Below are 72,089 nucleotides of genomic sequence, written 5' to 3' on the forward strand. Positions count from 1 at the left end.
GCACGAGAAATTGTGTTAAGGCCGGGCCCGATTTTTGATCACCTCTAAGTCTGGTCCAAAATCCAAATTAAAATAAACCGTCATTTTATATTGAGCCAAATAACCCTTCGTAATGATGCAATTAAAGAATACTCGGTAAAAAATATGTCTTGCGGATGATTAAAAAAAGTTTTAGTCGGGTTAGCTTATTGGGCTTTCTATGTTACTAAGTTTAATTAGTTGAAAAAAAAAATTTAGACACATAGAAAAATTTTATTTTGTTCAATTTTATTTGGATCTAATTTAATCAGGATTTTAAAAATACCCGATGTGTTATACCAATTTGTTTGGATTGAAAGTCGATTTGAGTTTAATAATATGATTTTTGGAAAATGAATGTTACTTTAAATAAATAATTTTAAAGTAGAATTATTTGAATTTGCAACATTGAGTTAATAATGGTTTTTTTTTTTGAAACAAAGTTAATACGGAGTAATGGTTTTGATAATATTCAAGGCAAAAACTAAGAAAACCGGAAAATGGCATATTAAAGTCCACGTCATCGATCCACAAGCCTCAATCCGTATATCTTACTCTAAGCTACTCTTCACCCTTGGATAAATTTCAAGATTGACGGTTCTGATAAGATTCTGCCTTTCTCACAATTTCCCACGTTGTATAAAATCAACCTTTCAATTTCCACATTTCAAAATTTGAAAAACCATGGCGCAACCTGAAACCGTTCTCCCGCCTTCTCCTCCTCGATCCTCTTCCGGATCTCCCCCCTCCGTGTACTCCGCCATCTCTCCGCCACCGTCCCCTACTCATTCAACACCCCCTGCTCTTGTCCTTCCCGAAACCGAACCACCCTCCCCTACCACCGACAACCTTCGGCAACTCATCATCACTCGGAGAGCCATCTCAGCATATGAGGATCAGGTGATGAATGAGGAGGTAACTGAGGAGCAGAAGGCTCATCTGGAGAGTATGAGGAAGAATGAAGAAGAGTTGTTGAGTTTTTGTGAGAGCTTCAAAAACATAACCGTTACTTGCTGGGCAGAGTATCAAGAGTTCCTGACGATTCCAGGCAATCAGAAGGTTTCGGTCCACTGGACTACTCCTGCAAAAGATGTGAAGTGGATCAAAGCTGGGTCCCGTGGTGTGCGAATTACGTACTTGGAGGAACAATCTGCAGAACAGAAGTGGAAGTGTGAAGAGAGGAAGAGGGAAAGGAAGAAGAGGATGAGAAAGAAGAACAGGGTAAACAAGAGGAGGAGGAAGAATTCAGAGAAGATGGCTCAGCATACTCTGTTTGTGGATGAAGAGGAGAAGTCTGATGAGTAAGAGAGAAAATAGAAATTTACTAGGGTTTCAATTTGTTTGTAGTTAATGATTTTTTTGTGGCTATTATACAAGTTTGATGTTGGTAAATATATGTTGAAAATGCAAATTAATGAACAAATTTTTTTGGTGTCAATTGTTTGTAATTTTTTTATTATTCAATGCATATATTATTTCTGGTTTCAATTAATTGGATTGACAAAAATTTAGATAAATCAGCTCAAAAGATAATCCAAGGTGTCAATTGAAGTTAATTTCAGTGGAATTGTTATTGATTTCATTTTGTGCGTATGTTTTTTTTTTTTTTTTTTTTTTTTTTTTTTTTTTAATTGAATTGCAATGTTATCAGAGAGATGATGGATTGATGATCATTTTATGTTGTTTAATAAGTTAGTACTCCGTAGTAGGCTAAACCTTTCGATTATTACTTAATTTTGCTGTAATTAACTTTCATATACAGTTTGCGTTATAAGGCTTTGATTTTGATAATTGGCCACGAAGAGGAGTCGTCATTTCATTGTCATCAAGTGCTGCTAGTCATTGAAGCTCGGCTGTTAGCGAGATTTACATTAATTAGGGTGATATTTGTGTACGAATTAGCTTTAAATTTGGTGAAAAAAAAGGAGATTTGAACTTTAATTTTCGAAAAAATTGATGTTTATTTGGCAATTATCAATGTTTAATTTTGAATTAAAGTTCCGCATTGAACGAGATTTGCATTACTTTGGCCATATATGTGTATGAATTAGCTTGTACGGAGTAATTAGCGAAAATGTTGATTCGAGCTTGAATTTTGAGGAATTTGATGTTAATTTTGCTAATTTTTGTGTTTGATTTTTGATTAATAGGTCATATTTAGATTTGCGCACTTAATTGGTTGGAATTGGCAAAGTGTTGTTAGGGATTTGAGATTATAGAGGGAGAAACAGGAGAGAGAGAGTTGAAATTGGAGGGAAGGATGAAGAAGTACAGGCAAGTGAGTCAGAGAGAGTGAACTTCTTACTACAGTAATAGCTAGTAAAGGAGAATGAAAAGGGTAATATAGTCTTTATCATGTTTAAGTGTGTTTTTTTTTCAAATCCTGCATTTAGGTAATTTTTTTAACCTTGGTTGAAAAAAAAAAAAAACAAGACAAATTGACAAACCCTATATCCCAAGAGTTTAATTAACTAATCGAAATCAATAAGTTGTTGACAAGATCGTAGGGTTCAAGAGCAGATCATTCGACCAAAAAAACAGTTAACAATGGAATAAAATCTAGAGGAGTCAATTGCAAGTCAATTCAATAATTTTGGAAAAAGTGAGAAATCAACTCAAATTTATTTACTGTGAAGTATAGTACATTAATTAAAGACCTTGGCAAAAATCTTTCTTAGGAAGACGAAAGAATGACTAGAAGACGACCAAATGCACCAATCAATGATCAAAAAGCATGCAAAAGGTCAATTTCTCTCTTTTCCTGTACACAATTTTCCTTCTTCCCTAAGTTTATTTCTTCTTTGCTTTTAAATAACCCTTTTTTTTCTCTGTTTTTTAATTTTAATGGTACATTTCTTTAAAACATAATTCTGAGATATTGTTGTGTGAAATTTGCAAAGGAGGAAACAAAATTCTGGTACAATGGAGGTTGCAAAGCAACATATTGAAGAAATAAGAAAAAACACCTTCGAAATTGGTGTGAGAAAAAACCCTTTAAGGCAAATGTTACGAGAAGCTGTTAAGAATCTCTCTGCTGCTTTATACTCAAAAGATGTTCATTTCTTGATGGAACTTATTCAGGTTTATTTCTTGTTACTTTTATTTTTTGTTACATTTTATTACTTTTGTTATATACTTAAATGATACTATCTCCATTCCACAATGATGTTCTTATTTAGAATTTTTTGTGAGACAACTTTGGTCAAAGTCGGAACATCATTCCGAAACGAAGAGAGTAGAGTTTATGACGAGTCCTCTTTTCTGACCCTCTGCCGTTATAATTTTTCCTGTTTTATAGTTATTGTCTCAAAAGTAAAAATCAAAATAGGAAGAACTACAAGACTAAGGAAGTTATTTAATGTAATTTTTCATAATCGGGTCGAATTTTAGTTCTTAAACAAGATTGCAAGTAGTTTACTCTTTTTGGTATGAGCCGTTCCTTGTGAATTTACATTCTTTTTGGTAGCCGTTCTATTTTGAACATTTGAATAAGTGTATCCGTGTTTGACTATAATCCTGTGATCTTATGTTAGATTTATTAGAGTAATTTAGGGAGTAGTTTATAATCTTCACCTTTTATTATTCATGCTTTTAAGTGTTGAATTAAAAGTGAACGAGGAAGTATAATTTAGGGAGTACTCCTTTTATAATGTAAAGAGTACACTAGTAGTGTTTGGCTAAGACTTTATTCTCATAGCTTGAAATAAGTTAATCTGCTCTTAATATTTAAAGATCTAGTCTGTTGGTATCGTATGACAATTTATAAGAAAATATAATGTTAGATATTATCATATTCGTCTTAATGTGTTTTTGTCAATGTCTAATTTTCTATTTTTTTTAGTATGTAAATTGATGATCTTTGATGATTTGGTTCAAAATTTTCTTGTTTGGCTTGATTAACAAGATTAAAAGATTCAATTCTGATAGTCTTGCAAGGTAAAGAAAACATAACCTTATTAAGACGGGCTTAAGTGGTAAAGTGTGAATTAAAGATTGAAAGTGGGTTAAGAGAGAAAAATAACTAGTAATAGAAAGATTAGTTATTGTGAAAGTACATGATTGATATGAATACTAGCACTTTTGTGTAAATAATGCAGCATTTTTTTCCTCATATATGGAGCTGGAGTTTGATGGTACTCTTGTATTAGCTTGTTTTATGCTCTGGTTTTCTTAGTGTACTTTGTTTGCTTTTGTTATGGACGATTTGGTGCATTAATTAGTTTGTGAAGATGAGTGTAATAATCAAACTAGATTAGATTACAAATATAGCTACTATATTTAGCATAAGTAGCGCGAAGTTGGGTCATTTTGAAATCTAATAAATACTGTAAACTAACACTTTGTTTGGATAGGAAGAAATGGAAGGAAAAGAAGAGAAGAGAAATAGAGGGGGACAAAATCTCTTGTTTGGGTAAAAGATTGGGGGAAGGAGAGGGAGGGATCCATTTTCCCTTTCTCTATAATAACCATAATCTCTCCAAAATTGGAGAGATTTGGAGGGAAAATGGAGCTCGCCTCCCCCTCCCTTTCTTTTCCCTTCCCTTCCTCCATTTTCCCTCCCCTTCTTTTCCTTCCTTCTTTGCTATCCAAACAAACTCTTGTATAGCTGATGAATTGAGTAAATAATCTTGAATAGGATATTAAAGCTTCTAGGCTATGTTTGGATAACAAAAAATGGAAGAAAAGGAAGGGAAGGGAAAGGGAGGGAGGGAGACAAACTTCCTTGTTTGGATAATATGTTGGGGGAGGGAGGGATCCATTTTCCCTCCTCTGTTAATAAAGACCATCCCTTCAAAATTGGAGAGATTTGGAGGGAAAATGGAGCTCATCATTTCCTCCACTTTCCCTTCATTCCCCTTCCTCCTATTTTCCTCCCTTCCATTACCCTTCTAATATGTTATCCAAACATAGCACTAAAGTTTCTACATAGCATCGAAGCAACCGTGCATTATAATGTATATACTTGCACAAAATAACGGTCTTGGTTTTAGACAGTGGGTTAATGCTGCTTGATTTAGCTTGGTTATGACTTTTAGCTGTGATATTATGTTTATTTGGGAATCTTGGGATGGTTGTTACATAAAAGATTTTATTTTTTTTACTCTGATATGATAACATGATAATACATCATATCACTTTTAATTGATTTATACCTTTTGCCTATGCATGTATGAAGAAGCATGTTTGGTAATCTGTAGAATGTAGATTTTCTAGGATTAAAAGTATGTAACCTGTGTTTGTACATATTACGATTAGCCAAGATTTAGTGTATGTAATTGGCATACATTAGAGCACTTGACAAATGTCTATGCTGCATTATGTATTTATGTTGTATTAGTATCTTGTCAATTTGGATACGATGAGCACTTTGTAGCTAAAGGCTTGAACTTAAGCTTAACTGATGTCTGATGTAACTGAGTCTGTTAGTATCTTAATCTAATTTGAAGGCCGTTAACCAAAACAAATAAATAAATTTGGATGAGCATTAATTTGATATCATCTGATGAGGATATTTACAAAGAATATTTTGTTATGTAGAATGCTGAAGATAATGAGTATCCGCAAGGAGTTGATCCAACCTTGGAGTTCTTGATAACATCTCGGGATATAACAGCCACAGGGGCTCCGGCTACATTGTTGATTTTCAATAATGAGAAGGGATTTTCTAAGGGAAATATGGAATCCATTTGCAGTGTTGGTACTTCTACCAAGGCTGGCAAATGCAAAAATGGTTATATTGGAGAAAAAGGTTAGTCTATTCAAACTTGCAGATTGTAATGTGCCCCCATTATATTTTGGATCATCCTTAATCATTCTGGCTGTAAATGTAAAATGTGGCTGTGAATCTGTGATTGCATGATTTTTCATCTGTTTTATTTGATTTTTTTATTGTATTTTTTTTAATTTTATTGTAGCCTCAAAATATTTTCTTCTTAAAACTAAAGCAAGCTGTACCTTACATATTAGGGTATTAGTAACTACTGTTTGAATGTTTATTATTTTTGTTATATTGAGATCAACCTTTAAACTGTACGCACTATGCGGAACATAGCATTTATATTAGGAAGTTCATGTATAAAAGACCCTTTTTCTTAAATTTGTTACTCAAAAGCATTCACAATCTATCAACTGTTAGAAAATTTGTGAAGGGATTAAGAGAGTGATAATGATGTTCGGTTCAGTGGTGTAGTCAGATACAGTTCATGTGCTGTCCTTTGTAATTGCAGTTTTTATCAGCCCAATGGTATAGAAATGCAAACTCGTAGGCATCATAGTTCAATCCCACACTCCTAAGCTTAACAGGTACATAGTAACTTAAGTGCGGAGTGTTAAGCTTAGCTCAACTGTAAAAACACCATCAGTCTCATGGTCTACAACATCAATGTAGTCCATAATTTAGTTGATTTCAGTGAACATCAGAAAAAAAAAAATTTGAGCTTTAACTCATAAATATGGGGTTTGATGTCTCATATATTTCTTGTAGAAATCAATATAATATCTGCATCGAGTGCCTCCAAATAAATGAGGCACTAATAGCCCTTTTGGTGTACATGACTGTAATTGCTAGTTGCTACGAGCTCATATATAACTTTGTAAATTATGTCGCACAGAAGGAGTCCATGGTAATGCTTTTTCTCCTCATAGTATTTGAATTTCTTTTAATTTCCATTCCCACTCAGTGCCTCCTCTAAATGGTAAATGATTGATGATGCAAATTTACGAAGAGAAGTACATACTCTGGAATACAATTGCATCAACATGAACATTAGCATAGGACAATCCTTGCATTTCCATTATTTCTTATAGCTTACCAAACACTATTTCTGCTCGTATTGAAAAAATTACAAGTAAAGTGCAATTAGGCTACTGTTAATGTTTTTTTTTGTAGATTTCTGTTGAACAATCACAGAGTATTGTCTAAGGCTTTTATTTTTTTTTTTTATTTTTTTTTTCTAATTTTGTATAGCTTACCATAGCTATGTAATCCACAAATATTGTACTTGTTGACACCTTTCTGCCACATTAATATCAGAAGCTGAACAAAACTGACCATGTTTAAATGTTCTTTACCTCATTATTAAGGCCCTTATCTCTAATGAAATTGATTTTGTGGTTTTTTTGTCACAGGAATTGGGTTCAAAAGCGTGTTTCTACTGACAGCTCATCCCTATATCTTTAGTAATGGCTATCAAATTCGTTTCAGTGAAGCACCATGTCCTCAATGTGATGTAGCCTACATAGTACCTGAGTGGGTTGAATATCCCTCAGTGGCTGATATCCAGCAAGTGTATGGCAGTAATAGAGCCCTTCCGACTACTACACTGATACTGCCTTTGAAGGGTGATAAAGTGAAAGCTGTGAAGGAGCAGCTTTCAAGTATCCATCCTGAGTTACTCTTGTTTCTCTCAAAAATCAAGCGTCTTTCAGTGAAAGAGCACAGTGAGGATCCAAAACTCAACATCATACGAGCTGTTTCCATTTCTTCTGAAACGGATTTCAAATCAAAGAAGGATATTGATGCTGAGTCGTATACAGTACATTTGATGGCAGAAGAAGAAGGTAGTCCTGACAGCGATGGTGAATGTGGCTACTATATGTGGAGGCAGAAGTTTCGTGTCAAGGATGAAAACAAGGTTGAAAAGAGGAAGGAACTCGAGGAGTGGTCTATTACATTGGCCTTTCCATTTGGCAAGCGTCTGAATAGAGGAATGATATCTCCTGGAATCTATGCATATCTTCCGACTGAAACAGTTACAAATTTGCCTTTCATAATTCAGGCAGATTTCCTTCTTCCATCATCTCGTGAGACTATTTTGTGGGATGACATATGGAACCAAGGGATTCTAGACTGCATTCCTTCTGCTTTTGTCAATGCATTTGTTGCTCTTGTCAAGATGAGGGAAGATGCGCCTACCTCTTCTCTGGCATCCATGTTTGCTTTCTTGCCGGTCAAAGACGCATGTCACCCAAAGTTAGATGCAATCAGGAATTCAATCAAAAGGAGACTGCTTCTGGAAAATATTATTCCATCTGAGTCGCATTCTGACCAGAAAATTTTCCATAAACCTCAAGAAGTTGCCCGGTTGAACCAATCTTTCTGGAAGATATTGTTGAAGGCAAAGCAGAAAGGGATGGAATTGCACAATCTTTCATCTCTAGGAAAGAATATATTGCATTCTTCTTTCGATGTAGACAGGTACAACGATGTGCTTAGCTTCCTTGGTGTGAAGCCCGTTGACACAGAGTGGTACCCAAAGTGCATCCAGAGTTGTAATCTTGTCATGGGAGTTGGGGAAGAGATCTATATTGAGTTGCTTCAATTTCTTGCGCGGTATTGGTCAAGTTTTGCTACGGCTAATATGGTAAGTATACCCCTACTGAAGTATGTAGGTGATTCTGGGTATGTATCTCTTCTTAGCATAAATGAAGCTACTCAGACAAGTGGTCTACGTTTGTGTCGATCTCAAGAAGCACAACATATTTCATGGATGATAGACTGGAGTAAAGAATTTAGATCTGCTGCAAGACTAGTTTTCTTACCCGAGAAAACGCAAAGGGCCATCTTAGGAGTGAAAGATGTACTTACCTGGTTGAATGACTATGTGAATGTTAATACTTTTCGCATGGATGAATTTGCAAAAGAGCTTCACCACTCAGTGGGAAACAACTGCAGAATGGTATTTGTTTTTGCACATTTTCTACATCACACATCTTCCAATGGATTTTTGAATGAGATACAGTTACGACAATTAAGTGATTGCATGCCACTAGTGAACAATTTCAGAGGTGTATCTGTAAGAAGAAAGGGTGTACTAGTTCCTGCCAACGGGAGCAAATGGGTGAATCTGATAGGTGGTTCCAATTTTTGGAGGGATCAAGATTATGTGGTACTATCTGATGAATATTTGCATTCTGCGCGATATGCTGGTTATTTTACTCCGGAAAAGAAACTGATGGAGCTCCTCAAAAGATATGCCGGTGCCTCTGATATTCCTGACGCATGTCCTCCAGATGCTGCCTTCCCTACTGTAAATGGGCCATTGAACAAAGAAAATGTTTTCTTGATGTTGGATTGGATTAAGAAGATAAGATATAAAGGAATCAGAATGCCTGATAAATTTTTGAATTGCATTAAGAATGGAACCTGGTTGAGGGTAACTATGAGTGGTCATCCTGTTTACAAACCTCCTAATCAATCATTTTTTTCGAGTTCATCATGGGGAAGTCTGCTGCAGAATGGCTCCCAAATGGTTGATATTCCCTTGGTTGATCAGCAATTCTATGACTATAAATTGAATGAGTATCAGGAGGAGCTAAAAGCAATAGGGGTGATGTTTGATTATGGTCAAGCATGTAAATTCATCGGAAATCATCTCATGGCTCTGGCTACTTCTTCTAATTTGACTAGAACCAAGGTTATCGCGTTGCTTAATTTTATACAATATCTGAGAGAGAAAATGTTGTCAGTGGATGAGATTGTCAACGCCATCAAAAATGTGAGATGGGTAAAGACCTCGTGTGGTGAAAGGTCCCCGGTTGAAACTGTTCTCTTTGATAAAAGCTGGACATCTGCTTCAGTATTCAGTCAGATTCCCTTTCTTGATGAAGAGTATTATGGGTGCAGTATTCAAGAATACAAGGTTGAGCTTGAACTACTTGGTATTACTGTGGGTTTCAAAGGAAAGCATCAGATTGTGCTTAACCATCTTAAACCTTCAGTAAGCTGGAGCACTCTAATGCCCGCCCATCTCATTTTCTCTCTCAAATGCATCAAAAAGTGTCCTCATGCATCAGCAAAACTTGTGACTACAATGAAAGATTCTGCATGCTTGCGCACAAGTGTCGGCTTCAAGTATCCCCGTGAATGTTTCTTATTTGATCGTGAATGGGGATGTATCTTACAGATATTTGAGGGTTTCCCATACATTGACGGCAGCTTATATGGTGACAAAATATTCAAGTACAGAGAAGCATTACAGAAAATTGGGGTGGTGGTTGATTTTGATGGTGCAACTAAGGCATTTTCTATAGAGTTTAAGCAACGAGCAACAATTCAACAGATTACTGCAGATAATGGTCTCAAATTCATTTCGTGTTATAAAGAGTTGAAGGATACACCGTTCACCCTTCATGCTGATCTCAGAGCATGTATTCGAGATGCTAAATGGTTAAGAACTCGCCTTGGTGACTACAGGCCACCCAAGGATTGCATTTTGTATGATTCAGATTGGCATCCAATCTCTGAGATTACGCTGCTTCCTTTTATTGATGACAGGGAGAGCTGCTATGGGAAAGGCATACATGAATTCAAAGATGAGCTGAAGAGAATGGGTGTAGTGACTGATTTCAAGGAAGGCTCACAATTTGTTTTTTCTCATATCTTTTTACCTCAAAATCCAAGTGAAATTACTCCTGTATGTGTCATGTCATTGCTCGAATGCATTAGAAGCTTCCGGAAAAGCCAAGATCCCCTCCCAGAGGATTTTTTGAAACAGATTCACGAGACAAAGTGGTTGAAGACCACTGTTGGCTATATGTCCTCAAAAGAATGCATGCTATTTGATCCGAACAAAAAGTCTTCGTTGCAGCGATGTGATGGTCCTTTCATTGATGAAGAGTACTATGGGGCAAATATTTTGTCCTATAAAAGCGAGCTTGCTGATATTGGAGTTATAGTTGATCTGTCCAGCAATGTTGCAAACTCACTGCTTGCATTTCACATCAAGTCCCTTCATGAGTTTGCTAAGATTGAGCGTATCTATGAATTCCTGAGTGAAGCTGACTGGAAGCCAGAAAAAGACGCTCCTGTGCAAATTTGGATCCCGACAACTTCTGATGATGGTGTGTGGGTTGCTCCGGAGGAATGTGTTTTGCATGATGATAATCATCTGTTCAGCTCTAGGTTGCATGTTTTGGATCAGAAGAATTACAAGCCGAAGCTGCTTACTTTCTTCTGTAAGGCCTTTGATGTTAAAAACAGACCCTCAACTGATGATTACTGTAAGCTTTGGATGGAATGGGAGAATTCGAGGCGTGTGATATCACACGATGACTGTTGTGCCTTTTGGGTGCATGTTATTAGGCACTGGAACAAAGATACTAAGAAAGTATTTTCTAAAAGTGTGTCTAAAATCCCTGCAGATTCCTATGGCTCGGGTGATATTCTGTTGCTTAATAAGCAGGACATTTTCCTCCCTAATGATCTCTTATTGAAAGATCTTTTTGAAATGGCTTCTCCTTACTCTTTCTTTGTCTGGTGTCCTGCAAGAAACCATCCCTCGATTCCTCGAGCTTTACTTTTTGATACGTACTCCAAGATCGGGGTAAGGAAGATATCAGATTCTGTTAAAATATCAGAGCTGTCTGCTGTGGATCATGGAGAACTGATTGTGGCGAAATTGAAGGATGCTTTTATTGTGAAGGGGCTTGTAATGATCATTTTAGGATTTCTCTCCGATCCCTCACTGAATATAGAAACAAAACGGAGGCATGAAGCTGTTAAAAAGCTCCTCAATGTCAAAGTCTTTATGAGTCCAAACCCCATTACTAGAACCTACAGCTTAATGATGAGTTCAGGTAGTGATGTCACAGCTAGCACGCGTCAATTGGTGCGCTGGGAGAGAGATACTTCTGAGTTTTTCGCCCAGAAACTCGACAGATCAGGTGCTCGTAAGACTGTCGTAGAATATGCAACAAGGTTTTCTCAAGTGGTATCTGAAGGGTTGCTTTGGGATGAGGAGGATAAAATTCATCCACTTTCCGAGCTCATTAAGTTTGGATTCTTGATGGACTTTGATGAGGATGCTGTTACTTATTTCATGAAGTCGAAAAATTTGCAGATCTTTCCTGAGGATGAAGAGTTCATATCCTCTGCTTTCCCTTCCCTGATACAGTATCATAGGTAAACTGTTTCCCTTTAGTTATTTAATACTAAGTCTGTGATTTTTAAATTATTACTTGTATTACTACTTTGTTAGTTGGTGAGTTTCTGTGCTGCTGTTGCTCTTGATTTTCTGCTAGCATCAGTACTATTAACTTTTTTGTTAATTTATCTAATACTTTACGATCTGCAGTGTTTTTCATAGGAGGGTATAAAAATGATTAATCATAAAGGGTCAGAAAATCAGTATTTAATCCTGTAATTTAAATATATTATGTTTTTCATCTCTTATTGCTGCCCATGAAGTCATCTTTGTTTTAGTTACTTGTTTTCTAGCATTTGGCTATGAACATTTGGTTTTAGATTGTTATTAAGGGTTTGTATTGACATTAGACCAGTTTAATCGACTGCTCAGGCCTGATATATTTAGGAATGGTACAAGTAAATTTGGTCTGCCATTGGAATATCAATTTAAGCTGTAGTTACATTTCTGAGGGTGATTTCTGGATTCACATCAGTTCATCACGGTGCTGCTGCAAACTCACTTATTTAGAAAAGATGTACTCGTATGAATGTATGATCACTAAAACAACAAAATAGAAATAAGTTTTCAAACTGATATGGAATGTAAATCCTCTGCATTGGAAACTACTCTAGTTTGTTGTCCTTCAGACTCCTACTGCATGTTTAAAGGATTACAATTCTCATCTGCTATTATTTCGGACTGCTGTACCCCTAGTATATGCTTCCATATCTCTCTAGTCATGGTTTCCTAAACCGTTCCTAGGGAGACAGGATAACGTCACTTCAGAGAAATCATCTGGAATGTGATCCTTTTAATGTACCTGTTGCCAAGATATCTTGAGCTTCATCTGTTCATCACCATTTGCTAAATCCGCTGCGTGTCAGAGCGTTTGTTTATGTTTCTATTTTCTCCTGCAAGGCTGCAATGGAGGCTTACTAACATAGTAACATTCAACATTGTTAGCTTACTAACATAGTCATCAATTGCTCTATTTTCTGGATTATAACGTTTTCCTCGAAAGGGAACAACATACTGATATTTGGTAATCTGTGTTTTGATGTACTCAGAAGATCAAGTGTAAATCAACCAGAATGAAGATTGCTGATTCTGCTGTGAGCATCAGGTGTACTTATTAGAGGATGGAACTTAAAGCAGCCTTGGTTTTCTTATGTCCTCTACCTGTCTATTTTGGTTCTTCGTGAAAAGGCAAACGTCTTACAAGTAATTCTTTCACATTTTACAACTTAAAGCTTATAGATTTTAGTGCCTTCGTGCAATCAAATCTGATTAACTTTGTTACTTGCCTTTCAGGAACTTCCTCGAGGGCAAATATATAGTGGTGAACCTGAGTTTGACAGTCAGTCCGTTAAGGTCAGCAGAGTGTTCTTTGTTAGCATTATCGTGTTTGTAAATGTGTTATTAAAAGTTTCTAAGAACAGAGCTGCTATACAATATCAAGTTGATGTTTTTCTAGGCCAGCTGATTTCTTTGCTGTGTAAGTTGTTAAATAGTACAAGTAATGAAACTTCATGGCAGCTTTGTCATCTTGCTGAGTTCAAATGCTTGTTTTACTTTATTTTCGAAAATAATAAGTGTTTGAAACTTTCATATTTAATTTTCATATACATGAAATTTGGAGTCATAGTTGATAACCAAATTTGTATATCATCAGTGCTGAGTGTACTTGGGTAGTCGGCGTATGGTGAAAGTCTTAATTTTGACAGTATCATAGTTGATAACCATGAAAGTCTTACAACGACGCTGTAGGAGATGATCCTAGATGCTGATCGCACTAACACTATTTTGAGAGTATGACCTTAATTGGTTAAGCCCGAATGAGTAAATAATAAGGCTACCAGTATAATTTGAATTCTCATTATTTTAGCAAGTGAACATCAGCTAAGGTTATGACAGATGAATAATTGAAGAGAAGGTGGACGCTAATGGAACTGGAGATTAATATTCTTGATGTTTGAAGCACATTTGTGTTTCGTGTACCTGAGGCCGCTGAGGAACTCTCGATGAAAGTCAGCAGGAATATTAATAAAAGGCACCCGAAAAGAAACCTGTAGGCTGTAGCTTGGTTAGCAAAAAGACATACAGTTAGTCTAGGATTCAAGACTTAGCATCAGACACATTGAATGAAAAGTGTACAGAGATGAATGAATTCCAGACCCACTGCACTTTATCCATCTCTCCCAAATCCCCGTCTCTCCAGTCTCCATCCTACTTGTTTGATCGAGGGGCAGTACTAGACAGCATGTTGAGCTTATTGCAGAAGAAATCGAAGTCTCCATCGATGAGGCTGGTAGAGCAACAGCATTTCTAGCCATATGGTCAATCTTAACTGTTATTTCCTTTTCTACTCTCTCCCTACCTTCACCTTCCATGGATCCATCATGATTCATGAAGTAAGCTCGGCGTGCTGTCTAGTACCACCACTTGATTGTATAGTAGCAGCGAAAATTTGAGAAACAGCAACAAAAAAGAGAGTGCACAAATGAAGACAGTATGACAGAAAAAAAAATTAATTTTTTTTAAAAAAAAACCAGAGAAGGGAGGGGGGGGGGGGGGGGGGGGTTAGAGTTCTGGTGGTGATTGAGAGTGACAAGCGAGCCTTAAACACCGATGAAAGTGAAGCTGCACAAAAAGAATGTTTCCATGGAAGAGATTGATGGAGACAGTCAGATATCTGATGAGCGGTATAGATATCCTAGAGTAGAAGAAGAGAAATGGGTTTCTTGCATTTTAGAGTTCTTGATTCAAGAACGGGGGGGACAACGTATTGCTTGGAGCTTCAGGACAATGAGGTTGCATTCAGCATATGTACCGAGTATTTCCATGACAAGGATTATGGTACTTTACTAGCTGTTGCGACTGCAAAATCGCTGCAATTTTCTCCCAAAAGATCGTTTGATGCAGCATATATTCACATTTATCGGTTTGTTGATGGTGGAAAACTTGAGCTTTTGCAGAAGACCCTAGTAGAGGATTTCCCGCTTGCTCTAACCCAGTTTCAGGGAAGGTTACTTGCTGGGATTGGAACTGTCCTTGGGCTTTATGACTTGCTGCTCAGGAAATGTGAGAACAAGCAGTTTCCTAGCACTATTATGTCGGTACACACATACCTTGATCGTATTTATGTGGGATGATTTATTGATGCCAGGCACTCGTTCTTACAGAGGAGCTTGAGCTCATTCTGAAATATGTTCATAGTAGAAGTGTAAATTTGAGCATCATTCTTACATAGGAGCTTGAACGCTGGGATTTGGGATCCCACATAAATTAGGCCTATTTTCTAGGTACATAACATCTTGGATCTGCATTAATGTTGTAGGATCTCCTAGGAAAAATTGTCACATGTATATGATCCGAAATAGACTAAGCGGAATCTAAATAAACAAGTCACACATCTGTTAGAGTCCAAGACCTTTGTATGCTTTGTTTCATAAAATAAGTTAATACTTCGTAATTTCTTAAACATTAAACCTTGAAAAGAAAGGCATAAGATAGGTTTGATAGAAGTTCAATTAATTAAGGATTGCCTTTCAACATTTTTTAATCGTCATACACCCCTATATTCTCTATATTGATACCATTGCATATAGTATAGTTATCTAATCTATACCATTGATCATTATAACAAAAAATATTGTTAAAAAAAAACTATAAAAAAAAAAAAAAAAAAAAAAAAAAAACCTCACTCTTGTTAACCAAGTTGGCGCCAATTTCGTTGCACCTTTCATTTTAGAGTTCAAAATAATCCTCAAATAAATACTCCCCTAAATTCTCTCAAAAAATACATCATTCCTCCTTAAAACTAACTTTATTAATTTTTTTTTGTCATCTCCTCTCAAATCTATCCTTGATCAAAATAACATCCATGCTTCACACTCACGCATCCTATTTTATCTTTCATGTGTGCATGTAAAACAACATATTTAAGACAAAATGGGTTGCGGAGGATCTAAGCTTGAGCCGGAACAAGAAGCTGGCCTCCGACCAATCATTCGTCGTAGGATCGATGAGTTTCTAGCCAGGAGGAACGCTGGCCTCTCCAAGAAGGAACTCCTTGCAGGTGACGTTACTACTTCTCATCGCTCTGAAGTAGAAGAAGAAGAAGAAGAAAAAGAAGAGATCATTACTAAGGAAGATAAAACGTCTATTTCGCCTCCTAATAATGTTTCTGATGACGATCATGCCTCCTTTCTTAAACAAGATAGCCCTCAAAAAAATTCTAACATTGATGATAATAGTGCATCAATAATATTATTCCCTATATTGGAGGATAAAAATGATGTTAATAACATTAAAAATGATGTTAATAATGTTAAAAATGATGTTATTAATACTGATGTTGATGAAATTAAATTTGAAAATAATTTGCATGATAAAGAAGTAATTAAGGAGGAGGAATGCACGTTTGATAATCAAGATGAGCTTGAGAGATCGGAGTTGTTGGCTCCGAGCTCTCCTAGCTTTCGAGTTTATTGTGTTCATTCTCTTGATGAAGAAGAGCTTCAAGGTAATTTCTTTTCATTTGCTTATAATAGAAATTGTTTTATTTTATGCAAATTTATCCTATTGAGGAAATGTTTAATGGACAAAAAGAATTATAATGTTAGGCCAAGATGAAATGTATTGTTCAATTAATTATGTGAGAATTCAATTTAGGAGTGAGAATTCAATTTAGGAGATCCTTCATGAGAGGCTATATATATATATCTTCCTCTTTTTTTGCTAATTTAAATTTAAAATTATTGGACCTTCTTTTTTACAGTACATAAAAATTTGTCATTTTTTATAAGATTTGTTTGCTTTATGAAAAGATAATGAGTACACATTATTGATTTAGAGTGGGTTAATCATTAATTCATAATCTTAGGGTTTGTTTGGCATCATTTTTAGTTTTCAGTTTTCTGTTTTTTTGAAAACTAAAAACAGGAAACAAGAAAAAAGTTTTTCCACTTTTCTGTTGCCAGTTTTCAAAAATTATCATGATTTTAATAAGTTTAAATATTTTTTGATTCATTATGTGATATATATAATATACTTTTAAAATACTTCCTCCGTTACACATTATGTGCAACAAACCTTATTGCACGTTTCCCAAGACAAAATTTGTTAATATGTGATTAATGAAGTAAAGACTTTGTGATTAAGGGTAGGAGAGATAAAGGGGGAAAATTAATCAACCACCACTACCACCCACCAGCAGCAACACCCACCACCCACCAGTAGCAACATCCACCACCACCCACATCTACCCAAAGCCCAAAACCACCACCACCACCTCATCCCGTAATCCCGTAATCACCATCTCACCACCACCACCCCATCCCGTCTCATCACCATAACCACCCAAAACCCACTCCAGACAAATCGCATCAACAATCCACCACCCGAGCGAAATCGTCGAACCCCACCACCTGAGCGAAATCGCGAAAACCCACCGCCTAAGCGAAATCGTGGAAAACCACCACCACCCTCACCTATCTTACCCACCACGATATTTCACGATCGATCATCTTTCACCAAATTTGCTTTAGATCTGAGATTTCAAGCTTACTCAAATTCTCCTTTTTCCTAATCAATTACCCACCACGATCCTTTTTTCTGAGCGACTTTGAGAAGGGTAGAAAAGGTGGCAGCGGCTCTGACGAGGGGAGGAGAAAGCGGCGGCTCTGATGAGGGGAGGAGAAAGTGGCGGTGATTTACTTCCCGAGGAAAAGGGGCGGCGATCAAACAGAGTGGTGCGTGGTTGTGGTGTGGTGGGTGTGAGATCCAAAAGAAGAGAGAGAAAAGTGGTGGTGGTGGCTGAGAGGGAGGAGAGAGACAACGTGGTGGTGGTGTTGGTGGTAGATGTGGTTGTGAGAGGAGAGAGAATGTGGGTTAGGTTTAAATAATGGATGAACTAATTTAGGTTAATAGATTAATAACATGTGATTTGATGTGTTTATTGAAGTTAAATAAGGGTAAATTGGTAATTATGCATAAAAAAATTTACTAAAAGAGGAAAGTTTTAGTTTGTTGCACATAATGTGTAACATCCATTTTTGAAAATTGTTGCAGATAATACGTAACGGAGGAAGTACAAAAAACCAAAAAACAGAAAACCACAGCGATGCCAAACGAACCCTTAATTTTCTAAAACTGTTTTGATTTATGATAACCTTATAGAATTCCTTATAAGTATTGTTAATAAGTTGATTTCAATTTACTTTTAAATTAGTTTTATTTGTTATGGGGGATGTTCTATATTAACTAGTACTCTATGTTTCTTCTTCTTTTTTTTTTTAATAACAAAGTACTCTCTATGTATACCTAAACGTTCATTGTTTTGATTTTTAGACTAAGATGAACAATTAGTAAGAACCAGTAATTAAATCGTGACAATAATTTGTAAATTGTAAATATTGTTACATTAAATTTCAAGTTCTACACTACTATGCAGATGTTGTAGGACAACTTGAACCAGTAGAAGAATGCAGCCAAGAAGATGATAAAAATTGGTTACGACAAGAATCATCTAGTTCAAATAAGGTAAATATAACGCATGTTTGATTTAATTATTATCATCTTAATTAATTAATCTTTTTCTCCCTTTAATGCTAAATTAATCGTGGTTTATTGTCTTATTATAACTATCATGATTATAATTAATTAGCAGGTAGTGGAAGAGAAGAACACCATGTTGAAGAAGCATAAAAGAGTGAAGATGTTTAAAATAGGAATTCCAAAAGGAGGAAAACATATATTTCATAACATGCATTCGTTATATCACCTTCCTTGTACTTCACACAATTCTCATTTCATTCAACAAGCAGCTGCGTGATAGTATATATTCAATGGAACATACGTACGTCGCGTCTCTATAACAATTAGGAGGAGCTTAATTCTAAATTCGATCTAGGAGAGAAATAAAGGAGGGATTTGAAATGGTGTTTAATTAATTTTCCTAGTAATATTTTTTCAGTTTCCTTTTTTATGTGTAGGAAGATGATATGATCTTACTAGCAAACCTAAAGCGTAGTTGCGAGCATGATTTCATGATATTCTATGATTTTGTTGTAGGGAAATGCAAAATATTGCTTTATCTTATCTCATCTTCAACGTTCATCTATTTTGTTATATAAAAAAAAAAAAATATGTCCATGTGATCACTTGGTAAGAGTAACACATTTATGCATAGGTTGTTTTGATTGACATTGTAGGTTTAGTTGATTTGTCGTATTAAATAGAATTTATATAACTTTATTTTCATTTGTTTTGTCCATCATGTCTCAACCTTCACGGTTTATAATTTGGTTCATTATTTATGAGATAGGGTTGCAAGTTATTAGGAGATAAGGGTAAAGGGATCTCCACTCAACTATCCTCAATTGGCAAGAATTGAATTAAAATATCTGAAATTTAAAGTATATATAGTCAGAACTTTAATTTATATATCGAGCGAACCAAACTTTGCTTGACATATTTAGAATATATTTTTACATCCTAACTTATTAATCTCAACTTTCAATCAATAAATAATTCTTGAATCATAACTTATAATTAGAAGAAAAGGTAGGGAAAATTTGAACATGTTAAGATGTGACTTACCTTATCATATGATCCCTTGATGTGGTAAAAATTGCAAAATCTTTTGGGATTTGAGTCTTTGTTGCCACAAATTCATTGTTGACTCCATGTATGGATTTGCAACTTTATCAAATTTAATTTGACCCATAAAGTAAATGGAATATTCAAAAGATAAAATCACGTTAAATTGTCGTCACAAATAAAAGGGATATTACGTTGATAACCATGCATATAATATTTTGCCTAGTCTTACCTTTTGTGTATGTTGTTTCCTTAACGTGGAAGATTTCTTAGTACTTAAGTAGCACGAGTAGACGAAGTTACTTGCTTTATGCTTTCATTATTATGCTTAAAGTCAATGCATGCATGTTTGTACATTTCATATTGACTTTGGTGTCCCACTATACTTATAATTACATAAATTTACTCTTTTACCAGTAGGTCATAATTGTTTGATTGATTTCATTTTTTTTGAAATCAAAGTTTATTAACTTTGAACATATAAGCTATGTGAGTTCCTAATAGATTATTTTAGAACATAAAATATTAAAAATTAAAGCTATTTATAGTCAAACATATTTTTAAAAGACCTTAAAATAAAGAATAAATGAAGAGTAGCATAGTACGGAGTACATTCAATATAAAAGTCATAATTAATTCAATATTAGCAATATAAATAATGTACTTTAATGCATAAACTGCATAATTAAGCACAAGAATTATGATATGCTGAATAAATTAAATTACATAAAATTATAGCTACTCTCTTCATCAGAATGTAATTCATATGAAGAAACATGTGCAAATGAATTTGATGACGACGAAGAAGAAGAACAAGGGGATGAAATATTGGAGGTTAGTCTATAATGACTATTATTATAGTCTAACATAATTGCATCGTCATTTCCTTCAATTCTTTGCTTCAAAAATACATGCCAAATGACCCAATCTTCCATTTTGGATACACCTTTGTTATTCTGCACGAAAATTATTAATATAAGTCATTAGTATATATACTACCCCTATATAACATACAAATTCGTGCAATTTTTAACCAAAGTATCAATAGACCAGGCCAACTCAATTACAAGGTTAAGCTTATGGTTGAAATCTAGGATTGGTTCATATAATGTATCACAAAGTTTAAGAAATGAAATTCACCTTATTATTATAGACTAAGCTATATTCATTCATGTACCAATCAGTTGGACTACCGCTTGGAGCCCTTCCCATATGATATACTAAAGTTTTTTTGATGCCCATCATCATCATCGTTTCAAAATTTTGGCTTGGAGGAGGAGATATATGCATTTCCGAGCCAGTCTCTTCCCAATAACCTAAGTTTGTTGCCCTAATCGATCTATTAATTTGGTTACGCTTCTTGTGCCTTCCTCCCTTCTTGGTGAAGACATATCTCTCTTCCATTGAATCACCTATAACATATGCATGAATGTAAAATTTTTAGACACAAACACCAACATAGGAAAATTATTGGATTATGTACTAATTCGAAATCGGGATTATTCAATTCTCAGATACCAATAAAAGTTTTTACTTAAACCATTCGTGTTAATTTTAAAATACAAAAATGAGACATAGCCAACGTAATAATACCTTTTTTTTCCCTAACCTAAACAAAATCTCGTCCACAATCCTATCTTTGAGAGCATAATAGACTAATGAGGTGATTATGAACTATGTTATAGTTAAAAGTACCATGTACTATGCAATATTAAATTTCTTATATGTATAGAAGCCAAAATTTACTAGCATTTTATCCCTGCCATTATGCCATAATACAATTATTAACAATGACATGAAGATTAAGGGAAATGTATGATGAGCAAATTATGACACACGTACCGGGAAGCTCCCAAGGGTCTAACTTAAGAGAATGGACCTCAGGGATGATGGAGGCCGGAAGAGGAAGCGAAAATATCTTGCATCTTAAGTACTGGAAAAGAAGCTCCTCGTCGGTAGGCTGAAATCGGAATCCGGGGGGCAATCTGTTCAAATTTTCTCCTACAAAATTGTGTTTTTTCATTTAATATCTTACTAAAAAATTGAGATTTTACGTAGACAAGTACTAATTTCGAGTAGATCAATCGAAATCGAGTGAAGAGATGGATAAATCAATGAGGTAAAGGTGTGTTTAAATTAGTGTGTAGAAAGACTAGAAACTATGTATTGTAAATGGAGTAGTAGTACCTCCCTACTATACAATGGTGGAGCGAAGTATATATATATATGAAGGTTTACCTAACTTATAGTAATAGGATGCATGCATATATAATGAAAGTCTAGTGTTACAAAAGAAAAGTTGGATCCTTTAAACTTAGGGTATCTTTAATCTTCTTTTAAGATCCTTCGTCTCGCAAAGTAAGAATATTTCAATGCTACCATCTTTACTTAATCTTGGCACCAAAAGTAAGTCAATCTTTTTTAAATCAAAGTTGTCCCATCTCCTAGCCATATGGAAAAACATAATGTTGTGCAAAGGATAATTCACGTAAGACTTGCGATAATATGACAATATAAAAAATTAAATTAAAAAATAAAATAAAATAAAATAAAATAAAAGGTGATGGTGGTGTATAGACCTGGCAATCCTGACTCAGACCCGATGACCCGACCCGAATGACCCGAAACCAGTGACCCGAAATTGACCCAAAACCCGAATTAATAACCCAACCCGACCCATACCCGACCGGAAGTGGAACTGACCCGACCTTGACCCGAAACCCGAAACGAACCGACTCGAGATGACCCGACCCAAAGTTGACCCGAGACCCGAAACGACCCGACCCGAAGTTGACCCGAGACTCGAAGTTGACCCGACCCGAAAATGACCCGACCTTTAACTTCTTTTAGTAAATAATTATATAAGTTATAAAAAGTTTATATTAGGAAATTATACATTAAAATAGACCCATCAACATCTTACATGACTACATTTACTTTCATATAATAGCTAAAAAAGATGGTTAAAGTGAGATGTGTGAATAGTGCAAAATGTCAAATCGTTAAGAGTAATTTGGGACGGAGGGGGTATAAGAATAATTCAAAGAAATTATTACAACAATGACAATGATAATAAGAGTACGTATTAAAACTAAGATCAATAAGAGAGTGAAGTATAACTCAATTAGTTAGAGCATCACTCTTAGTTTCAGGAGATCCTGAAAGTGATTCTCAGTCTAAAATTCTAAATATATAAAAAAAAAAAAAGAAGTTAATAAAAGTCAAACAATTACTATAATCCATGAAAAAATAGCCTTAATAAATATAGTGAATTTTTTATCAAAAAATAAATAAATAAATATATATACAGAGTTGAATTTAACCCAATGAATCACCCGAATATGACTCGACTAGAAGTTGACACAACCCGAAGTTGACCCGAAAATCGGACTCGAAAATTGACCTGACTCGAACTGACCCGACCCGAAAATTGACCCGACCCAAACTGACCCGACCCAAACTTGACCCGACCCGAACTCAACCCGATACCCGACCCGATCCGATTACCGGTCGACCCGAAATCAACCCAAAACCCGAAATGACCCGACCCGACCCGAACTTGACCCGATAATCTTTTGACCCGAACTTGACCCGAACTTGACCCGACCCGAAATGACCCGACCCATACCCGACCCGAATGACCCATTTGCCAGGTCTAGTGGTGTACTCGGATCGTGACCGATATAAATCTAGCAAGTTACTCCATTTATTATTCATTAAATAAATCGTGTAAATCTTAGGAAATTTTGTGTAGAACTACCTTAAAGATAGGGTCATTTGTGAACAACTACCAATTTTTTTTTTATTTGTTTAAAACTACCCGCAAGTTTGGAAAAGTTTGGGTAGCACTACCCACTAACGTTTTTCGTCCCATTAAAACGTTATTTTGACCCAATTTTTACTTTTTTCAATACAATGGTCAATTAATGCTAAAATAAGCAAAAACCCCAATTCAATTAAACCCCTAAACCTTAGAAATTAAAATCCCCAAATAATACTACACTCATGAACCCTAAAATAAATTATGATTAAAACCTTAATTAGGTTAATTAAGGTAAATTAAAACCTTTATACAAATTGGGAGAGTTAATTGGGTGACAAAAGTGAAAAAAGTGAGCTCCGATAACGTCTTAATTGGACGAAAAATGCTAATGGGTAGTGCTACCCAAATATTTTCAAACTTGTGGGTAGTTCTAAACAAATTAATAAAAAAAATTGGATAGTTGTTCACAAATGACCCTATCTTTAGGGTAGTTCTACACAAAATTTCCTAAATCTTATATGCAATCTGATTACAAAAAAACTTATGTGAATATAGTTCACAATAATACTATTGTGTACCTGACGTCTTCCCGTGTCAATCAATATGAAGTTAAATAAATCGACCATAATTTTAACATATTGACCTTCATTAAAACTTTTGTAAATATCAAGTCCAAAATAATGTTCCAACCAACATTTTATTAAACATAGTAACCCTAATTTTTAATATAGTGACCTTTATTGTTTATATTCACAAGTATATTAAGAGTTCAATGTGTATTAATCTCTTTTATTGCGACCTTTGTTTTACCCAATGACTTTTATTTTAACATATTAACTTTTATTTTATCATAATGACATTTATGTTTAAGTAAAACATTTACACTATACTTATTATGTGAGTAATAAATAATGCTAGAAATAGGGACATAATAAAGGGAAGGAGAGAGTATCTCTTAATAAGTGGTCCATAATAAATTAATGTGAACCCCGTTTAGTTAAGAGTAGTTATTTGGCTATTGTCATGAACTTATGCTTCACTTAAAGAATAATATTGATGAAGTGTAATAAATTAACTTATCTCTTAGGCCACATGTTTAGTTCATTTAATTTCGGACTTTATTACTTATTTAAGATCAAATCAGAAAAAATAAGTTTTGAACATACTTTTTCATTTTATGTACGATTTTTTTATGTTAAATTTTATTAAATATTAATCTTTGTTCGTCTGCCAAAGATTGAAGATTTAGGGTTTCACAATCTCCAAAAGTATCTAGAAGGCCATATGAGTTCACCCAAACAACTATTCATCCGTGGATCTCAAGCCAAATTAGTGCTAACTCACATATTGTATTGTTTCGGATGAATTTTTTTATAAAGATGATCAATCTGTGATGTAACTAGTTTTAAGGTGAATTATATTTGTGTTGGAATTTTAGATTTCCTCGGAATTGTTTGTAAGTGTCATTTGAGTATCTTTCATTAATGAAATCATTTTCTTCTTATAAAAAAAAGGACATATAATGGATGTAACAAGACTTCACTATTTTTTTTCTGTAAAATTAGCTTACATATAAGATTAAAGTTTAATCAAATTAACCATCATATCAGATTTAAACAAAAGTAAAAAAGGAAATATAAGATAAATTAAACAAAAGCCTTGCTACTTATTACAAGTTCATTTTAATTGGTCAACTCTATCTCTTAAAATTACCTCTACTTTCTTCTTTCATGAGGTGCGTTCATGATTGGGCCGCCAAAGAAATAAAAAAGGAAGAAAAAAAAAAAAAAAACTCTTTCACACTCAATAACTTACTACATGGGCCGACGATTTTTTTTTCTTAATTAACTTTTAGGTCAGATTGTTACATCCTAAAATATGAATGAAAATAGTCTTTAGTAATATTGGTCTCACTATATCATTGTAAAAGTAAAGGCATGTTCTCATTGACTGAATTGAGCCAAATTGTACTGAACTTAACTTAACTTAACTTATTATAGTTGAACTGGACTGAACTGAATTGAATTGAATATGGAAATTAGGAGCTGAACTAAACTGAACTTATTAGAGCTGAACTAAACTGAAAATATTATGATGAGAACAGAGCCTAAATTAAACCTGATAGGAAAAATTGCCACCATTGATCCCAATTTTGCTCCATCCGTCAATATCAATCCCAGCCTTCGTTTATTTTTTATCACTCCCAACTTTATACTCTACTAATTTTTATCACTCTCAAGTTACTTGGAACCGGTGAAAAGGTAAACTTTACTGACTTGTAATTATTTATACACGTGTCGCTACTACATGATAGGTCAAAAATTAAATTTTTTTTTTTAAAATCCCAAGTAGCCCTTCTCTCAGCCCCAAACACTGGCAACGCAACCACCTTACCAACACCACCGGCAACGCAGCCCAGCCCCTGCCCCACCTTTGACGCTGTACGCACCCCCTTCCTAGCCCACGACTACCGAGAAACCTAAACCTCCCTTTCCCCACTACTAAAAATTGGCCAAATTGCGACCGCCGCAACCGATCGCAAAAAATAGTGAAAACGGTCGCAAAACGTAATTGCGACCGTCAACGGTCGTAATATGTTGGTCGTTATTCTCTTGGTCGCAAAAAAAAATATTACGACCGCCAGATTTTTAACGGCCGTTTTAACTATTTTCAACGACCGTTAAAAAAACGGTCGCAAATATTAAAAATTGCGACCGTCTTAAGAAATGGTTGCAAATCTGGAAATTAGCGACCGTCAAAAGCGGTCGCTAAAGGTTTTTTTTTTTAAAAAAAAAAAAGAAGAAAAATCACCCAATTCCTGCACTTCACACCAGCCCTGCCACCACTGCCCATCCCAAAACACCACAAACCATCACAGCCGACCCTTAAACACAACCAGTCACCACTACGGACCCTTGAACACCACCAGCCACCGAGAGAACTCCACCAAGCCACCACGGAATTTCGTCTTTCACCCCGAAAACTTCAACTAGCCACCACAAAAAATCAAATAAGAAATAACCAAAATCAAACCAAAAATATAATCAAACCAAAAATCAAATAAGAAACAACCAAAATCAAACAAAAAAATATAATCAAACCAAAAATCAAATCAACCAAAAAAGACATCAAATCAAACCCAAATAACATACCAAAAACAAACCAACCAAATTACCAAAAAATCAACCAAAACAAAACGAAAAAGCAACCAAAACGGGACAAAAAATCAACCAAAAAAAAAAAAATCAAATTTCCCAAATAAACATATCAAAAAAAAAAAAAAAACCAACCAAATTACCCAAAATCAACCAAAACGAAACGACAATCAACTAAAAACGAGACAAAAAATCAACCAAAACACAAGAAAACATAACTCAAACCTTGATTTGACTTCGAACTTGACCTCAAATTTGGTTTAATAAGGCCAAATTTGGCCATGAAAACCCTAGATCTAGAGCTTTCATGGCCGAATTTGACCTTAAAAGCCATGAACTAGTTAACAACACCACCAAAGCATCTTGAGGGAGGTGTTTTCGGACTCAACAACACCACCATGAGTGCCGTTATCCGTAATAAAAAAAATAAATAATAAAAAATAATAAAAAAGGAAGGAGTATAGGTGGGGCTAGTGGCGGATCGGAGGATGAAAGAGTTACCACGGGTAAAGATGGAGGATAAGGAAAGAGAAAGGAAGGAGAAAGGAGGAGAAAGGAGGAGAAAGAAGAAATCGAAGAAAGAATAAAGAGAAGGAAAGAGAAAAGAGAGAAGGCTGAGTGGCGTGAGGGATTGAGTGTGTGCATTAGAGTTAGGGTGAGGGGTTCCTTTTATACACGTTAAAAAAAAAAACTTTGCGACCAGGAAGGACGGTCGCAAATTTGCGACCATTTCACAAACGGTCGCAATTTTGTGCAATTTGTGTCCGTTTCTAAAACGGTCGCAATTTTGTGCAATTTGCGACCGTTTCTAATGGTCGTAATTGGATAAATTATTTTACAATTATTTTAAACATGTATTTATTTAAAAGAAAATTGTTCAAATACTCTTGCGACCGTTTTGTACGACCGCTTATAAAACGGTCGCAAATTCCCATTTTTGCGTCTGTTTTTATGACGGTCGTAAAAAACAAGTCGCAATTTGACCTAATTTTAGTAGTGCCCAGCCCTAAACCGACAGTTTCCCACCGAAAAACAACGCCACTCCCTTAAAACGACCGCCAAAAATAGCCAAAATTGGCCGATTTTGGGGGCTGGATGGTTGATTTTAACCCTGAATTGGTCGATTTTTGGCTGTTAGTGGCCAATTTCGTGGTCGTTTAAGGGAAAAGGGTTTCGTTTTAGAAGGTTTAAGGCTGCCGGAATCCTCGATGTTGAAAGGGGAAAGATTTGGGGCTGTTAAGGTATAACTTTGAGAGAAGGAGACTATATGTATTATAACTTCCTGTATACATTTCCTTTCAATTAAAAAATGAAGATATTAACTTTGAACATATATTAATCACATCTATTGATATTTACAGAATATTTTATCATATTTTTAAAATTAATTTCAATTAACTACGAGCAAATATTTATTTACATCCTCTAAAGGACACACACACACACACACACACATATAGGGGGAGGCTCTCGTGAGAATTTTTCTGATGTGAGAACACTTTTTATATTCTAAATTTTTACTCGTATGTTCTAAATTTTAAATCTGGTGTTCTAAACTTTTTCCCATGTGTTCTAAATTAAATCAGATGTTCTAAATTACTACTCACATGTTCTAAATCATAAATTAGTTAAGTTAAATGTTATAAATTTCGAATGACCTATTCCGAAATTTTAACTTATATGTTCAAAATTTTAAAACGTGCGTGTGTTCTAAGATTTTTAGTTATATGTTCTAAATTCAAAAGCATATGTTCCAATCACATGTTCTATATTTTTACTTATATGTTCAATATTTTTACTCTCATTTTCTATATTTTATACCAAGTCTAAATTTTTTATTCACATGTTCTAAATTTTAAATCAGATGTTTAAAATTTTAATCATATATTCTAAATTTCATAAAGCAAATCTTTTAAATTTTTACTCACATGTTCTAATTCTTGAATCAGATGTTTTAAATTATTGCTCACACACATGTTCAATATTATTAGTCATATTCTAAATTTAAATTTGAGTCGCACGTTCTAAATTTTACTCGTATGTTCTAAATTTTTACTCACGTGTTCTAAATTATAGATCAGTTCTCATATAAGTATGAATTCTCACATATGAACCTATTCTCACCGAATCCCTCCCCATATATATATAAAAAGGTGTATTTCTTAGGGGAAAAAAAAACTAATAATCCTTTTAATTAAATGTTTAATAAGTGCTTAGTGCTAGGAGCCTGGGAATACCTTTGTGTATGTAGATGAGTGTATCTCCAAGAGTCCAAGTAATAAAAGGTATCTTTAGCTAGGCTTTTTATATAAGGAAGTTACTCTTTTCACTGTCGGATAAAATCTTCATAGAAGACTCAAATTAGAATATACTTGAGTAGGATTTAACTTTGCTTATGGTATTTAGTTATTGGTCACCATCTATATATCTTTAATTTCTTGTAAATGTGTTTGGAAACATGACACTAGATTGTCTCATTAATGAATAAGCACCCTTACATACACTGTAACAATTGTAATTTTCAAAAATAGATGAATTTCATCTTAATTTGATATGTCTTTGTTAGATTTATTTCTCCATTGTACATATTGTATAACTTTTATGCTTACGCTGTGTAATTAAATATCGATGAATACATAAATTTGTAAGTTGAATTGTTTTTTTAATTAAGAATTTAAAGCATGCAAGCTTTCCACTGCTTGCTAACGTTGAATTATGGACGGATGACACATAAAGGGCTCATAATTTCTTAACAAACTTAGTCTAAGCCGTGATTTAAAACAACCAATTTTTACTACTTTAGCCTCTTTTTTTCATTGTTTAAGAAAGCTGCACATCTAATTAAAGGTAAAACCAAATAAAAGTGGAGAAAAGCACCAAAAAAGCATTTCAAATTTATTTATGCAGTGGTTTTGGTACTTTCCTTCATTGTTAAGATTGTTTTTTCTTTCGTCAAAGTTTGAAAAGATGTTTTTCTTATCATACAATTCGTTTATTACCCATTATCACGCTATTCATTTATTACTCCATACTTTATTTTTAGGAAATTTTGATTTTTACCACCTTCAAATAACCACTTAATTGAATTTACCACCTCCAAAAAAAAAGATTTACTTTACCACCACCAAAATTTCCAAAAATTCGATTTTACCACCAACTACCGGATTCCGTCCATGAATCCGTTAGTATGGCCCACAATTTTGACGTTTCTTGTTCATCTTCCCCGATCTTCCATGTCAACCAACCAGCAACGACATTAACTACCTCGGTTGGTCGGAATTTCGTGTGGGTTTCGCGTCTGGGTGGTGGTGGTTTCGGGTTGCGATGGTTTCGCGTCTGAGTGGCGTGGTTTCTGGTCTAGGGTTAGGTTGGTTTTGGGGTTAGGTTGGCTGGGGTGGGTTGCGGTGGTTTCGCGTCTGGGTGGTGGTGGTTTCGGGTCGCGATGGTTTCGCGTCTGGGGGGCGGTGGTTTCTGGTCTGGGTTTGGATGGTGGTGGGGTTGGTCGTAGTTGTTAGGTGGTGGCTAGGGTTTTGAGGTCGGAAGTTGGTGGAAAGGGGTAGAAATCGGTGTGGCTGTGGTGTGCGGTGCGGTGGTAGCGGTTAGGTGGTGGGGTTGGTCGTAGCTATTAGGTGGTGGCTAGGGTTTTGAGGTCGAAAATTGGTGGAAAGGGGGTCGAAATCGACGCGGCTGTGGTGTGCGGTGCGGTGGTAGCGGTTAGGTGGTGGGGTTGGTCGTAGCTATTAGGTGGTGGCTAAGGTTTTAAGGTCGAAATCGGTGCGGTGGATGTGGGTTCCGAAGGTGGATGGTAGCGGTTAGGTGGTGGGGGCTGGTCGTAACGGTTAGGTGGTGGGGCTGGTCGTAGCCGGTCCGGTGGTGGGGGTCCTGAAGGTGGCAGCAACCACCGGTTGCTTGATGGGGATTTTTTATTATTTTTTTAAACTTACCCAATAATATGGCGACACGTGTGTAGGGTAGGCCCCACCAACAGATTTTTGGACAGAATCCGTTACTTGGAGGTGATTGGTGGTAAAACTGATGTTTAATTTTTTTATGAGGTGGTAAAGTAAATGTTTTTTTTTTTATGTGGTAAATTCGACAAAGTCGTTATTTGAAGGTGGTAAAAATCAAAATTTCCTTATTTTTAATCCGAAACTACTATATCGTCATGTTATAATGTATGCGATAAAGCATCAAGATTAATCTGAGTGATGTCTACTGAAAAGCTAATCATGGAACGTATTACTTCCTTTGTTTTATAATATTAGTTCAATGTTTTGCCCCTCTTTTGCACCAAGGAAAAAAATAAATAAAAATATAATGTTAGCTCCATTTATGTATATCGATGCAAATCTTTGATGACAAAAATATTAGAGTTTGGTTTGTTATATATGTTAATATTGTATTATTGGAAAGTTTATCTTGTTTAGGAGTTTTAGGCAAGTTAGGTATTTATTATTGTAGGAAATATTTCAAGCGTTAATCCCCTAGCTTGAACCCCACTGTGATCATACACTAAAGTACGGTGGCGTCCAAAGGGAAAGAAGATAGAGCAAAAGAGTCGCCAACAAGTTTTTTTAGGAACTTGTAAACCGTTCACAGGGTGAAGATTACACCCCTTAACGATCCAAGAGATCGTCAACTCCATAAGGTCTTGAACCAAATAGGGTTCGGGGATGAAGGTACAAATCCAACCTAAAAGAGATTGAACCTGCCCTAGTAATAGGCCTCTACTTTATTCTGATCGTATTCATGTGCGCTTTCTGACTAACATGCAATCAATAGGTTTACCCTAAACCTGTTTAATCTATGTTGGTTGAATATTAATGCACAAATAAAACTATTATTGGCGATCACTTGAATTATAATCAAATTAACCCTAAACAAGATTATTAAATATCTTATTAAGCGTGTCTACAAGTACAAATTCCCTTTAAACATGCATAAAAGGTGTGATCAAGCAATAAAAAAATATATATCAAGCAACATAATAATAATCATAATAATAATAATAATAATCATAAAATTATAATAATAATAATAATATTCATAACCATAATCATGAATCATAAAAATAATCATAATCATAATTAATAATCATAAATCATGTTAAAGCATAATAATAGCAAGATCCTAGGCATGATACTAACAAGATTAATAACAAACCCTAGCATGTCACTAACAATAAAAATCAAATCTTTAACCCTAACATGATACTAACAATCATAAATATTAGGAAGAACATAAAAGGCATCATAACGATCATACTTAGTATTAAAGTTACCCTAGACATGATACTAGGAATATCATAATAACAACCTAAACATGATTTCTACATCATAACATCAATAAAAACCATCAAAATACTTACTTTGATGTCTCGTACCTCTTTCTAACAACAAAATACACACGTTAGTAACTTTAAGAAAAATAATGATTAAAACAATTAAATTAAATAATGGAAAGAGAGATTTGGGATCAAACCCTCATAAATTAAACCTTTCACGTCTAGGGCGAAGGCAACTTCGAATATGGCTAGGTGTTTCTAGATCTAATGAATGCGAAATTTTGATATTTGTGAGAAGCTAGTTTAGAAAAGAGAGAAAGAGAGATCAAGGAAATCTTGATGAGAGTTGGTAGATTGTAGATGAATGAAAATTGGTTATCGAAAACGGAGTTTTTAGCACGTTATTTATAGAGAAAATCAGCCAAAAAGATAAAATATCAAAACAGAGTTCTGGCGCACATAAAACGATGTTGGCGCCAACGGTGGCTATTGGCGCCAGACGCCAACATTAGCGCCAGGCGCCAATGCTAGCGCCAGGCGCCAAGCGTAGCGCCAGGCGCCAAGCGTAGCGCCAGGCGCCAAGCGTAGCGCCAGGCGCTACAGCTGGCGTTTGGCGCTGATTCAGAAATTCATGCGTTTTCTTAAAATCAGATAGAAATTGCTGTACAGGAGGATAAAATCGTATCTTCCTCAAAAAACGTTCTTTGATTTTAATTAAAAATCTGAAAAGTCAACAAAAGTCAATTTATCAATGCTAATTGAATTAGGAATGAAAAGAACCTTCTAGAAGAATCTAGAAGACTAAAACCATTCCTGACTGCATTAGGAATGATAAATCTATATTAGGCCCTCCCCTATATCATTGGGACGCATATAAGGCTCAAACCGGGCCTAGTTCAGTAAATTGGCCATAACTTCCTCAATATTAATCGGAATTGGGCTTATAATATATCGCTGGAAAGCTCTTGTCAAGCCCCATCCAACTACACTACTATTGGACCCATATCATGGACCAACCAAACTGGATTGGCTGTTTTCTTAAAATAAGTTTTAAAAAACAGAGAGAAGAGAAAAGAAATTAAAACTATCCGCAACACTAGACTTTCCACACTTTCACTTCATTCGATTATGATTCGACGCGAAATGTACTCATCACTGGGTTTGGTTTTGGGGAGACACAAATGGGTGTCTACAATTATAATGAGTATATATTTGTGATTAATAGAATACAGAAGGCGAAGCCATTTTCTCCAATATTTCCTTGAGTTTAACATGGTATCACAACCTCTCTGATTTAAGAGAATTTTTTTTCGATCCTGGTTTTTTCATCTTTGATTAATTTTTCCGCAATTATTTTTCTGAGATTAAGGCTTCGATTTTAGTTTTTTTTTCTGGTTTATTGTTCACGAAATTGGGATTCTAAACCCTAATTTTGTGAGTTGATTTTTCTGGTGGGTGCTGCGATTTGTAGTGCTCCGTGTGTGGGTGTGGTGTGCAACCTCTTGTGTGATGCAGATTGTTTGGTTGCTGCGTTGTTTGCGTAGTGTGCTGTTTTTGTTGTGAGTGCTGTTGCTGTGTGGTACGTTAGTGTGTGGTGCTGCTCCTTGTGGTGCTACGTACGGTGTGTGTTGCGTGGGGTGCTGCTTGTGTGTGGTGCTTTGTGAGAGACGCTGGTTTTTTTTTGGTTGCGCTGTGAGGTGTGATTGTGGTGGTAGTGTGTTGCTATTTTTTTGGTGGTGTGGTTTGTTTGCTCGTGGTGTAGTGCGATGGCCGGTGATGATAACACACCTCCTCCTCCTTCAAAGTACGAGCCGTTCACCAATTACTACCTTCATCCTAGTGAGGGCTCTCAATTGGTGATTTGTCTAGTGTTGCTTACCGTCGACAACTATGAAGAGTGGTCGAGGTCAATTTGCAACAATCTTCGGTCCAAGAGCAAGCTCGGGTTCGTTGATAGTTCTATTGTTCAACCCGATACCAAGCATCTGAATTTTCGTCAGTGGGGTATTGCTAATTCTACAGTTGTTGCTTGGATTTATAATACTCTTGATGTTTCTATTCGTTCTACTATTATTATTTCTGATGATGCTAAAACTTTATGGGATGATTTGCGTGATCGTTATTCTCTTGGTAACGGTCCTCGTATTTTTGAATTGAAACATGATATTGCTGATTGTAAGCAAAGGGGTCGTTCTGTTGCAATTTATTATGGTGAATTGAATAAATTGCAGAATTTATTATCTAGTTATGTGAAATCGCCTACTTGTACTTGTTCCGTTGCGAAAGAATATGCTAAGTTGCATGAGAATGAGTTGTTGCATCAGTTTTGTCTTGGCTTGGATCCTAAGAAGTTTGGTTTTGTTGTGTCTACTTTGTTGTTGATGAGTGATCCCTTGCCTTCTATGAATGTTTCTTATGCTAAAGTTGTTACTGATGAGCGTAAGCAATCTGTGTCTGAGGCACATGAGACCTCTGCTTCTTCTACGAATGTTGGTTTTAATGCAACAGGTACGGCTTCCGGTCAAATTTTCGAACGAATTGAGTGTACTTATTGTAAACGCTCTGGTCATGATAAGGACCACTGTTATCAGCTTCATGGCTTCCCGGGTGGGGGGCATGGAGGACGTGGTGGTCGTGGTGGTTGAGGAGGTAATGGTGGTCGGTCTTCTGGTAAAGGCAAGGGTGAGTTTGCTGGTGCTGCTGGAAACTCTCGTGGTAACAATGAGCCGGTTTCTGATTCTGATTGTGGGAGTATTCCAACGATTTCTGATGCTCAATGGAAGGAACTCATATCTGAGGTAAAGGGTGCCAAGTTTGGTTCTTCGTCAAATAGCAACAAACTTGGTACGTATAATTCCATTGATTGGCTCATCAACACTGGAGCTTCAAATCATATGTCTGGTAATATTGATCTTTTTACTGATTTACATGACATCTCTTCGCCTGTTGGTTTGCCCAATGGGAAGAGCACGACGGCAACGAAGGATGGAAGAGTTATTTTGTCTGATAATTTAACTCTTGATAATGTTTTATATGTTCCCGCTCTTAAATGCAACTTGTTATCTGTGTCTTAATTGTTAGAAAAACAATGCTATTTTATTATGTTCACTGACAAGCTATGCATTATTCAAGACCGCAATTTGAGGAACCTGATTGGAGCGGGGGTCCAATGTGATGGGGTCTATATTTTTCGTCCGATTCGTGCTCGGAATCTACAGGCGAACAAAGTGGTGATTTCAGATGTAAGTTTGTTATGGCATAGGCGTCTCGGGCATCCGTCAATGCAAGTTGTGAGCTCTCTTCTGGGAGTTTCTAGTAGTCATAGTACTCATAGTAGTAACTCTGTTTGTTCTTTTGATTGTGACATTTGTTTTATGGGGAAGCAACCCCGAAACTCTTTTCCGTTAAGTATGAATAAAGCATCTGGAATTTTTGATTTAGTTCATTGTGATATTTGGGGTCCGAATAAGATTGTTTCTAGTTGTGATGCTCGTTATTTCCTAACCATTGTTAATGATTTTTCTCGTGCTACTTGGGTGTTTTTGATGGTTGGTAAATATCAGGCTTCTCAATTGGTTCGTGAGTTTTGTGCTATGGCAAAGACTCAGTTTGGCAAGAAAGTGAAGGTGGTTCGAAGTGATAATGGTCAAGAATTTCTGATTTTGGGGTCATTCTTTGCTCAGAAGGGCATTCTGCATCAAACATCGTGTGTTGACACGGCTAAAAAGAATGGTAGAGTTGAGCGTAAACATCGTCACATTTTAAATGTGGCTCGTGCTCTTCATTTTCAGGCAAAGTTGCCAAAGTATTTTTAGGGTGAGTGTGTCATGACTGCGGTGCATCTCATTAATCGCACTCCTACTCCGGTTTTGAAAGGTAAAACCCCTCATGAGCTCTTATTTGGTCAGTTACCTTCATATGATAGTTTGCGGGTTTTTGGTTGTCTTGCTTATGTTGCGAATCGTCCTCGTGTTAAAGATAAGTTTGATTCTCGGAGTCGTAAGTGTATTATTGTCGGTTATCCTCACGGGAAAAAGGGTTGGTGTCTCTTTGTCTTGGAGACGAATGAGTTTTTTGTGAGTTGGGATGTCCAATTTTTCGAAGATAAATTCCCGTATTTAGAGTCTCTTTCGGATGACCGATATTTGTTGTGGGAGAAATATTTTGCGACACCGCCCGTGTGGGATTACGAGGACGACGAATTTTTGGGCAATGGTGTGCAAAATCGGGCTGTCCATATTGAAGAAGTGGGCACCACAGCCAGGCCGCGGGAGGATACTCCACGCTGCAGCCCAGCTGCAGACTGCTCTATCCCGCAACATCAACAGCAGCCCCAGGCAGAGAGACCCGCAGCCAGGCCGCGACACAATGCCTCAAACTACAGCCTAGCTGCGGACTCTACTGCCCAGTAGTCTAGCAGCAGCGAGCCAGCACAGCCCAGCTTGCCAGTGCTGGGCAGCTGCCACCCCAGCCTGGTACGGCTGTGCAGTCCACTGTCGCCGGCCAGACAGTGCAGGATGCCAGCGCCGGACAGCCGGTGATGCCGGAGGGTGGTGCTGGAGGGTGGCGCCGGTGATGTAGAGCGACCGGAAAATATTATTGAGCGAGAAATTGTTGATGAAAATATTTTCATTAACCCTGAATATTTAAGGGGGAGTTCGTCGGAAAATTTGGGTCGTGGTCATCGTGAAAAGCGACCTCCTTCGTGGCATCGGAATTATGTTACTCATACTATCATCACTGAAAATATAGACCCCTATACAACAAATATCAACCTTCCTTAATCACATTCCTCAGGTAAACCTTTCCCTATAGCTTGTCATGTTGAATATAATCGTTTTTCTAACAAACACAGGTGTTTTCTGGCGACGATCACTAAGGGAAAGGAACCGTCTTCATTCAAAGAGGCAGTTAAAGACGTCTGTTGGCGTAAGACTATGCAAGATGAGATTGATGCTCTAGAACGCAATGGCACATGGTCTGTTGTAGATCTTCCTCCAGGCAAGAGGGATATTGGCAGTGGTTGGGTGTATAAAATCTAGTACACCGACAAATCAAAAGTGGAACATCTCAAAGCTCGTTTAGTTGTTTATGGCAACCCTCAGGTCGAAGGTGTTGATTATAATGAGACGTTTGCTCTGGTTGCAAAGATTGTAGGGTTATATAGGTACTACGCAGCGGAAAAACATGAATCATATTCATACAGTACCTAATCCCAAGATCTAATGCATAACACATAAAGAACATATAATCGTACCTTTGAAGCGTGATTCCACATGCGATCGAGCAAGAACAATGGGAGATAAAGAACCTCAAGCGTGATTCCTCTACTTGGTCCACAGGCACAGATTAAGTCCTCCACTATTTCTAGTTAGTTGCAATCGAACACTTCAATTGGCCTTTTATGGAGTAGAACGAGCAACGAACAAATCACGAACCACCACGAAGGGAAGGGATAGGCGTGTGGTACAGAGAGATAGAGAGATTTTGGATACTGGTTGCTTGGTGCACAATTAACTGTTAATTGTGTTGTTTCATACAACCCTAGACATGGACTTTATTTATAGATCTCATCTCTAAATAAGAGTCCATGACAAAGCCCAAATCCTAACTCTAATCTAACTATATTAGCCCAATCCAATTCATGATTGGTTACTTGTTCATGAGGCCCATAAATGGGCCTCTAACTTGCTTAACCCAATACCTTTGTTGTGTGACCTCATAGGATCCATTCTAGTGGGATTTGGACTATTTGATTAGCCCAAATATCATTGATCATAGTCTAGCAACAGATAATGACGACCCAAAAAAAACGAACTTATTATCTCCATAATAGTGATCCTTGATATATCTAGTAATTGCACTTATCGAAGACACAATTCCTTCAATCTCCCACTTGTCTGAGACAAGTGCGCAATATTCAAATTCCTTAAGTCAATGTGTGTCGATTTGATAATATGATTGCATCTCATGTCGTGATCATATTAATCTACAAATCTTTTCTTGAAAACTGAGTTAGAATTACAAAACAAATGATTACTATGTAATACATTTGAGCACGGCCATGCATTTTCTGAATTCTCCCTCTTCAAGGGGCCAAGACACATTCCTAATTAAATAGGTAGACTCAATCCAATCTTGTGGCAACCAAGGCTCCCACTCAAATCATGAGGTAACCAGGAAACACCCTTTATAATCTCCAGTTACGGGAAGACGTTTGAATGTACACAATTACATCAATCATTGAATGAAATCAATGTTCCACTCATGTCAAAGGAATCCACTAATATATCCGGAAGTTCTATACTTGAACTTCAAAATAGGTCTATAGTTTGATCATGCATCATTCATGCATATCCATGTGATTGACCAAGCTTCACTACGCTTCTATAGCCCAAGAAATAGCACTATCCAATCAATCTTACATGCTAGTCCATTTAAAGAGATCATTTATGTCCACTTTAATGATTCCTAACTAGGAACTTAAATAATGTATGAATTTAGTTCACCTGTGGGGTTTCATTCACCAGGTTATTTAAATAAATTAACCTGATGAGCCCATCAATCCATAATTATTTTGGACATTTTATTTAATCTTGAAACCACAATTAAATAAGATTGAAACTTTGTTTCAATTGATAAACATAATTCTGCAAATGAATGTATTACATATGTAACTTGTTTTTCTCCAAAAACAAATACAACTTCTAATTACATCATTTGCCTCAATCCAGTTTCATTAGCATGTTTCTCATGCTTTGGAAATGGAAGGGGTTTACTAAGTAGAGTTCATGAGACATTCTCATAAACATGAATTTTGCAAATTCTAAATTTTATAATCATTTTCATCTCTATACACTAAGAATTTTCTTTGCCCTTTCTCAAGGAACTCTGGAATTTCTAATTTGTATTCCAACGTTATATTGGATTTCGATTGAAATCTATCATCACTTGTTCTAAAAACACGTGAATCAAACAGACGAGTATAGCCCATGGCATGCATGATGCATCCTTTGAGAATTGCATAAGGATCATCACTCAAAACCTTAATTTCATCAACCTTTCTCAAAGTATTGAATCATTAAGCAATGTGCCATGTTACATGGGATTGAAACTCTTTTCAATATAATGTTTAACCTTATAAGAATCTTATCAATATAAGATTCTTAACCAAACTCAAACATCCATCAAAACCTATCTCTATAGATTTTGAATCCCAAATGTACTCATCATTCTCTTCAAGGTTTTTCATACAAAATACACTATCCATCACTTGACTCTTCAAGCAATGAATAATTTGCTCTTTATACTAGACCAAGAAGACTTCATAGCTCCCACTAAACATCTTGTACACACAAGACCTTTTCTTTATTTTACAAGAACATCAAACAATTTGATTAACTCACAAAATTAAGAACACTAACTCCATGATGCTATGCATCCCTAGGATTATTGGATCTTCAAACTTTTGATTGTATCATATACAAATATTATTTGATGAACAATTTCAAGAAAGTGTTTTGAAATCTATCTACCAAATCTATAAGGTAGAAATCACTAAAATATCTTTAATAGATCTTTGCAACATGACTTATGTAAAGTTTTCGTCGTAGTAATAGTCATACTATGAATTAGTTGAATCCTTTAACAAGTCTTTGCTTAGTTAGAAAAAAAATTTCTTTCTTATCTGTTTGGCTTATAATGGGTCTCACCCAATTAGGCAAATTATTCAAGTTTCATACACTTGCTTACAGACTTAGAATCTATTTCAGATTTCCTGGTTTTAAACCACTTGGAGTCATAACTTGTCAAATCATCTTTATTACTTGCATAATCATCATGTTCCAAAATGAATATTTTAGAACTCTTAGTCAATATGAAATCATATTTCTTTGACCAAGTTTTACATATGCTAGTCATAATTGTGGGTTTTGTATGCAACAATTGAAACTCATACAACAACTTTGTTTAGCTTTCAATGAGAAACGACAATAGAGGATGTGCACTTGGAATGTACTACCTTCGACACATGGTTATTATTCCCATTACACTTAATGAGACCACGCGTTGTCATTTGTAACATGAGGTGAATCATGCTCATATTGTTGCTTTGATTCGATTAATTCTCAAATTTCTTCAAGATTTTCGAATTCACTTTTCTTGAACTTTTCAAGGCTCTCGAACTTTTCAATATTCTTATACTCCCACTTGCCTTTTGATGAGGCATATTTAGCATAGGGTGAACCAACCCACTTGCCTTTTGAGGAGGCATATTTAGCATAAGGTGAACCAACCATGGTTTGAGCCATGTTTGTTTGTTGCTTTTCTCGAACTCTTTCGAGATTTATACTACTCCCACTTGACCTTTTAGAACAATTTCCATAAGGGAACCTACTTGAGAAACAAACATTTTATGCTAAGTATAATTTGTGTGGTAGTACCCTATGCTCTGTATAGGAATTGATCGTGCATTAAACGATTTAATACAACTTTTATTCCTTGCTTTGTAGAAAGACTTTATAAGAAATCTTCTTTTCCATATATATCACATATGAAACCTTTGCTACATTTTGATTTGACCTATGTTTCTTTGTTTAGTTTTGTAGCTTATCTTAAAAGTATATCCCTCGAACAATGGTTGGAAGATAGGTAATTTTCATCCATTATCAAAATATATCTCATATAGATTGATAGCGCTCCCTTCATAAACACTTCATAAGGTTTTCTTTCGGAGTTTGTTGTAAAACGATTTCACAACTCTTGGATGTTTATCAAGGTCTTGGCTTAAATTCTCATTATTACGATCATATCGCAATATTTTGAATATGTTTCCAAGTACATGTCTTGACTTAAATTTTCACAATTACAATCATATTGTAATGTAATCATTATCTTGTCAAGTTGATACTGAACTTCATACTGAACATTTTTGAACTTTTCAAAATTTTCCCTCTTATGCTTCAACTAAGCACAAGTAGTGATCGTATCACAAATGAAGTTTTATTGTCCGTCTCTAGCCTTTGAACCTTTGGTTTTCTTACATCGATATGTATTCGACCTTGAGTTCTCATCATCATTTCTCTAAATGGTGACTTTGTCAATACTTTCAAATTAGAATGATATTTACATATATCAATGGATTCATAATCCAATGATATTGAAAGTCCATCCCTTTGGATCTTTCGCATGCAATGTTAATTTTTCATTCGAATTAATTGACATATTAGAGATAATTTATATATAGAAATGGTTTAATTATTTCTATCATATAGAACTTTAAACCTGTTTAGCAATTTCAAAACACATTATGACTCAATGAAGCATAGAATAACTTTTATTCCACGTTTTTGAATCTTCGATGCTTAGTCATTACTAACATTGAATGGTGTTTTGATAATAGCAAGAATTAATAACATTTATTTAATTCTAGCCAATAACAAGGTAAGGTGAAATATAGGTTCTACTTGTAAAGTTGCAACTTTTGCTTCCAAACTCGTAGATTCTACGTGTGAAGTAGCAACGTTTGCTTCTAAACTTGTAGATTTATTTCTCCTTTAGCCATAACTTCTTCCTTTAGTTCAACCACATTGTTAATGAGTGATCTAAACAAGACATCATATGTCCAAGAAGTAGCAATATGCTAAATCAATTTCTATAATACAATTCTTAAATTTGGAACATTTCCATTCTGTTACCTTCCAACTATATGAGGTAGTTTCTAATCAATTGGAATTGGTCCATTTAATTTGAAACATTTGTTGTTCATAACAAATTTTAGCATGTAAGTAGTTCTAGGTTTGAGAAGTAGCAACTTGTTTGCATTTCTTGGCCTATAACTTCTTAATGCAATCCTCATATATTCCTAAACCTTTCCCATTTGAGCCACTTAGAACACTTCTCTTAGGTTCAAAATGATTCTTTGCTTAACTACTTTAAGCATTTTTCATGATTTTGCTAAGTCTATTCAATCATTATTTATAATAGAGTTTAATCAATTATTTAACTCTTATATAAAGTGGATGAAGAATAGCGTCATTTGATCAACTTTTGATCATAGAGATTTCCAATCACTTTCTTATATTCAATCATATTGAAGATAAGAGATTTTATTGGACTTCTATACTTGTCTTTTAGAGGGTTTGTACCTCCCATCTCATCATATCCCTTGAAACACTTTTCAAAATGAAGATTTGTTGGCATTTTACTCAAACATTTTGAATAAAACCAACCTTAGACATGTGACATGGGTTTCTAAAACTTGCCTTTTAGAACTATTTTAGCAAAATTGGAATATAGGTTTATGGATTATCTTTTAAACTTTTGAAAACGCTTCTCAACTTTATTTTAAATCGAGGAGATAATATTTAATAATAAAATTAGAACGACATGTTACTTATAAGTAAACGCAAAATTCAATTATGTTTAATAAAATTTAAAGTATCATAAGCGAATTAATTTTGGCAACTTTAAAACATTTATTCAATTTTAATTGATCCCTATTGAATAAAAATGATTCCAAGATCCTTTATTTGTGCAATAATTGACCGGACTTTAGCCCTACCATCAACCATTACATTTTCAAGGTGAGTAAACTCTTTACTGATTACAACTCTTTGTAACTCTTGGTTGAATAATTAATCATCACATGTTTAATTATTACCCTTAGCTTCAAGGTTCTAAACTCTTCAGGTAACCTTGTTGAGTATAACCAATCAAAAGTGTAAAATTTGTTTTACCCCCACTCCCCTAAGATATAATATGATACCCAGCTTTAGCATGACCCATCATAAATATCGACGGTTTCATCGGGTTTTTGATTGGAAAAGCTACCTCAATATTACTGGGACCTAGATTCATTATGTTGTGATTAATAGTGAACTCTAACACATCATCACAAAACATCAATAAAATCTAACATGCATAATAAACTGAATGCATAAACAAGACATATCATGGCCCCTAATCCTAAGAAAACTAATAAAGTAAATGCTCCCACTTGAACCTTCATGGATCTTATCCACCTTGCTCCTTTGGGCCTTTAATTCACGGGCTTCTTGGATTAAGTGCAACCTGTAATACTATTCTATTCTATCTACTACTTAAATAAAATAAAATAAATTACAAAAATACTTTACCGGTACGTAGACCGTACTAAGATTACAAAAATACATCACGATGCGCAGATCGTATTTAGCAATCTACTGGTCCATACTAGTCATTATATAGCAGTAAATAATATCATATATTATAAAGTGCCACATAATAAATCACTCATCATGCTTTCCTAAACTACAACATCGAATGATCATAATTAAGGAAACATGACATCTAAATATCTCATATTTTAATTAATGCAATTAGATAATATCATATATTATTCATGACCATCAATAAAACATCGTATATTTTAAATTAGTCATGAGATAGAATCAAGTCTTATTGTAATCTTAAAAGATAAATCATATTTATCCTCAAAGATTATCCTAACAAAGTTAGGAAATTCTATCCTAATTACTAGCCAATCACAAAATTTTAAATCAATTATATCCAAAAATAATTATGGGATAATCACATTATTTAAATCAATTATTATCCTTTTGGAATATGCTCAAAATATCCTAACAAATCTTATCCAAAATTAACCACTTTAATTATGGATAATTACCAATTTAACAACTTTAAATATGGATAATATCAAATATAACAACTTTTGAAAGATTTGATTTTATCCTAAAATAAAAGATTTTATCCAAATAAAACTGAATTTATCTTTCAAAATAAAAGATCATATTTTTAAAATATTTTATCTCATCCAAAATAAATCATATTTATCTTGAAATATTTTTAAAATAAAATAATAATAATAATTTTAATTTTTTTTTTTAAAAACGTGTACCACCACACCGACCACCGTAGTTGACCAGCCGAAGCTAGCCACGGTGGCTGCTTGCCAACAGCAGCCACTGCCGCAAGGGCAGCAGCGTGGCAGCAACACTAGTAGCCGTGGCAGCAGCCGTACAACGCTTGCACGTTGCTGCCCACAACCACCTTGGACCGCCGCCCTCCCCTCCCTCCCTCTTGGACTGCCACCAGGTCGGCAGCCGCCGTGGCTGCGCCAACCAGCCGCGGCTGCCGGCCTCAATTTTTTTTTTGTTTTCAATTTAATTAAAATAACATTTATTAAAATTAAATCAAATCAGTCCAAAAATTAAAATTAAATCAACATTCAATCTTAAAATTAGGGTTCATCATAAAATTAATCCCAATTTAATTTTAACTTTTAAAATTAAATCGATGATCATACACAAAACGTTTTTTATGCATAAATCAATTCGATTAAAATTATGAAACATAAAACAAATCAAATTATATCAAAATCAAGCACAAAAATCACATTTTAGGCTAGGTATTTTCGAAATAATTCGAAATTAGTTTAGGGTTTTCGAAAATCCGAAACTAGGGTTCTAGGATTCGAAATTTTCGAATGGTCTAGGGCTTAATTCGGTCCTCTTCATGGCTATTTTGAGCATAATTAAATCACATTTAATCAATTCCAAGAGTTAAATCACATTAAATATAATAATTAACCCATAATTAAATTAATCTCCCTCCTAATTGAATTAAAATTTTGGACTATCAAAGAATTATAGTCAATATGCATAAATGCAATAGGCTAACTGATACCACTGTAGGGTTATATAGGTACTACGCAGCGGAAAAACATGAATCATATTCATACAGTACCTAATCCCAAGATCTAATGCATAAAACATAAAGAACATATAATCGTACCTTTGAAGCATGATTCCACATGCGATCGAGCAAGAACAATGGGAGATAAAGAACCTCAAGCGTGATTCCTCTACTTGGTCCACTGGCACAGATTAAGTCCTCCACTAATGCTAGTTAGTTGCAATCGAACACTTCAATTGACCTTCTATGGAGTAAAACGAGCAACGAACAAATCACGAACCACCACGAAGGGAAGGGATAGGCGTGTGGTACAGAGAGATAGAGAGATTTTGGATACTGGTTGCTTGGTGCACAATTAACTGTTAATTGTGTTGTTTCATACAACCCTAGACATGGACTTTATTTATAGATCTCATCTCTAAATAAGAGTCCATGACAAAGCCCAAATCCTAACTCTAATCTAACTATACTAGCCCAATCCAATTCATGATTGGTTACTTGTCCATGAGGCCCATAAATGGGCCTCTAACTTGCTTAACCCAATACCTTTGTTGTGTGACCTCATAAGATCCATTCTAGTGGGATTTGGACTATTTGATTAGCCCAAAGATCATTGATCATAGTCTAGAAACAGATAATGACGACCCAAAAGAACGAACTTATTATCTCCATAATAGTGATCCTTGATATATCTAGTAATTGCACTTATCGAAGACACAATTCTTTCAAAGATGACTACGGTACGTATCTTGTTAGTTGTTGCTGTGTCTTTAAATTGGGAGTTACATCAGATGGATGTTCATAATGCATTTCTTCATGGTGATTTGCATGAAGAAGTATGCATGCAGTTTCCTCCAGGGTACGGTACTCCAACACCTGGCAAAGTTTGCAGGTTGGAGAAATCTTTATATGGCTTGAAACAAGCCCCGAGGCAGTGGTTTTCAAAACTGTCGAATGCTTTGCGAGGTTTTGGGTTTAAAAACTCACATGCTGATTACTCTCTACTTAGCTATGTACAGGGAAGTGTCTCTTTACATTTTCTTGTATATGTCGATGACTTAATCATTGCAAGCTCCTCTCATGATGCCATTGTTCGTTTTAAAGTCTATTTGAGCAATTGCTTCTACATGAAGGATTTGGGTTTGTTTAAATATTTCTTAGGCATTAAGGTTGCTCGGATTCCCAAGGGCATCTTTCTTTCTCAACAAAAGTATGCTCTAGATATTTTGACTGAGGCTGGAATGTTGGTTTGTAAACCCATTGATACTCTGATGGAGCAGAATCATCGTCTTGCACATGCTTCCAGTGAGTCGTTCGCTCATCCGGAACAGTATCGTCGTTTGGTTGGTCGATTGGTTTACTTGTCGGTCACTCGACCGGAGTTGAGTTATTCAGTGCATGTTTTGGCACAGTGTTTGAGTGTTCCACAGGTTTCTCATTGGGATGCGGCCATTCGTGTCTTGTGCTATCTTAAGGGTAGTCCGGGACAAGGTATTTTATTGCGACCTACGACGGACTTGAAATTGACGCCGTTTTGTGATAGTGATTGGGCGGCATGCCCCTTAATTGAGTTGACGTTCAGGTTAATTTGTTTTCTTAGGTCGTTCCTGTAGGCGTCGTTCGAAGTGCGCCTACGTTAAAAGCATGTGGTGAATATGCTTGGCACTCATAGGAAGTGGGAATTGACATTACGATTAGGGACAAATAAAGTAGGGAGCCGCCAACAAATTTTTTAAGGAACTTGTAAACCGTTCACGGATCATAAAAAAGGCAACCACGATAAGGGACAACGATAGGCAACAACGATTGACCCGTGAAGGTTACACCCCATTCATAATCCATGAGATTACTAACTCCATATGGTTCGGAACCACGAAAGGAGGATCGGGGATGATGGTACGAAGTGAGTCATGGAGTCACATTCGCCCGTATTGGCCTCTACTCGATTCTTATAGTGAAAATCATTCATGTGATATCAAAGGCATACAAACAATAATTCAATTCGCACCAAACTATTATTTAACTAAATTGGTCTAAGATTAATGCACACATAATTCTAAAAATTTGGTGATCACTTGAATTAATAATAAGATTAAAAGGGAACCTAAACCGGTTGTCCAAATTATCTTATTAGTCGTGATTTTCAATTACATATTCCCTTTAAACATGCAATAGGGTGATCAAAATAATAACAGAATCAATATTAATATAAAAACCAATTTAATCATAATTCCAACAACATAAAAATCGTTAGAAAAATAACAATAATAAAAAGGGCATGATCCTTACTTTGAATCTGTTTGTTTGCAACTACAAAATAATAAACGAGTTAGTAACTTCAAGGAAATAATAAAAACAATAATTAAATTAAATTAAATTAAATAAGGTTGATTTTGGGGGCCAAACCCTCAAACGATTCTACCTTTCACGCCTTGGCTTAAGGACAGAACCTCGAGTAAAATATGGACTCCTTTGAGTGCTTGAAGAAGGAATTTTGAAGTGAAAAGGGTAGGCTAGTGTTTAGGTTAAGAGCATAGAAGAGAGAAAATAAGAATAATCGAATTCTGGTTGCCCCGTACATCAGAAATGAGGGGGTATTTATAGGGAAATGTGCTGAGGGAGCACACGGAACCCTAAAATGATAAAAACCCTAAAAAAGTACCCCGTGACACGGTCAGACTGTACCGTGACCCGGTTAGACTGTACCGTCAGACGGTACAAGTTCCCGTGACACGGTCAGTTTTGGAGTGTCGCGGGAAATTTTCAGAAAACGGAACGGAAAACGCGTTAAGGGTTTACGCGGAAAGGACACGGAACTCCCCGTGTCACGGCAGACCTCCCGTGTCACGGGAAGTCCCACCGTCAGACGGGAAGAGTTCCCGTGACACGGTCAAGCTTGACCGTGACACGGTCAGTTCCAGTCCACTTTTCCGTCTAAATTCATTTTTAACCCTAATTTCTTTCGGCTTTTTAAGTGCCGATTGATAATTTCGGGATTTTTTCTGACTTTTATTATTCGGGCTAAAATAAGAAAATAATAAAATAAAAATAAATAAAATATTTGGGCCAAAAATAATAATAAAATAAAAAGGTTTGGGCTTAAAATTAATTAACAAGCTTGGGTTAAAATTAAAACTATGCTTTTACCAAACACCAAGACTGATCCATGAACCTTTCAAAAATATGAATTTAATAAAATAAGATTTTTTAAGCACTCTCGGGATTAAATACTAAACCCGACCAATAGCGGCGGTGAAAGGTTATTTATCATCGGGCTTGGTTTTGGGGAGACATTTTTAGGTGTCTACAGAAGCCCCCACTTTGACTGAGTTTGTAGAAACGTCAGTTTCGAAAACGATAGTCAAAGTAGTCGATAGGGACGGAGAATGATTTAAGACGTTCTGCGATCCTAAATCACTCTGTATACGCCGATACCTGCAGAAAAATGTTAATTCCACAGATAAAAGAGTAAAGGGGTAGAATACATATCTGGCACCAGTGTGTCGGTGACAAACGAATTTGGTATTTTCCTATGCTTGAAGGAATCTACCGAGTGACATTTGTTGAAACGCTTTCCATGCTTGAGGAAAGCCGACTGAAGAGTTTGGTACCTTTCGAAGCCTGAAGAAAGCTACCAAATAATACTTTCCATGCCTGAGGAAAGTCGACGAACGAATTTGGTGTCATTCTATGCTTGAAGAATTCCACCGATAATGCCTTCCATACTTGAGGAAAGCTGACAAAGGAATTTCGCGGTTTTCTATACTTGAAGAAAAATCCACGGATGATGCTTTCCATGCCTGAGGAAAGCCGACTTGGCGGTTTTCTATACTTGAAGAAAAATCCACCGATAACGCTTTCCAAGCCTGAGGAAAGCCGTCTTGGCGGTTTTCTATACTTGAAGAAAAATCCACCGATAACGCTTTCCAAGCCTGAGGAAAGCCGACGGTTGCTGAAAATTGATAAGTGTATGGTGGTTTGATTATCCCCGAACATGGGCTGTAAATGATTCACAATTTTAAGCCGATTATCCGATCATATTAAATGTTTAAAATGCCGCAAAATAGGCTTTGATGCTTGCCAGGGGTAAAATTGTAATTTTAGTCCCCCTTAAACATCAGTTGGGATTTTCCGCGTAACTGTAGCGAAAAAATAATCACCCAATAAACCCGGAAAGTCAGCCAAACAGATCAAAAAGCTGAGAATATTCCCTGACCAGACTCGATTTTGCCGCGCCACGTCAGAAGGTTCCCGTGACACGGTCAGGGATTCCCGTCTGACGGGACTAGTATCCCGTGTCACGGGACACATATTTTCCTTTTTTCTTTTTTTTTATTTTCGCTGTTTGAATCAGTCAACAACGGCTCTTTTTTTTTTTTTTGTCCTTTTCTGCCTTTAAATCCGCGTGCACCATTTTTCATTTCACATTTCTTCTTGCTTTCACATTTGCTTTCACCATTCACCAATTTAGCTTCTCTCTTACCAAAAGCTGCCGCGCCACGCCTGGCGTTAACCGCCGGCCGTTTGAAGTTCGCCGTGACACGGTAACGGCGACCGTGACACGGTTAGTCTCTCTCTTTTTTTTTTCTTCACCTTTTTTTGCTTTGTTGCGGCTGTTTGGCTACTGCGCTACTGCTGTTTCGTTGCTACTTCTGTCTCTGTTCCTGTGCTGCCGTCCAGTTTGCCGGAGCTCCGTCAGTCTTGAAGGTTTGCCGTGACACGGTTGCTCCTGACCGTGACACGGTTAGTCTTGTCCGTGTCACGGCAGCTGCGCTGGTGGCAGGAACATATTTTCGAGTTTTGGAGTTCGACTTCCATCAATTTTGTTGTAATTTCTCGATCTTCTCCTCACTTTCGACTTTTTACAAACATCCATGTAAGCTCCCTTTGATTTTTGCTTTGAATTTGCTTCACATTAACAATTTCGTGACAAACCCTAAAAAAATCAATTTGGGGGTTTTTGATTTTTAAGCTTTATGTTGAAATTCTTGCCATGATTTTATTTGTATATGTGTACATGTGTGTTTGTGAGAAATTTGAGATAAAAATTGCATGACTTGATGGAGAATTGAGCAAATCACCATTTTTGGGTGCTACTTTGTGAAATAATGTTCATGCTTTGAAATGGTGAAAAAAATAGTGGTGAATCTTGTGAAATGATGTGTTGATTCATATTTTGCATATGTACTATATTGTCATGGAGAACATAGTATCATGCGGCTAGGAGCACTGTAGTATTAGTTTGTCATGGAGAAACTAAATACTATAATTTTTGCCAATTTTTAGCCTTGAGGTAAAAATTTAGCGTATAATTCAATAAACAACTAAATAACTCAGTGAAATGATGCCAAGTATTTAGATTATTATTTTGCAATTTAGAATGTTTAGGAAATGATGCTAAACATTTAGATTTTGATAAAATTTAGCATATAATTCAATAAACAACTAAATAGCTTAGGAAATGATGCTGAGTATTTAGATTTCATTATAAATATGCAACTTGAATTAAATGTTTAGGAAATGATGCTAAACATTTAGATTTTGACAATAGCATGCCTAGACGACGAGATTGCGACCTTTCTACCCGCGGCCGGCGTCGGGCTTTTCGGGAGGACACTCCCACTGTCCCTGAGGGCGTGGACGACGACGTCTTGGAGTCCGAGCCTCGGACTTCTACGAGTAGGGGTAGGTGGGTTCCACCTCCGTGGTCTCCAGACCAGTTGGTTTTCTGCCGTGAAAACCACGTTTCTCATCGTGCACTCTCCGGCATCGTCGATGGCACACTTCGCCATCATGGTTCCGGGGCCGGTGATTTGATCCCTCGACTTCACCAGGTCATTACGGAGGATCCTGCTACGAGCGCCCTATGGGAGTCGTCTGGCTTGGTCGATTTCTACGCGGCGGTTGTAGGGTTTCGCAGCCCCCGGGGTTGCGGCGCGACGGTTGTTCGTGCGTTGTTGGAGTATTTTTGGGATACTACCAATACGTTTCACTTTGCTTGGGGGGAGATGACGGTGACCCCCTTAGACTTCAGCATGATCAACGGGCTGCGCTTTACCGACCGGGCAGTAGGCCAGATGTCTGATCTATCCTGGACATCGGCTGAGGTAGCTGATTTGTTAGGTCCGATCGTGCAGCACATTAGGACTCGTCCGGTGTCACAAGGTGGTCCTAGAAGTGGACGATCGGAGTCGGCTTCAATTCTTGCTCGCGGCTTCGATATGGAGGATACGACGGCCGAGCAGCGGGTGCGGATCTTCATCTTGATCCTGATCTCTATGACCCTCTCTCCTGACAGGAGTTCACGCGTGCTCCTCTGCTACCTCCCTTCTTTGGCCAGGACTTCCGAGATAGGATCCTACAGCTAGGCCAGTCTTGGATACGCGGATCTTCTTCTATCTCTACGTCATGGCTGCCGTCAGCTGAATGACGAGTCCCCTATTACCGTTTACGGCCTGTGGAGGGTCGTAGAGGTGATGATCTTTTCCCTTCTTGTTCCATTTCGGCTTGTTCGATTCGTATGCTGAATGTTATTTTTGTTGCAGTTATGGTTCTACGAGTACTTCCCAGGCTTGGCTCCTCGCCGGCGTCGGGGAGTGGTCCATGACTTCCCCATCGGAGCCAGCTGGCGTGACCGAGGAGAGTCACGAGTGGAGTCTGTTCCGGCGCTTCGTGGGGTACTACGCCGAGGCACCTCTTCCGTTGGCGTAAGAATTAGCTTTGTTGCGTTTTTTCCTTCTGATGTTGTTTCTGTCATTTCACGCCTAACTTTTTATGGTTTCCAGGTTCCCATTGATGTCCAGTATCGTCCTTGGGCCGGGATGACTGATCTACCCGAGGCCCTACGTCTTTCAGTGTACCGTACCATTTTGGTTGGTACTGGGCGCTTCGTCTGGTATTTGGGGGAGCGAGTCGTCCGTCAGCATAGCGGCGATCGCTTTGTGGTGCCTTCTTCCCCGCCAGAGTCGATGCTGGACTCCCGCTTGATCAGAGGGTTGATCAACAGGGGAGAGCGCTACACTTTTCCGTGGCAGGAGCTTGTTCACATGGAGAGTGACTACGCGCGAGATTTGCTTCCCTCTCTGGCTCCTCCACCCCGTCTTCCCGAGGTATGATTTATTTCGAGAATCTTCTTTACTAGTCTCTGTTTTAAATAGTCGAATAACTTGATTATTCGATCATATTTTCAGACGACCATTCACCCTGTGGGGAGGATTCAGATTCCTCCTCAGTCTGTCCGCTACCCTGGGCCGATCGGTATCACGGAGGACCATATTGCTGACGCGCCGGAGGGTTATAGACATGCGCAGGAGTCAGTGCCTGAGGCTTTTGAGCCGGTGAGTTTTCTTCGACGTATTATCCACTCTTTTAATGCTGCTTATTACTGATTTTTCTTTGTTTTATCCTCAGCCTGACCGCCCGGAGGTGATGGGAATTATGAAGCTGGTGGACGCGCTGAAGTATTGCATCATCAAGCTTCGGCGTGGTGCGAGTTGTCGGAGCTCTAGCGACGTCCTTGAGGTATCACTTATTACTTTTTCATTTCCACTATTTGTTTTATTTTGCATCATTGACACCTTTTGATTTTGTGTTTTTTCAGGAGCGACGGAGGTCCCGCTCGCGCTCGAGGCCCAGAGGCAGCTTGGTCGTAGTAGACGATCTCCTGAGGCTCACCGGCGTTCTCAGTGAGAGCCGCAGACTACTCAGCCGTTCCAGGAGGCTCAGTGGCAGCAGGGGCAATCTTCTCAGCGTCCGTCATTTTCACAGCCTCTAGTTCCTGAGTTTGGGTCTCCTTTGGATCCTGGTTCATTCTCGGCCCCATTATCCGGGATTCCTCCACCACTGTCGGGCTTGTTCTCGGTTCCGCTATATGGGACGATGCCTTCGCCGACGATTCCAGTATCTTTGGGCCAGTCTACTCCGCTTTCCGGCTGGACGGGTCCTGCTTTGAGCTTGACTACTACTGGGCCTGCGGGGACTAGTAGGGACGCTACTCCCCGTACTCGGATGGTCGAGGGACTCTTTGGTTCGCCGTTTCCATACACACAGGGAGGTCCACGTGCACAGGGACAAGATGAGACTGATTCTGATTCTAGAGATTTTTGACCGAGGGTTTATGTGCATACTGTGATGACACTTGATACATTTATGTATTACGACTCTTTGTACATTATTTACAGTTTATATATATACTATTGTGTGTGTTAGTGTGTGTTTGAGACTCTTTGTGTGTGATTGTGTACTTATTATTGACACGATGAAAAAAGACATAAGTGGAGTAATGGAGGGTACCGACCTTCCCCAAAAGAAAAGAAATAACATTACCTTCCCAAAAAGAAAAGAAAAGAAAAGAAATAAAGATAAAATGATGAATAAATAATTAAAAAAATATCTTCCCAAAAAAAGAAAAATAAAAAATAAAAAGCAAAAGAAATAAAATCGTAAAATAAAGAAAAAAAAATAAAAAAATAAAAAAATAAAAAAATAAAAAAGGTGAGAATTTTATTAGAAATAGAACTCTCAGAAAAGACCGAAAAAACAAACGTTAAAGATAAGAAGATACAAAAAATCCGGATAGATATGGAAAAGATGAAACAAAAGCAGGCGCGTAAGGTGCCGTGACACGGCACTGTTCACCGTGTCACGGCAGAACCTGCCGTGTCACGGCAAAGGTTCCCGTGACACGGTGGAATTTCCCGTGTCACGGGAAGCTTATTATTCAGCAGTTTGTTTCACGCGTGCGAAAAGATAAATTCTGGGCAGTTCCGAGCGCTTTTGCTATAAAATAAGACCAGATTATTCGTGATATGCATAATTACGAAACACAAAATAATTTAGAATTTCATATTTCGATAATCATGTCTCAGAATTTTGATAATACATTGCGCGACTGGTCTTATTCTTTGACCAATGCCGAAAAAAGAGAGTTAGAATTATTTCATGTCAGGGGTTTGCTAGCCCTGCGGCATGTAGCTATTGAACATGATTTTCTTAGGGCAGCATTAGATTATTGGAGTCCAGAAACGCACTGTTTCAAATTTGATTATGATGAAATCTGTCCTCTGCCGGAGGAATTTGGCGCAATCTTTGGATTTCCTGCTAGGAATCTTATAGCCATGCCTACCTTACGTGAATATTATTACCAAGACTTTGAACGCCATCTGAATCTAACAGATCCAGATTTAAATAGAATTGTTTGTGGTAATGAAGTAGACATAGAAAAACTTGCTAACTTATATTTTAATCGCCCTGTCTCTGAGTCTTATCATGTGTATCGTAGAAGGGCATATATTTTTTGCATGTTTAGCAAGCTACTTTTTGCAAACGGTAGGGTAGGACATGCTTGTCTAGCGTCTGTGCTTGAGCATGTAGAATCCGGAAGATCTCCTATGCCGACGTGCCTTGGAGAAACATTTCGTGGTTTAGACGAGGCAAAATCTGACCGGAAAGCCATCAGGAAGGGCACTCTGGTACTATTACAGGTAAAAATACGCTCTGAATAGCCCCTGTGACACAAAACAGTCACCGTGTCACGGTTAGGTTCTGCCGTGACACGGTCAAAACTGCCGTGTCACGGGAATCTACAGTTTTTTTTTTTTTTTTTTTTTTTTTTTTTTTTTTTTTTTTTTTACGATTAATGTTCTTTTTGTTTTCTTGTTTTGCAGATTTGGTTGATGGAGCGTTTGGAATTATTTGAAGCCCCTGATGACATTGAAAAATATGGCCCTAACGACTTAGTCCGTAGGAAGAAGAATTATTCTGCGAACATGTCGTATGAAGATTGGAAAAATTTCTTTGCAAAGAGAGAATTTTCCATTCGTTGGGTGGTGCCTTGGTGGAGGCTTACTAGGATGGTTGGCACGAATGAAACACCATATTGCCGTGTTCCAAATTGACCTTTTACTGTCCCTCTCGACTCATGCGGCAGTATGGACTTGAACAAGTAATTCCACGCTATAACGATAGTCTTCGTGAAGTATCGTTGCATGAAAGTAACGTTCACAAGTACGAGACTTATTGGATTGGAAGACCTTTGTGGACCGTTTCTGCAAGTGACCAAGCTCCTCCTCCCTTATCTAGTGCATACAAGGCATGGTTGAACCCTAGAAGCAAGAGGGAACGATTCGGATCACGCAAGTCTGATGTAAAGAGTCGTCTTGGAGATAAGAAAGCTCCTCTTAAAGATCGCCTAGGTCCGAGAACACAAGGAATTGAGTTTAAGACTCCTAAGATGCCAAGGAAGAAGACCTATGTGAAAGGAAAGGGTAAAGAAAAGATGGTGTATAGGGAGAAACAACCAAAAAAGTTCAAGAAAGGTGAAAGGGGCGAAAGCTCGACTAGGGGTGTGACGGTTCGGGCTACAAAAGACACACTAATGGTGAGGGCCGACCTAATTGAGCAAGAGAAGGATGTTCCTAAAGAGAAGAGAGATTAGATCAATAGTGCTTTGCATTTTATTATTTAATTTTTATTTAAAATAAGGCGTATGATGCCAATAGTCGCATTTATTTTAATAATAACAGCGTATTTATTTCTTAAATAAAAATTACAATGACTTTTATATATTATCCGAGTCAAGGAGTCGGACGCAATGGAAGAACAAAGCTCGAACAGGAAATTCGCAACGAATGCGCCAATAAATAAAATGGGAAACCGAAAATCTGCCGTGTCACGGTCAAAAGGTCCTGTGACACGGTTAAAATTCCCGCGTCATGGCAAAACTCTTTTTTTTTTTTTTTTTTTGGCGCGACGTGGTACGGAATAGTTCTCCGTTAGACGGGAACAAATCCCGTGTCACGGGAGACCTCCCTGTTCTTTTTGCTGTTCAGATGTTGCCGTGACACGGGATTTTCTCCCGTCAGACGGGAATTCTTCCCGTGTCGCGGCATATGTACCCTTTTTTTTTTTTTTTTTTTTTGCCGTGACGCAATGTTGAACCGGGCACATATTAAATCAATAGAGGGAGCATTTTTTTTATTTTAGAGTGGCCGGGCCCCCTTGAGGGGTTGCCTACGTATCCTAAAAAGAATCAGGCCAGACGTAGCTCTATTGGGTCATGAACCCATGCGACTAGGCGTAGAACTTTTTGAGTTGATCCAAGTTGGTTAAATTATGGAAACCGTTACCGTCCATGTCTACCAATTGTGCCGCTCCGCCGGACAGGATGGCTTTAACAATGTACGGGCCTGACCAGTTCGGTCTGAATTTTCCTCTTGGATCTAACACATTTTTGCGGAGGGCCTTAAGCACTAGGTCACCCTCTTTTTTGTTCCTGGTCTTGACTTTTTTATTAAAATGTCGTGCCATACGCTGTTGGTAGGTTTGGACATGATGCAAAGCTGCCAAGCGTTTTTCATCAAGCAAGACCAGTTCGTCGTATCTTGCTCTAATCCAGTCGACTTCATCTAGTTGGCTTTCTAATGCGATTCGGAGAGAAGGTATTTCGAGCTCGATTGGTTGTACAGCTTCGACGCCATAGACCAAGGAGAAGGGGGTAGCCCCTGTCGATGTACGAACAGAGGTTCGATAACCCCAAAGGGCGAAATGTAGCTTACTTGGCCAATCTTTATAATTTTCCGTCATCTTTTCGATGATGGTCTTCACGTTTTTGTTGGCCGATTCGACTGCTCCGTTCATTTGTGGTCTGTAAGGTGATGATCGATGATGTTTGATGTGATATTTCTGCAACAATTCCGCGCATTCGGCTTGGAAATGTGTTCCATTGTCACTGATCATCTCATGTGGTACCCCATAGCGGCATATAATATTTTTCTCAATGAATTGAGCTACATGTTTTGCCGTCAGCTTGGCATATGAGGCTGCCTCAACCCATTTGGTGAAGTAATCGATTGCTACGAGAATGAATTCATGCCCCCCTTGTCCTGGTGGTGTGATTTTTCCAATGATGTCGATGCCCCAAGTGGAGAAAGGCCATGGAGAAGTATACGTGTAGAGAAGTGAAGGTGGAACATGTTGTAAGTTTGCATAGATTTGGCACTTCATACATTTCTTGACGTACTCGTGACAATCTCGCTCCATAGTTGTCTAGTAGTAACCTTGTCGTTGAATCTTTTGGACTAACATCTTTGCATTCATGTGAGTTCCACATATACCAGCATGAAGGTTTTCCATGGTTTTATGTGCTTCTTTTTTAGCTACACATAAGAGATTCCTTCCTGTTGCGGTTCTCTTATGGAGTTCTTCCCTGATGAGCACATACTGTGAGGCCAGGAGCCTCAAAGCACGGCGTGCCCTTTTATCAGTATTAGGAGGATACTCTGCTCTTGTCACATAATTGAGGATGTCTGTATACCATGGTTCTTCATCTTCTTCTTGTTCATTATCAAGTGCATGAACATAAGCTGGTTCATATCTTCTCTCTATGGTCAGTGGCATTCTGATCGTGTCAGCTGGAATTCGCACCATTGATGCTAACTTAGCTAGTGCGTCGGCGAACTGGTTTTCTTCTCTTGGCAAATACGTATATTCCACTTCATCTAGTTGCTCCGTGAGAGTTTCCAGATGAGCTTGATACGTAGCGAGACTTTCACTCCTCACTTTCCATCTTTTAGAGATTTGGTTAATGATTAGTGAGGAGTCACCATAGATTCTGAGTTTCTTGATTCCCAAGGCGACAGCTGTTTCTAATCCCAAAATGCATGCTTCATATTCTGCGGCATTATTGGTGACATCAAAGTCGAGCTTCATGGAAATTGGGATGTGTTCTTCATTGGGCGATACGAGCAAGACTCCCACACCACATCCCTTTTGGTTTGAAGCTCCATCGAAATAGAGCGTCCAACTATCATCTTCGGTCATGAGTAAATCTTCGTCAGGGAAATCGTACTCATCTTCTTCTTTTTCAGCTTCTTCTAGCGGAAAGTCTGCTAAGAAGTCAGAAACTGCAGAACCTTTGATGGCCTTTTGTGGCATGAATCTCAAGTCAAATTGAGCTAGATTGACTATCCACCTTGATAATCTGCCGTTGAGTGTTGCTTTTTCGAACAGATATTTGAGAGGATCCATCTTAGACACGACGTGCACTGTATGAGTGAGCATGTAATGTCTCAGTTTTTGTGCGGCCCATACAAGTGCGAGACACAATTTCTCGAGTGGCGTGTATCGCGTCTCATATCCTTGGAGTTTCTTGCTCAGGTAATAGATTGCATTCTCCTTGCTTTCGATCTCTTGTGCTAGCATCGCCCCCATCGTTTCTCTTGTGACCGTAAGGTAGAGTCGAAGAGGAAAGTCAGGTATTGCCGGCGCTAGCACGGGTGGGTTTGCCAAATACTCTTTGATTTTGTCGAAAGCCTTTTGGCAGTCATTATCCCATGTGACTGGGACGTTCTTCTTAAGCTTCTTGAATATAGGTTCGCATATCGCTGTGAGCTTTGATATGAACCTACTTATGTACTGCAACCTTCCAATGAAGCCTCGAATCTCCTTCTCATTTTTGGGTGGTGGCATGGCCATGATCGCTTTTACTTTTGAAGGATCTATTTCAATCCCTCGAGAACTGATCACATATCCAAGTAATTTGCCTGACGTGACTCCGAATGCACATTTTGCTGGATTTAATCTCATGTTGTACTTACGGAGTCTTTCAAAAAACTTGCAAAGTGCGACGATATGGCCTGGGCGATCCTTAGACTTGACAATCATATCATCGACATAGACCTCCACCTCTTTGTGCATCATGTCATGTAGCAATGCTGTAGCTGCTCTTTGGTATGTGGCACTCGCGTTTTTCAACCCGAATGGCATTACCGTATAGCAATATGTACCCCACTGCGTGATGAATGTGGTTTTCTCCATGTCTTCTTCGGCCATTAATACCTGATTATATCCGGCGTAACCATCCATAAATGATAGGAGTGCATGGTTTGCTGTATTATCGACCAGAATGTCAATGTGAGGTAGAGGGAACCCATCTTTTGGGCTTGCTTTATTGAGATCCCTGTAATCAACACACATTCTGACCCTTCCATCCTTCTTTGGAACTGGGACCACATTTGCTATCCACTCCGGATACTTGGATACTCTGATGAAACCTGCGGCCAATTGCTTCCTGATTTCTTCTTTGATTTTGAGAGCCACATCTGGTTTCATTCGGCGCAGCTTTTGTTTGACAGGCTTCATACCTGGAATGAGTGGTATCATATGCTGAGCTATATCCCTGTCAATTCCTGGCATATCTTGGTATGACCAAGCAAATACATCAACAAATTCACTAAGCAAGTTAATTAGCTCTTTGCGTTCATCTTGACTTAGTGTTAATCCAATTTTTACTTCTTTAACAGTCGTATCATTGGAAATATTAACTGTTTCTGTATCTTTAATAACTGTTGTTTTATTTTCGTGTTCTTCCATTGCTTTTATTATTTCTTTGTCATTTTTATCATTAGCAAAGCAATATTGATCAGGGCTAGGGAAATGGCACACATCGTAAGCAAAGGTATTCATTTTATTGAATTCACTGGCTAAAACATCAAGAGAGGCAAGGTCAACTGCGACCTCAACAGAATTATTAGGACTAGAAAGATAAGGCTCAACAAAAGACTCAGGGCTGAACTCTATAGCAGAAAGAGGGTCGGCCTCAAACTCTAAGGACTCATCTACAGACTTAGACTCAGACTCGGACTCGGACCCAGATGATTCAGACTCATCAAACATAGGACCCTCGCCAGCGGTTATTTCCAACTTCTCTCCACTTGGCGTAGTGATCTTCAATGTCTTGCACCATCCCCTTGAAATGTTGTCAGCTTGGACGATTAACTCGGAGGGATCAAACTCCTTGTTTGCTATGACCGCTTGAACGAGCTCAGAGTTATCATTGCAGACCGGCTTGGATTCATTTTTCTCCATTCCAAAAAGAAGATTAATTCCCAGATCATCAGAGTGCAGGTTGGCTGACTTCTCGACTGTGGAGAGTTCTTCATCGAGGAAGTCACAATCGAGGAATACCTCGAATCCTGGTTCACGGATCCCATCATGGACAAATGGCTCGGGGAATTCATAGTATGGGAAGTCTTCCCCTTCTTTGATGTACTGGCCGTTGAGAGTGAACGGATATGGATCCATGGCCATTTCTATCTTCGTGATTCGAGCATTGTTGCGAGCCTTTAATTTCAAGGCGGCCCGTTTCAAGTCTTCCTTTGTCGGTTCGAATCCTAAGCCGAAAGTGTCCTTCTTGATTGCACCAGGATGGCCCCAAGATTTAGCCATTTTCTTCTTGAGCCCAAGGGTCATTCCAGGAAAGTGACCTTGCTTCTTCAGAATGGCGTTGATACTAGTGTTTGAATAAGGATCGAAGTCGAGATGACACTTTTCCTCTTCTTCGATCGCAAGAACATCATCTAAAGAAAAACCCCACAGATCTTCATCTTCCTCATCGTGTTCAACATGGACGATAGGGGTATCAATAACTTGAATGCACATAGGAGAAGCATCGATAGTAATCGGAATCCCTCCCACTATGGCTTTCACTTTCTAGTGAAGCGACGACGGAATCGCCTTTAGCTCATGAAGCCAAGGGCGTCCTAACAACAGATTGAAAGAGGCCTTGATGTCCACCACCTGAAACTTGGTGCGACGCTCAACGGCCCCAGTGGTTATATTCAGTATGATAGTACCCACGGCTTGACGGCGAGTATTATCGTAAGCTCGAATCCCCTGAGTGGAGGGAGTCAACTCTTCATTCTTTATACCCAACTTCTTTGCAGTACGGAGTGGGCACACATTGATTGCAGAGCCATTATCAACCAGGCTCATAGGAACATTCATCTGCCTACACACCACAGTGAGGTGTAAGGCCTTATTATGTTGGTCCCCTTCCGGGGGTAGATCCTTATCAGAAAAGGAAATCAGATTGCTGGTACTCGGCAGCTCAGTAGTGAGGAAGTTGACCAGTCCTTGGGGAGTCATGTCGTCATCGACTCCTATCTTCACCAGAGCATTCATTACAGCCTTTCGATGCTCGTGGGAAGTGGCCAAAAGCTTCCATACATTCATCTCCACCTTGGTCTTTTGTAGCTGTTTGACCACATCGCTATTCACAGGGTCGATGGGATCAACTATCGGATTTGATTGTGGTGGAGGTGGAGGTGGATTAGGTTGTTGCAACCGTCCACTTCTAGTGAGAACCTTGACCTCAAGGTCCCCCCAAACATCTTCACTGGTGCCGAGAGACGAACAGGCTATATCTTTGAGATAGATATCTTCATCATCGCTATCCCAAATCCCATTCACAACTTCTGGCAGAGGTTCATTCACAGGTTGAATGAGTATTGACGGATCAAAGGAGACTTCATCTCCCATAATAGCCAAAGCATCAGAAAGAGGACCTGTTTGAATGTTAGGCTTCTTGCCCCCTGGAGGGACAGGAAGTTGGTTAGCATCTATCAGGTCTTGGATTGCGTCTTTCAGCCTCCAACACTTCTCAGTGTTATGACCCTTGCCTTGATGATACTTGCAATAAGCATTGGGGTCATAGCTAGCGGTCCTATTCTCAGGTCGAGGTTCTGGAAATGGTCCGATTGGCATAATCAGTCCCTGACCATGAAGACGGTCATAAGCAGCATCATAAGTCATTCCCAACGGCGTATAAATCCTCCTTTGCCTTTGGAATTTTTGAGGAGGAGCGTTAAGGGCCAGCACATCACTAATGTTGATGTTGTTGGTAGCATTATTGGGCTTAGAAGACGAAGAAGAAGGATTGTCGTTCTTCTTGTTTTTCCAAGTGCTGCTGTTATTGTTGTTACCAACAGACTTCATCAGTTCATCTTCGATATTGATTCCAATATCGTATACAGCTTCAAAGGTACTTAAAGGCAGAAACTTCAAGTGTTGCTTGTATTTATGCGTCAGATTGGAAATGAACAAGCGAACCATTTCCTTCTCCTTGGGAGGGTCTACTAGGAGTGCAGCTGTTTCTCTCCACCTGCTTAGGTAAGTAGTGAAGCCTTCATTCTCTTTCTGTTTGAGAATGGAGAGTTCACGTTCAGAAGTCTTGGCCTGAATGTTGCACTTGTATCGGTTTATAAAGCTTTCAGCAACATCTTCCCAGGTCGCGACATGCTTGGATTCTAGGGAATAGAACCACTGTTGACAGGCATGCTCTAAGGAAAGAGGAAACAACGTAGGGAAGAGTGTCACATCTACTCCCTTAAGAGCCATAGTTGCAGAAAAAGCCTTCAAATGGAACAGCGGGTTATCAGTAGGCTTGAACTTGGGAATATCAGCAGTGGAAAATTTTTCAGGGAGTTTCTCTCTTATGGACGAGGAAGTGACAGGTTGTTCCACATAAGTGAACTCTTCTGAAATCTTACTCATCTGTTCCTTGATCTTGTCCATCGCAGCAGCAGTAACACTGTTTTGCTTGTCTTGCTCTACAGTGCTGACTCTAGTAGTGAGTGTCTGCATCATGTCAGACAACCTTTTGATTGTCCTGTTGAGGTTCTCGATGTCTTCCTTAGTGGCCATTGGTTGAAAGTAGACTGGAGACGGATCTTGTGGAGATGACTGAGGTGGTTTCCTTGTACGCCTCTTTGGTACGAGAGGTTGTTGAGGTATGGACTCGAACCGTAACAATCTACCCTTGCTTCTTGCCCAAGTGCTGTGACACCGAAACAAATACACCTTTTAATGACCACACTTAACCTTAACCCATCCGGATTAAAAAAAAGAAAGAAAAAATTGAAGTTCTACTTAAAAAGCATTTTTTTTTTGTTAATATTATAAAAAAAAAAAGAAAAACATGGGAGGATACCATCCGACTTACTCCGAAAAAAAAAACGACACAAAAACGAGACTTCCCTAAAATACGGTCAAAAGTGGTGTACGACTAAAAAAAAAGAAATGTGTGTGGACATAACATGTAAGTGATTAGGTGAGGTTATAGACGCGTGTTTTGACCATATAACTAGACACGACTCAATACTGGACAAAAATCGAGAAAAAAGACTGACGGGACACTTTCCTGGGCACCGTGTCACGGTGCAGACTGGCGTGACACGGTTAAGACTTACCGTCAGACGGTAGCCTTTACTGTGTCACGGCACTGTTCACCGTGACACGGCAGAAAATGCCGTGACACGGTGCACAGTTCCAGGTCAGTTTTGTGATTTTTTTTTAGATTTTAATCGATTTTAAGTCCGTACTAATTACTATGTGAATAAAAACCCTCGGTCATGGGTCAAACAAAAAAGCAAACACATTAGGGTTAGCACCGAACAAACACATAGCATTTAGGCACGATGATGTAAAAAAGTTCGCAACCTAAAGTCAAGGTCTATGTTCAACTATTGGTCAAGCTTTGGGTGTCAAAAGGGTACCATGGTTAAGAGTTTGGACGCGTTAGCAAGGCAGCCTCCCTTGAGGGTGTATGCCAACGGGCGGCTCCGCGAGTTCGTGATGAAATCGAACTCGACTCCATGGTTTGGGTAGATTTAATGACTCGGATGAACCCTTATTGCCATGAGCGTTTTTGGGTTGATAGAGCTTAAATCCCCCGGGGCTAAGACGCATGTAGAACACATACGTTTTTTCAGAAAAATCGAAGGAAGTCGACTGTGGAAAAAGAAAATAGGTCACCGGACAGATTTTAGGACTGTCGTGACACGACAGTAATTCCCGTGTCACGGTACAGTATACCGTCAGACGGTACACTATACCGTGACACGGCAGACTCTGCCGTGACACGGCAGCCAGAAAATCTGATTGGTGCCCTGTTTGCTTTTGCGCGCAACAGAGTTATCCAATTTTTCCTACGGGACAGACCTGAAAGCGACGTTAAAACGTCTATGCAGATGCAAAAATGACAAATTAATCACAGGAATATTTTTTCAAGAATCTTTCAAGTCTCATCCACTCATCTTAATTAAATATCGATCACTCAAATCGATAAATAATTAAGAATCCTCCCCAGTGGAGTCGCCAAATTGTAGGCGTCGTTCGAAGTGCGCCTACGTTAAAAGCATGTGGTGAATATGCTTGGCACTCATAGGAAGTGGGAATTGACATTACGATTAGGGACAAATAAAGTAGGGAGCCGCCAACAAGTTTTTTAAGGAACTTGTAAACCGTTCACGGATCATAAAAAAGGCAACCACGATAAGGGACAACGATAGGCAACAACGATTGACCCGTGAAGGTTACACCCCATTCATAATCCATGAGATTACTAACTCCATATGGTTCGGAACCACGAAAGGAGGATCGGGGATGATGGTACGAAGTGAGTCATGGAGTCACATTCGCCCGTATTGGCCTCTACTCGATTCTTATAGTGAAAAGCATTCCTGTGATATCAAAGGCATACAAACAATAATTCAATTCGCTCCAAACTATTATTTAACTAAATTGGTCTAAGATTAATGCACACATAATTCTAAAAATTTGGTGATCACTTGAATTAATAATAAGATTAAAAGGGAACCTAAACCGGTTGTCCAAATTATCTTATTAGTCGTGATTTTCAATTACATATTCCCTTTAAACATGCAATAGGGTGATCAAAATAATAACATAATCAATATTAATATAAAAACCAATTTAATCATAATTCCAACAACATAAAAATCGTTAGAAAAATAACAATAATAAAAAGGGCATGATCCTTACTTTGAATCTGTTTGTTTGCAACTACAAAATAATAAACGAGTTAGTAACTTCAAGGAAATAATAAAAACAATAATTAAATTAAATTAAATTAAATAAGGTTGATTTTGGGGGCCAAACCCTCAAACGATTCTACCTTTCACGCCTTGGCTTAAGGACAGAACCTCGAGTAAAATATGGACTCCTTTGAGTGCTTGAAGAAGGAATTTTGAAGTGAAAAGGGTAGGCTAGTGTTTAGGTTAAGAGCATAGAAGAGAGAAAATAAGAATAATCGAATTCTGGTTGCCCCGTACATCAGAAATGAGGGGGTATTTATAGGGAAATGTGCTGAGGGAGCACACGGAACCCTAAAATGATAAAAACCCTAAAAAAGTACCCCGTGACACGGTCAGACTGTACCGTGACCCGGTTAGACTGTACCGTCAGACGGTACAAGTTCCCGTGACACGGTCAGTTTTGGAGTGTCGCGGGAAATTTTCAGAAAACGGAACGGAAAACGCGTTAAGGGTTTACGCGGAAAGGACACGGAACTCCCCGTGTCACGGCAGACCTCCCGTGTCACGGGAAGTCCCACCGTCAGACGGGAAGAGTTCCCGTGACACAGTCAAGCTTGACCGTGACACGGTCAGTTCCAGTCCACTTTTCCGTCTAAATTCATTTTTAACCCTAATTTCTTTCGGCTTTTTAAGTGCCGATTGATAATTTCGGGCTTTTTTCTGACTTTTATTATTTGGGCTAAAATAAGAAAATAATAAAATAAAAATAAATAAAATATTTGGGCCAAAAATAATAATAAAATAAAAAGGTTTGGGCTTAAAATTAATTAACAAGCTTGGGTTAAAATTAAAACTATGCTTTTACCAAACACCAAGACTGATCCATGAACCTTTCAAAAATATGAATTTAATAAAATACGATTTTTTAAGCACTCTCGGGATTAAATACTAAACCCGACCAATAGCGGCGGTGAAAGGTTATTTATCATCGGGCTTGGTTTTGGGGAGACATTTTTAGGTGTCTACAGTTCCCCTATTTCTTGGAAGACTAAGAAACAACCTACTGTAGCCACATCCTCATCTGAAGCCGAATACAGGTCAATGGCTCTCACTTCTCGTAAGTTAAAATGGTTGAAAATGTTGTTGTTTGTTCTTAGTGTCAAGCATTCAAATCCTATGCAGTTGTTTTGTGATAATCAGTCGGCTTTGCATATAGCTAAGAATCCGGTGTTCATGAACGTACGAAACATATAAAGGTAGACTGTCATTTTGTTCGTGATGAATTGATAAACGGTAATATTTCTACCTCATATGTTTCGACAGGTAATCAGTTGGCAGATATTCTCACCAAGGCTCCTGGACGTCAATAGTTTGGTTTTCTCTTACGCAAGTTGGGCATTCGTGATTTACATGCTCCAACTTGAGGGGGAGTATTAGAGTTTGGTTTGTTATATATGTTAATATTGTATTATTGGAAAGTTTATCTTGTTTAGGAGTTTTAGGCAAGTTAAGTGTTCTATTGTATTGAGTATATATTTGTGATTAATAGAATACAGAAGGCGAAGCCGTTTTCTCCAATATTTCCTTGAGTTTAACAAAAACAAAGTTTCATATGTGGCTGGCCACACGCACATGAAAAAAAAATGTGGCTGGTACACTGTGTGACCGAGGTTACTTATTCAAGGTAATCCTTGACTGATCCCCTGACTGATTGAGTAACCCCTGATCGAATGATTCACCCCTGACCAAGTAACCTATGACCGACTGAGTAACCCCTGATTGAGTAACCCTTGACCGACCGAGTAACCTCTAAATAAGTAAGCCCGGCTAGCTGCATAGAAAACGAGCTAGATTGCAAATATCTTTAATCTCGCACTAGTAAAAATTATAAAAATTTGATATTAATAATGTACTCATGAATAAAACTAGATCTCATATGACCATGTTTGTTCTAATATAGAAAGAGAAATTTAGAAAATTCTCACTAATGTTTAATATAGGAAGTAGGTTGCAACATTAGATCATCACAAACAAATTGACCTATCAAGATATTGACCATTTTTAGAAGATTTTTTCTTTTTATTTTTAAAAATTGAGACATGATTTTAAGTTATGATCTGAGTTCATCTATTGATAGTGTTGAGTTTTTTTTAATAAATTTATTTGATATATAAATAAGAAAAATTTCTACATGAATCTAGTATGTAATAAATAAATTTGCTCTATGAAATATTAAAAAAAAAAAGTATATTTACCTTTTCTTTCAAGGTTATATTAGTCAAATTTTTGTTTATTTGCACCTTAAACATCTTGTTGAGCATCCATGTTTTGATTATTGATACTTCCTCCGTTTCGTATTAATCACAACTCTTTCCATTTTACATCTACTAGTTCAAAACCCGTGTCATGCATGGTTTTACAGTAGTGGCAACATTCGTTTATTAGAAAAGTTACATACCAAACATAATAAGTGGAAGTAAAAAAAAACAAAAAAACAAAAAACAAAAAAACCATATACCATAAGATGAATCTCAATAAATATACGAAAATAATATAAAATGAAATACAAAAATAAAAAAATCAAAATAATTGATTGATCCTTAATTTATTAGTCACACTATCAATGGGTGTCATGTAGTTGGCCGGGTACTTAATAGCTGATACCCCTACCAAAAAAAAATTACAATAAATAAATAAAAAGGATATAAAAAAAAAGAGTTCATATTACAATAATATTTTGTTGTAAGTAATGAGAGGTAATGTACCTATTATGCCAAACTTTGAAATACTTCTTTGAATACTACATTATTTGTAGTACTGTAAATCCGACCTTCTTTGAATACTAATATATCGCTAGGGATCTCTATATTTGCTACTCCATCATTTGGACCTCCCTCTATACCATCTCCTATCCTCAAAATCCACTCAAAAAATTCTCTTATCTCATCTGAAGCTAATATGAATTGATGGTTGAAAAAACAATATCTTACCGACTTACTTTAGGGATAACAGGTAAAATTTGTCGGAAATCACCTCCAAGGACAACTGTTTTTCCACCGAAAGGTTGTTCTGAACTTTGTCCATTTGAAAATCTAAGAATATATCTCAAACTCTTATCCAAAGCTTCAAAACAATATCTAAAACACAATTGTTAAATTAAATAAATGTACGAAAGCAAATATTTAGCAACTTAATTCACAACTTGTTAATAATCAGTTTACTTCCTCCTCATATTACATATTAATGATTTAGCCAAAAAAAAAAAAAAGATATTGAAGTCAAACAACTAATATAATAATATTTGTGTAGTCCAATATAGTTAGCATTCTCAGCTTATCACTTAGTATTATCATCACTTTAAATTGTTAAGTTGTTGATGTAGTTAGCTTATCACAAATGTTCATTTTTAACTTTCAATGTAGCTTGTATTTTATCACCCTGTAAAATCAACTTAAATAAAAAGGTTTTTCAATTAATTAGTTTAAGAAATACTGCAAAATTGAATAAAAATAAATGATATAACCTTTAATTTAAATAATTTATGTATTACCTTTTCATCCATGACAACCAATTCAACACTATAATGATCTTGTGGTTTGTAGAAATCGTCGGGAGTAGTCCAAAGACGAATCACTTTTACTTTAATACTCCATGTTTCTTTCGCTGGGTTAATTTCTCGAACGAAATCATATATTTGTGCCATTTGAGATAAGATGGAAGAAAAGAGTTGAATATTTTTGTGAAAAATATGTATGATTGATATGAACGTAAATATAATTTTATAAAGAGTAAATATATAAAGTCATATATTACTTAATTTTTCAAAGTGTAACAAACTCTTTTTTTTTTTTTAATCTGAGCTGATAATTTGCGTAAGAGTATCTCAAACAAAAAGTTTTATTTTTATCTCAAACAAAAATTTTAATTTTTTAATTAATTAAGAGATAATTATCCAACTTTTATATTTAAATTCAATTTTACGTAAGATAAATATCAAACTTTCATATTTAAATTCAAAAATAACTGTTTGTTTTTAGAAGATAACCAAGAAAAAAAAACTGTAACAAAAAAAAAATAAAAACAAAATAAAAAAAAAAAAAAAAACCAAACAAACAAACAAACAAAATTTGGGCGGGAAAATATTTAATGAGAACGTGACACGTGTTATTAGGGGGATAAGCACGGTGATTACTTTAGTATAGGAGTATTGATGGATTGATTTGATATTAATCGCAATACTTCTATATTTAGAAAGAGTCCACCATTACTTGTACAAATATTTTATTATTTATCTTTCCTACTAACCCCACACACACTTCTGCTTCTTCTTCTTTTTTTTTTATTTATTTATTTTTTATTTATCTCTCTTACTAATTATATTTTATATTATCAGTCTAAAAGTCTAGTCTATAATTTTCTTGAACTTTGCGTCACCCTATGTAATACCTCGTATTTTATATGTATTTTAAGCAAGATAAGTATTTTAAGAAGTATTTAATTAAATTGAATTACTTTATTTAAAGTATTTTAATTATTTATTTTTAAATAAGTTTGGAAATATTTATAAAAGGAAAGTTTATTTAATTAAGTTGGGGTTTAATTTAAGGAAAGTTTTAATTTAGTAAAGTTTTATTAGGGATGGGATTAGGAAAATTAAATGAGGAGAGTTAGGGAAAAAAGGGTTTGTAGAGAAGGGGTATAAATATCCCACATATGAGGCAAATCAAACTTTGCCCTACCCAAGGTAAACTTCTCTCTCATTTCTCCTTATTTTTCTTTCTTTTTCTTTCTCCTTTTTCCCCTTCCCCTTTCTTTTTTCGGCTTCTCTTTCTCCCCCACCACTGCCGGTCACCGGCAGCAGGTGGCCGCCGCCGCCAGCAGCGTCAGCCGCCGGCGCTAGCAGCCGACATGGTGGCTGCCGCTGCACCCTCTTCCCCTTTTACAATTATATATATAAAAAAAATTGAATCTTTATTACTTAAAACTAATTTATTCCTAAATCTAATTGTTAATTATGAATTTTGGGATTTGATTTTGATGTTTGATTATAAGTATTATGTTAATTAATTTTCAGATTATGTTTTTAATTAAAAAGCCCCAATTTTTGAAACCCTAGGTTCTTGATTTGTAAATTATTGAAGGGTTATGATGTATAATACTTTAAACCTTTGATTAAAGTGTTTTAAGGCTTAATTACAGCAAGTTTTAATTAAAATATAGTGCTGGAATTTTTAGTAGAGCACTTAAAATCAAGTTTCTTTAAGGGATTTTGATTACTCATTTATTGGGACTAAATTATGATGTTTTAAATATAATTTCAGCATGTTTTAATAAAATTATGAGGGGTTTTATAATAGTATATATTGCTGGAAATTTGTGTTAAGTGGATTTTAATACTCTTCTATATTCTTATATATATATATATATATATATATATATATATATATATATATATATATATATATATATATATATATATATATATATATATATATATATATAGAGTTTTTCCCCGAGTCTTTAGGAGCCACGTAGGATTTAATTTTCTAAGCGCGCCATGTAGGATTATAAATTTAAGTGATAGCCAATTAAATAAGAGATTATTAATTTCTTTTACAATTAAATAATTCAAATGCATGCCACGTAAGCAAAATTGGCGAATGAGATTTTAAAGTTTAAATTAATTAAATAAAAAATATTATCTTTTAAGATTAGGAATTTTATCTAATATTTTAAAACTAATCTAATATATATAAATAAAGTAGGCATTTTTTGAGAGCATTGGGAGCGCCACATAAGAAAATGCATATTTTCGACCAATTAAAAATTAGATTTCTATTTTATTTTAGAATAAAAAAAAACACTCGCCACCTAAGCAAAAGTGACGAATTAGATTTGAGAATTTTGCCACAAACGTAAAAACAACGAATAGTGATTTATTAGGATTTAAATTATTTAAAAAACTAAAAATTATCCTCTTTTTAGAATTATGATTATATTTAGATATTAAAATAAAATTTAAGTTATAAAATTTACAAAAAAAAAATCATATTTGAATTTTTTTTTAAAAAATTGTATATGATAACTTTCACAAAAAAAAAAAAAAAACAATATGATAATTTTTTTAAAAAAAAAGGTATGATTATATAGATTTTTATGGTGTAATTATCAAAATGAAACATGATAAATTAGAAAAAAAAAACCATATAGGATAATTTTTATATATATAAATCCGGTTTAGATGATCTAACGACTGGGATTACTCATGCCCTTGATCTAACAGCTCAGGTGAGTTACTTTAGAGAGGCTTTAGGAAAAATGGAGAGAAATGTGGGTCTGGAGAAAACGAATTGGACTATAGAAAATGCATATCTTTAATATTGATTGGATCAAATGATATGGTGATTAACTATTTTGATTTGCCAACTCAAGCTTTGTCATATAACCTTCAAGTTACTCGGATCTTTTTATTTCTTTAAAAAGATTTATGGGTGATATATTTTGACGAATGAGATACCATATTTATCATCGATTTATTAATTTAAATACAATTTTCACATAATTAACACTAATGAATAATAATTCACCTACAATAGGTGGGTAGCAATTTAAAAAAAGAAACACCAATGAATTAATATAAACTATTCTTTTCTAACAAGAAAATTAATCAAAATATTATATGGTATAATTAAGAATATTATCTTTTCATAATATAAATAATAAAAACTATATAATTAAATTTATCTTTTTCTAACAAGCAATTTAATCAAAATATTAAATGGTTTAATTAAGAATATTACCTATTTATGAGATTTAAGTACCCAAAAAAAATAATAAAAAAATACTGTAATAAAATATCCGTGCATCGCACGGGCTTTCATCTAGTATAATAACAATTTTAATCACATAAATATGAAAAATATTTTTTAAGAAAATACTAACAAACCGTGCATCGCACGGGCTTCATCTAGTTTTAAATTGTAGGAGACTTCGAAGTGAGTGATTTTTACTAGTCATGGCGATTCTAAGATCGTATACAAGGTACGTTCGCGTACTTAGCATAATAATATTGATGTAGTAGCATGCTAAATGTGTTTGATTGATTCCAAGTAGTATCATGCTAGGTTTGGAATGGAAATTATGATTTGGATGTAATTGGTGATTGGATTATGAAGCGTGATTTATTTGTGATGGATTATTGAATGGAAAATAATATTTTGGAATATTATTTATAAACCACATATTTATTTATGGCATGTAAGAGAACATGTTTAATTAAACTAAATGTTTAATTTGGTTTGGAATATTGAAAAGGAATTTTATTATGGTTCATATAATTTTTATTGATGCTATAAGCATGAGGGAAGAGCTATATAAGTGTCTATGTACACGAGGATAAATTGTATGTTGGTGCCTTAGTGCATTTAAGGTGTTCTTAACACCGAGGGATAGGTTTTGTGGCGCTTTATGCGTTTAAGGTGTCATTGGCACCGAGGTAGAATTTAAAAGGATTCAACATTAAATATTATGTGGTCACTAATTATTCAAGAATTAAATTGGTATATTTGGTTGATTGGCTAATTATTGTTGATTGAATAATTATTGTTGATTGAATAATTATAGTTTGAGAGTCATCACCAAGTTTAATAATTTGTAAATAACGTAAAGTGAAAGAGATTACGCACCAAAACTCTTGGAACGTATACACCTTAAGTATGAACATATGGGGGGAGTTATGTGATGACTTTATATTTAATCATAACTTCTACTGGAGTACAGGACGCTGTACATTCCTTTTATTATTATTATTATGCGCAGGAATTCCGCCACTTACGAGTGGTTATTGATGCTGGCACGGTTAGCTCCCGTGTCAGTAACCTCAACTTTATTTGGGGGAGGTTGAGGGAGAAACCCGTCCGATGCGTAGTCAATACTAAATAAGTTATGTAGTGTCTAGTGTGAACTTTTATTGAATGTTGTATGCTTGAAACACAGGTGCAACAAGGTAAGTTGTGTGTTGATAGGAAATTATATGTTAGTGTGTTAATTACGCTT

The 72,089-nt window shown here is 36.7% G+C and overlaps 2 protein-coding genes across 2 annotated transcripts; one reads left to right on the forward strand and one right to left on the reverse strand.

The window, feature by feature from the left end:
- The first annotated feature begins 6,470 nt into the window (after positions 1–6,470).
- LOC145566331 (uncharacterized) lies at positions 6,471–13,506 on the forward strand. Its single transcript, XM_081625782.1, has 5 exons — positions 6,471–6,641; positions 6,908–6,929; positions 7,147–11,920; positions 12,992–13,145; positions 13,236–13,506. Exons 1-4 carry the CDS (start codon positions 6,471–6,473, stop codon positions 13,017–13,019), a joined length of 4,995 nt encoding a protein of 1,664 aa, XP_081481908.1. The 3' UTR covers positions 13,020–13,145; positions 13,236–13,506.
- Positions 13,507–20,109: 6,603 nt separating this feature from the next.
- On the reverse strand, positions 20,110–22,273 carry LOC145568619 (NAC domain-containing protein 41-like). The gene is made up of 3 exons (XM_081628050.1): positions 21,369–22,273; positions 20,667–20,938; positions 20,110–20,482 (listed from the first exon to the last, which is right to left on the reverse strand). The coding sequence occupies exons 1-3, from the start codon at positions 21,547–21,549 to the stop codon at positions 20,249–20,251; spliced, it is 687 nt and encodes a 228-aa protein (XP_081484176.1). The 5' UTR covers positions 21,550–22,273; the 3' UTR covers positions 20,110–20,248.
- Between the last annotated feature and the right edge of the window lie 49,816 nt (positions 22,274–72,089).

The sequence above is a fragment of the Chenopodium album genome, chromosome 11, assembly GCF_948465745.1.
Source record: "Chenopodium album chromosome 11, dcCheAlbu1.1, whole genome shotgun sequence".
Taxonomy (NCBI): Eukaryota; Viridiplantae; Streptophyta; class Magnoliopsida; order Caryophyllales; family Amaranthaceae; genus Chenopodium; species Chenopodium album.

Excerpts from the sequence above, each read along its gene's own strand:
- LOC145566331 (XM_081625782.1), top strand. The coding sequence starts at position 6,471 with ATGGGGTTTGATGTCTCATATATTTCTTGTAGAAATCAATATAATATC. Across the intron at positions 6,930-7,146 it reads TTCTGTTGAACAATCACAGA|GAATTGGGTTCAAAAGCGTG; the intron begins GTATTGTCTAAG and ends TTTTTGTCACAG. Across the intron at positions 11,921-12,991 it reads TCCCTGATACAGTATCATAG|AAGATCAAGTGTAAATCAAC; the intron begins GTAAACTGTTTC and ends TGATGTACTCAG.
- LOC145568619 (XM_081628050.1), bottom strand. The coding sequence starts at position 21,549 with ATGAAAAAACACAATTTTGTAGGAGAAAATTTGAACAGATTGCCCCCC. Across the intron at positions 20,939-21,368 it reads AGACCCTTGGGAGCTTCCCG|GTGATTCAATGGAAGAGAGA; the intron begins GTACGTGTGTCA and ends CATATGTTATAG. Across the intron at positions 20,483-20,666 it reads GCTTAGTCTATAATAATAAG|AATAACAAAGGTGTATCCAA; the intron begins GTGAATTTCATT and ends ATTTTCGTGCAG.